This window comes from Hordeum vulgare, chromosome 6H (genome assembly GCF_904849725.1).
Source record: "Hordeum vulgare subsp. vulgare chromosome 6H, MorexV3_pseudomolecules_assembly, whole genome shotgun sequence".
Taxonomy (NCBI): Eukaryota; Viridiplantae; Streptophyta; class Magnoliopsida; order Poales; family Poaceae; genus Hordeum; species Hordeum vulgare.
Window position 1 is genome coordinate 168395024 of NC_058523.1, and position 72089 is coordinate 168467112.

Sequence of the window (72089 nt, forward strand, 5' to 3'; positions counted from 1 at the left end):
CCCTTTCCTTATTACTTCTTATTAATTGCAACAATGACTGGGGTCTATGTTGGTCTATTCTCAACAAGTTTCAATCATCATATTTGTTATGAAGCTATCACTTTCCATAAGATCATCTCATGATCTTTCATGATATGTTTCTTTTCATACTTTTGATCATGGCACAAAGCAAAGCCCTTGACTAAGATACTCTTTATTATATAGCTCGCAAGCTCGAATACATCGGGGGAGACACAAGGCAAAAGACTCAAACTAAACACTAAAGACTTATTCCACTAAAAGAAGAATAAAAACTGAAAAGGAAAGAACTAAAACAAAGGTAAAAGCAAAAGATATAAAGGTGATACGATACCAGGGCAACTCCCCCAAGCTTGGCAAAAGCCAAGGGGGGTGCCCATACCAATGCTTAGTTGTCTTCCTTTGGTGGTGATGGTGGTGGAGTTGTTGAAGTAGTTTGATCCTCCGTCTTCCAGGGCATAGGTGCTCCATCATGGCAGGATGAACGAGTCGCCGAAATCCTCAAATCTGCAGCCAACCGTATTGATTTAAATCTATACTCATACTCACAATTTTGGTTCTGCAGGTCATAGATCTGGCCCTGAAGTTGATCAACCCTGTCATAGAGCCTGGAGAGGTGCTTCCCGATGTTAATGGCATCCATCTTGTGATTGCTGGTGAACTCCGTGATCATCATGTGGTTGGCGTTGAATCCACGCTCCACCATCCCTTAACACTTGAAGACGTGTTGCTCCATTGCTTTGAGCCTCGTCTCCATGCTTCCGATCTTATTAGGCCCCTCAACATCACGGATGTGCAACATCCCCTCGCTCATCTTGATAGATTGAGGGTGTTTTAGCACTTCCGTGAGATAGGGATTGATGACCTTCTCGAAGATCTTGTCCTTAGGAGATTTTGGGGAAGTCATGACGATCTAGATCTGCAACAGAAACAGGCTCGAAACGAAAATAGAGGAAAACTGCACGATACGGAGATCAAAACCCTCGGGCAAATATATAATTATTTTTTATGGACCAGAAGGAGTGCTCCGCAAGAAAACGGAGTCCGGGAGGCACACGAGGTGCCCACAAGCCTTGTAGCCGCCGCAAGGGGGGTAGGTGGCGGCGACCAAGCTTGTGGTCGCCTCGTGCGCTCTCCGGACTCCTTTTTATTTTTCTAATTTTCCAAAAATTCCAAAACGGAGGAAATTTCCTATTGGAAAAGCTTCGGAGTCCAATTACTTACCGAAACACATACCTCTTCATTTTCAGGGTCAGAAACAGGCTGATAAACATCCCTTATGTACTCCTGTGGAGTTATGATATTGATGATATCGGTCTCAACATTTATGGGAGTACCAGAGATATAATGCTTGATTCTTTGCCCATTTACCACTCTAGGAAAATTTCCTTCCGTGTTATTGATTTTGATGGCACCGGAACGATATACTTCCTCGACAACGTAAGGACCTTCCCATTTAGAGAGAAGCTTGCCTGCGAAGAATCTTAAGCGAGAATTGTATAGCAGGACATAATCACCTACATTGAACTCTTGTTTATGTATTCTTTTATCGTGCCATATCTTAACCTTTTCCTTGAACAACTTGGCATTCTCATATGCCTGGGCCCTCCATTCATCTAATGAGCTGATATCAAACGACCGCTTCTCACCGGCAAGTTTGAAATCGAAGTTAAGCTCTTTGATTGCCCAATAAGCCTTGTGTTCTAGATCAAGAGGTAAATGGCAGGCCTTACCGTAAACCATTATATACGGTGATATGCCCATGGGATTCTTATAAGCAGTCCTATAAGCCCATAGTGCATCGTCAAGTTTACTAGACCAATTCTTTCGAGATCTATTGACAGTCTTTTGTAAGATCAATTTGATCTCCCTATTACTCAACTCCACTTGACCACTAGACTGAGGATGATAAGGAGATGCAACTCTACGGTTGACATCATACTTAGCAAGCATCTTGCAGAAAACACCATGAATGAAGTGTGAACCGCCATGAGTCATCAGATATCTAGGGACTCCAAATCTTGGGAAATGACTTCTTTAAGCATCTTGATAGAGGTGTGGTGATCAGCATTTCTAGTGGGGATAGCTTCTACCCACTTAGTGACATAATCCACAACAACTAAGATGTGAGTGTACCCATTGGAACTCGGGAAGGATCCCATATAATCAAAGCCCCAGACATCAAACGGTTCAATGACAAGTGAATAGTTCATAGGCATTTCCTGACGTTTACCGATGTTCCCTATTCTTTGGCATTCGTCATAAGACAAGACAAACTTACGGGCATCCTTGAAGAGAGTGGGCCAATAGAAACCTGATTGCAATACCTTATGAGCAGTTCTATCTCCAGCATGATGTCCTCCGTAAGCTTCGGAATGACACTTCTGTAGGATCTGTCCCTGTTCATGTTCAGGCACACAACGTCTAATAACACCATCTACTCCCTCCTTATAAAGGTGAGGATCATCCCAAAAGTAGTGTCTCAAATCAAAGAAGAATTTCTTCTTTTGCTGGTAGGTGAACCTGGGTGGTATGTATTTGGCTATGATACAATTTGCGTAATCAGCATACCACGGTGCACTATGTGAAGTGCGGATGACATTCAATTGCTCATCAGGAAAGCTGTCATCAATAGCTCGTGGGTCATCAAGGACATTCTCTAGCCTAGACAAGTTATCTGCTACAGGGTTATCAGCACCCTTTCGGTCAACAACGTGCAAATCAAATTCCTGTAGCAGGAGAACCCATCTGATTAGCCTAGGCTTAGCGTCCTTCTTCTCCATAAGGTACTTAATAGCAGCATGATCCGAGTGAATAGTGACTTTGGAGTCAACTATATAAGATCTGAACTTTTCACATGCAAATACGACTGCTAAAAACTCCTTTTCCGTAGTGGCATGGTTTCTTTGGGCACTGTCTAGAGTTTTACTAGCGTAGTGAATAACATTCAACTTCTTGTCAACTCTTTGTCCTAGAACAACACCGACAGCATAATCACTAGCGTCGCACATGATTTCAAAGGGCAAGTTCCAGTTAGGTGGTTGAACAATAGGTGCGGTTATCAAGGCCTTCTTAAGTATTTCGAAAGCTTCCTCACAATCCTCATCAAAAACAAAAGGAACATCCTTCTGCAAGAGGTTGGTAAGAGGCCTAGAAATCTTAGAGAAGTCTTTAATGAACCTTCTATAGAAACCAGCATGACCTAGGAAACTCCGTATACCTCTGATATCTGTGGGGCAAGGCATTTTCTCAATTGCATCAACCTTAGCCTTATCAACTTCAATGCCTCTTTCAGAAATTTTATGTCCTAAGACGATGCCTTCATTAACCATAAAGTGGCACTTCTCCCAATTCAAGACGAGGTTGGTATCTTTGCATCTTTGTAAGACTCGATCAAGGTTGCTGAGGCAATCACCAAAGGAAGACCCGTAAACGGAGAAGTCATCCATGAAAACCTCGACAATCTTTTCACAAAAGTCAGAGAATATAGCCATCATAGATCTTTGAAAGATGGCAAGTGCATTGCATAGGCTAAAAGGCATACGTCTATAAGCAAAGGTACCGAAGGGGCATGTGAAGGTGGTTTTCTCTTGATCAGATTGTGCAACAGGTATTTGCGAGAAACCTGAATAACCGTCTTGAAAGCAGAAGTGTGTGTGTTTAGATAGCCTTTCTAGCATCTGGTCGATAAACGGCAAAGGATAATGGTCTTTCCTGGTTGCCTTGTTCAGTTTCAGGAAGTCTATCACCATCCTATAGCCAGTAATAATCCTTTGTGGGATTAATTCATTCTTATCATTAGGAACGACGGTGATACCTCCCTTCTTAGGTACGCAATGTACTGGACTTACCCAATCACTATGAGCAACATGATAAATGATTCCTGCTTCCAGAAGCTTTAATATTTCTTTTCTCACGACCTATTTCATCTTAGGATTTAATCTCCTTTTATGATCAGCAACTGGTTTGAAGTCAGGATCAGTTTTAATCTTGTGCTGACATAGAGTGGGACTAATACCCTTAAGATCATCAAGAGTATATCCAATAGTCGCACGGTGCTTCCTCAAAGTTTTTAGTAACTTCTTCTCTTTGTGATTCGAGAGGAGAGCACTAATAATAACATGATATATCTCCTTCTCATCAAGGTAGGCATACTTAAGAGTATCTGGCAACTGTTTAAGCTCGAACACAGGATCACCCTTCGGTGGGGGAGGATCCCCAAGCAGTTCAACAGGCAGATTATTCTTGAGAATAGGATATTGTTCTAAGACAATTTTATCTATCTCATCTCTTTCATCCATACGCATATCATTTTCCTGCTCAAGCAGATATTGCTCTAAAGGATCCGTAGGAGGTACGGCAATAGAGGCAAGAGCAATGATTTCATCCCTACCAGACGACTCTTTTTCATGGGGTTGTCTTCCAAACTTGGAGAAGTTAAATTCATGAGATACACCCTCGAAACTAAGAGTGACAGTCTGCTTAATGCAATCAATGTGAGCATTGACAGTGTTGAGAAAGGGTCTACCGAATATGATGGGACAAAAGCTATCTTGTGCAGTAGCAAGGACGAGGAAATCAATAGGATACTTCGTCTTACCACACAGGACTTCTACGTCTCTCACAATTCCCAGAGGGCAGATAGTGTCTCTATTAGCTAGCGTAATAGTGACATCAATGGGTTCTAACTCAGCAGGTGCAATCTCATCTTTGATTTCATCATATAGGGAATGGGGTATTGCACTAACACTAGCACCCATATCACATAAACCATGATAACAGTGATCTCCTATCTTGATAGAAACAACGGGCAGACCTGTTGGAATTATGCCCTAGAGGCAATAATAAATGTATAGTTATTATTATAATTCCTGTATCAAGATAATGGTTTATTATCCATGCTATAATTGTATTGAATGAAGACTCATTTACATGTGTGGATACATAGACAAAACACCGTCCCTAGCATGCCTCTAGTTGGCTAGCCAGTTGATCGATGATAGTCAGTGTCTTCTGATTATGAACAAGGTGTTGTTGCTTGATAACTGGATCACGTCATTGGGAGAATCACGTGATGGACTAGACCCAAACTAATAGACGTAGCATGTTGATCGTGTCATTTTGTTGCTACTGTTTTTTGCGTGTCAAGTATTTATTCCTATGACCATGAGATCATATAACTCACTGACATCGGAGGAATGCTTTGTGTGTATCAAACGTCGCAACGTAACTGGGTGACTACAAAGATGCTCTACAGGTATCTCCGAAGGTGTTAGTTGAGTTAGTATGGATCAAGACTGGGATTTGTCACTCCGTGTGACGGAGAGGTATCTCGGGGCCCACTCGGTAATACAACATCACACACAAGCCTTGCAAGCAATGTAACTTAGTATAAGTTGCGGGATCTTGTATTACGGAACGAGTAAAGAGACTTGCCGGTAAGCGAGATTGAAATAGGTATACGGATACTGACGATCGAATCTCGGGCAAGTAACATACCGAAGGACAAAGGGAATGACATACGGGATTATACGAATCCTTGGCACTGAGGTTCAAACGATAAGATCTTCGTAGAATATGTGGGATCCAATATGCGCATCCAGGTCCCGCTATTGGATATTGACCGAGGAGTCTCTCGGGTCATGTCTACATAGTTCTCGAACCCGCAGGGTCTGCACACTTAAGGTTCGACGTTGTTTTATGCGTATTTGAGTTATATGGTTGGTTACCGAATGTTGTTAGGAGTCCCGGATGAGATCACGGACGTCACGAGGGTTTCCGGAATGGTCCGGAAACGAAGATTGATATATAGGATGACCTCATTTGATTACCGGAAGGTTTTTCGGAGTTACCGGGAATGTACCGGGAATGACGAATGGGTTCCGGGAGTTCACCGGAGGGGGGCAACCCACTCCGGGGAAGCCCATAGGCATTTGGGGGGGTCACACCAGCCCTTAGTGGGCTGGTGGGACAGCCCACCAATCCCCTATGCGCCAAGAAAGAAAAAAAATCAAAGGAAAGAAAAAAAAAGGAAGAAGTGGGAAGGGGGAAGGACTCCCTCCCACCAAACCAAGTAGGACTCGGTTTGGGGGGGGGGGAGAGTCCTCCCCCCTGGCTCGGCCGACCCCTTGGGGATCCCTTGGACCCCAAGGCAAGGTCCCCCTCCCTCCTCCTATATATATGGGGCTTTTAGGGCAGATTTGAGACGACTTTCTCACGGCTGCCCGACCACATACCTCCATAGTTTTTCCTCTAGATCGTGTTTCTGCGGAGCTCGGGCGGAGCCCTGCTGAGACAAGATCATCACCAACCTCCGGAGCGCCGTCACGCTGCCGGAGAACTCTTCTACCTCTCCGTCTCTCTTGCTGGATCAAGAAGGCCGAGATCATCGTCGAGCTGTACGTGTGCTGAACGCGGAGGTGCCGTCCGTTCGGTACTAGATCGTGGGACTGATCGCGGGATTGTTCGCGGGGCGGATCGAGGGACGTGAGGACGTTCCACTACATCAACCGCGTTCTCTAACGCTTCTACTGTACGATCTACAAGGGTACGTAGATCACTCATCCCCTCTCGTAGATGGACATCACCATGATAGGCCTTCGTGCGCGTAGGAAAATTTTTGTTTCCCATGCGACGTTCCCCTACAGTGGCATCATGAGCTAGGTTCATGCATAGATGTCTTCTCGAGTAGAACACAAAAGGTTTTGTGGGCGGTGATGTGCGTTTTGCTGCCCTCCTTAGTCTTTTCTTGATTCCGCGGTATTGTTGGATTGAAGCGGCTTGGACCGACATTACTCGTACGCTTACGAGAGACTGGTTTCATCGTTACGAGTAACCCCCTTTGCTCAAAGATGAATGGCAAGTGACGGTTTCTCCAACTTTAGTTGAATCGGATTTGACCGAGGAGGTCCTTGGATGAGGTTAAATAGCAACTCATATATCTCCGTTGTGGTGTTTGCGTAAGTAAGATGCGATCCTACTAGATACCCTTGGTCACCACATAAAACATGCAACAACAAAATTAGAGGACGTCTAACTTGTTTTTGCAGGGTATGATTGTGATGTGATATGGCCAACGATGTGATGTGATATATTGGATGTATGAGATGATCATGTTGTAATAGAAATATCAACTTGCATGTCGATGGTACGGCAACCGGCAGGAGCCATAGGGTTGTCTTTATACTAACATATGTGCTTGCAGATGCGTTTACTATTTTGCTAGGATGTAGCTTTAGTAGTGATAGCATAAGTAGCACGACAACCACGATGGAAACACGTTGATGGATGATCATGGTGTGGCGCCGGTGACAAGAAGATCGTGCCGGTGCTTTGGTGATGGAGATCAAGAAGCACGTGATGATGGCCATATCATGTCACTTATGAATTGCATGTGATGTTAATCCTTTTTGCACCTTATTTTGCTTAGAACGACGGTAGCATTATGAGGTGATCTCTCGCTAAAATTTCAAGACGAAATTGTGTTCTCCCCGACTGTGCACCGTTGCTACAGTTCGTCGTTTCGAGACACCACGTGATGATCGGGTGTGATAGACTCAACGTTCACATACAACGGGTGCAAAACAGTTGCGCACGCGGAACACTCGGGTTAAGCTTGACGAGCCTAGCATGTGCAGACATGGCCTCGGAACACATGAGACCGAAAGGTCGATCATGAATCATATAGTTGATATGATTAGCATAGGGATGCTTACCACTGAAACTACTCTCGACTCACGTGATAATCGGACTTGGGATAGTGTAAGTGGATCATGAACCACTCAAATGACTAGAGAGATGTACTTTTTGAGTGGGAGTTTAGCGTATAATTTGATTAAGTTGAACTCTAATTATCTTGAACATAGTCTAAGTCCACTTTGAATATATTTGTGTTGTAGATCATGGCTCACGCAAGTGTCATCCTGAATTTTAATACGTTCCTAGAGAAAGCTAAGTTGAAAGATGATGGAAGCAACTTTGTAGACTGGGCTCGTAATCTTAAGCTAATCTTACAAGCTGGAAAGAAGGATTATGTCCTTAATGCTGCGCTAGGAGATGAACCACCCGCTACGGCTGATCAGGATGTTAAGAACGCTTGGTTAGCGCGTAAGGAGGACTACTCAATAGTTCAATGTGCAGTCTTGTATGGCTTGGAACCGGGACTTCAACGTCGCTTTGAGCGTCATGGAGCATTTGAGATGTTCCAGGAGTTGAAGTTTATCTTTCAGAAGAACGCCCGGATCGAGAGGTATGAGACCTCCGATAAATTCTATGCTTGCAAGATGGAGGAAAACTCGTCTGTCAGTGAACATGTGCTCAAAATGTCTGGGTACTCAAACCGTCTAGCTGAACTGGGGATTGAACTCCCGCAAGAAGCTATCACTGACAGAATCCTTCAATCACTGCCACCAAGCTATAAAGGCTTTGTGTTGAACTACAACATGCAAGGGATGAACAGGTCTCCCGGCGAGTTGTTTGCGATGCTGAAAGTCGCAGAGTCTGAACTCCGTAAAGAGCATCAAGTGTTGATGGTGAGCAAGACCACTAGTTTCAAGAGAAACGGCAAAGGCAAGAAGGGCAATTCGAAGAAGAGCGGCAAGCCTATTGCCAATCCGCCAAAAAAACCCAAGGCTGGACCTAAGCCTGAAACAGAGTGCTTCTATTGCAAGGGTATGGGTCACTGGAAGCGCAATTGCCCCAAGTATCCGGCAGATAAGAAGGCGGGCAAAGAAAAATCAGGTATATTTGATATACATGTTATTGATGTGTACTTAACCGGCTCTCGTAGTAGTGCCTGGGTATTCGATACCGGTTCTGTTGCTCACATTTGCAACTCGAAGCAGGAACTGCGGAATAGACGAAGGCTGGCGAAAGACGAAGTGACGATGCGCGTAGGAAACGGTTCCAAGGTTGATGCAATCGCCGTCGGCACCGTGTCACTTCAACTACCATCGGGATTAGTGATGAACTTAAATCATTGTTATTTAGTGCCTGCGTTGAGCATGAACATTATATCTGGATCTTGTTTATTGCGAGACGGTTACTCTTTTAAGTCTGAGAATAATGGTTGTTCTATTTCTATGAGTAACATCTTTTATGGTCATGCACCGAATGTGAGAGGATTGTTCATATTGAATCTCGATAGCAATACGCATATACATAACATTGAGACCAAAAGAGTTAGAGTAAACAATGATAGCGCCATATTTTTGTGGCACTGCCGCTTGGGTCATATTGGTGTAAAGCGCATGAAGAAACTCCATGCTGATGGACTTTTGGAGTCACTTGACTTTGATTCACTTGACACGTGCGAACCATGCCTCATGGGCAAGATGACTAAAACTCCGTTCTCCGGAACAATGGAGCGTGCAAGTGACTTGTTGGAAATCATACATACCGATGTGTGTGGTCCAATGAGCGTGGAGGCACGCGGCGGATATCGTTATTTTCTCACCTTCACTGACGATTTAAGTAGATATGGTTATGTCTACTTGATGAAGCACAAGTCTGAAACATTTGAAAAGTTCAAGCAATTTCAGAGTGAAGTGGAAAATCATCGTAACAAGAAGATCAAGTTCCTACGGTCTGATCGTGGGGGTGAATATCTGAGTTTCGAGTTTGGTACTCACTTAAGACAATGTGGAATTGTTTCGCAGTTAACACCGCCTGGAACACCACAGCGTAATGGTGTGTCCGAACGTCGTAATCGTACTTTGTTAGAGATGGTGCGACCTATGATGTCTCTTACTGATTTGCCGTTATCATTTTGGGGTTATGCATTAGAAACAGCTGCATTCACTTTAAATAGGGCACCATCAAAATCCGTTGAGACGACACCATACGAATTGTGGTATGGCAAAAGACCAAAGTTGTCGTTTCTTAAAGTTTCGGGATGTGATGCTTATGTCAAAAAGCTTCAGCCTGAAAAGCTGGAACCCAAAGCGGAAAAATGCGTCTTCATAGGTTACCCAAACGAGACAGTTGGGTACACCTTCTATCTCAAATCCGAAGGCAAAGTGTTTGTTGCTAAGAACGGAACTTTTCTCGAGAAGGAGTTTCTCTCGAGAGAATTGAGTGGGAGGAAGATAGAACTTGACGAGGTTGTCGAACCTCTCATCCCTCTGGATGGTGGCGCAGGGCAAGGGGAAACCTCTGTCATTGCGACGCCGGTTGAGGAGGAAGTTAATGATGATGATCATGAAACTCCAGTTCAAGTTTCTGTTGAACCACGCAGGTCGACGAGATCACGCGCTGCTCCAGAGTGGTACGGTAATCCCGTCTTATCAATCATGTTGTTAGACAACAATGAACCTGCAAATTATGAAGAAGCAATGGTGGGCCCAGATTCCAACAAATGGCTAGAAGCCATGAAATCCGAGATAGGATCCATGTATGAGAACAAAGTGTGGACTTTGGAGATACTGCCTGAGGGCCGCAAGGCTATTCAGAACAAATGGATCTTTAAGAAGAAGACGGACGCTGACGGTAATGTGACCGTTTATAAAGCTCGACTTGTGGCAAAGGGTTTTTCACAAGTTCCAGGAATTGACTACGATGAGACTTTCTCTCCCGTAGCGATGCTTAAGTCCGTCAGAATCATGTTAGCAATAGCTGCATTTTTCGATTATGAAATCTGGCAGATGGATGTCAAAACGGCGTTCCTTAACGGTTTCCTTAAGGAAGAGTTGTATATGATGCAACCCGAAGGTTTTGTCGATCCTAAAAATGCTGACAAGGTATGCAAGCTCCAGCGATCCATTTATGGACTGGTGCAAGCATCTCGGAGTTGGAACAAGCGCTTTGATGAGGTGATCAAAGCATTTGGGTTTATACAAGTGGTTGGAGAATCTTGTATTTACAAGAAAGTGAGTGGGAGCTCTGTGGCGTTTCTAATATTATATGTGGATGACATATTACTAATTGGAAACAACGTAGAGCTTTTGGAGAGCATAAAAGGTTACTTGAATAAAAGTTTCTCTATGAAGGACCTAGGAGAAGCTGCTTACATTCTAGGCATTAAGATCTATAGGGATAGATCAAAACGCCTGATAGGACTTTCACAAAGCACATACCTTGATAAAGTTTTGAAGAGGTTCAAAATGGAACAGTCCAAGAAAGGGTTCTTGCCGGTGTTACAAGGTACGAGATTGAGTAAGACTCAGTGCCCAGCAACTGATGAAGATAGAGAGCATATGCGCTCCGTCCCCTATGCTTCAGCCATAGGCTCTATCATGTATGCGATGCTGTGCACTAGACCGGATGTTAGCCTAGCCATAAGTATGGCAGGTAGGTTCCAAAGTAATCCAGGAGTGGATCACTGGACGGCGGTCAAGAATATCCTGAAGTACCTGAAAAGGACTAAGGAAATGTTTCTCGTGTATGGAGGTGACGAAGAGCTCGCCGTAAAAGGTTACGTCGATGCAAGCTTTGACACAGATCCGGACGACTCTAAGTCGCAAACCGGATACGTATTTATTCTTAATGGGGGTGCAGTAAGCTGGTGCAGTTCCAAGCAAAGCGTCGTAGCAGATTCTACATGTGAAGCGGAGTACATGGCTGCCTCGGAGGCGGCTAAGGAGGGTGTCTGGATGAAGCAGTTCATGAGGGATCTTGGAGTGGTGCCAAGTGCACTGGATCCAATAACCTTGTTCTGTGACAACACTGGTGCCATTGCCTTAGCAAAGGAACCAAGGTTTCACAAGAAGACCAGACACATCAAACGACGCTTCAACCTCATCCGCGACTACGTCGAGGAGGAGGACGTAAATATATGCAAAGTGCACACGGATCTGAATGTAGCAGACCCGCTGACTAAACCTCTTCCACGACCAAAACATGATCGACACCAGAACTGTATGGGTGTTAGATTTATTACAATGTAATTCACATGGTGATGTGAGGGCTAGATTATTGACTCTAGTGCAAGTGGGAGACTGTTGGAATTATGCCCTAGAGGCAATAATAAATGTATAGTTATTATTATAATTCCTGTATCAAGATAATGGTTTATTATCCATGCTATAATTGTATTGAATGAAGACTCATTTACATGTGTGGATACATAGACAAAACACCGTCCCTAGCATGCCTCTAGTTGGCTAGCCAGTTGATCGATGATAGTCAGTGTCTTCTGATTATGAACAAGGTGTTGTTGCTTGATAACTGGATCACGTCATTGGGAGAATCACGTGATGGACTAGACCCAAACTAATAGACGTAGCATGTTGATCGTGTCATTTTGTTGCTACTGTTTTTTGCGTGTCAAGTATTTATTCCTATGACCATGAGATCATATAACTCACTGACATCGGAGGAATGCTTTGTGTGTATCAAACGTCGCAACGTAACTGGGTGACTATAAAGATGCTCTACAGGTATCTCCGAAGGTGTTAGTTGAGTTAGTATGGATCAAGACTGGGATTTGTCACTCCGTGTGACGGAGAGGTATCTCGGGGCCCACTCGGTAATACAACATCACACACAAGCCTTGCAAGCAATGTAACTTAGTATAAGTTGCGGGATCTTGTATTACGGAACGAGTAAAGAGACTTGCCGGTAAGCGAGATTGAAATAGGTATACGGATACTGACGATCGAATCTCGGGCAAGTAACATACCGAAGGACAAAGGGAATGACATACGGGATTATACGAATCCTTGGCACTGAGGTTCAAACGATAAGATCTTCGTAGAATATGTGGGATCCAATATGCGCATCCAGGTCCCGCTATTGGATATTGACCGAGGAGTCTCTCGGGTCATGTCTACATAGTTCTCGAACCCGCAGGGTCTGCACACTTAAGGTTCGACGTTGTTTTATGCGTATTTGAGTTATATGGTTGGTTACCGAATGTTGTTCGGAGTCCCGGATGAGATCACGGACATCACGAGGGTTTCCGGAATGGTCCGGAAACGAAGATTGATATATAGGATGACCTCATTTGATTACCGGAAGGTTTTTCGGAGTTACCGGGAATGTACCGGGAATGACGAATGGGTTCCGGGAGTTCACCGGAGGGGGGCAACCCACTCCGGGGAAGCCCATAGGCATTTGGGGGGGTCACACCAGCCCTTAGTGGGCTGGTGGGACAGCCCACCAATCCCCTATGCGCCAAGAAAGAAAAAAATCAAAGGAAAGAAAAAAAAAAGGAAGAAGTGGGAAGGGGGAAGGACTCCCTCCCACCAAACCAAGTAGGACTCGGTTTGGGGGGGGAGAGTCCTCCCCCCTGGCTCGGCCGACCCCTTGGGGCTCCCTTGGACCCCAAGGCAAGGTCCCCCTCCCTCCTCCTATATATATGGGGCTTTTAGGGCAGATTTGAGACGACTTTGTCACGGCTGTCCGACCACATACCTCCATAGTTTTTCCTCTAGATCGTGTTTCTGCGGAGCTCGGGCGGAGCCCTGCTGAGACAAGATCATCACCAACCTCCGGAGCGCCGTCACGCTGCCGGAGAACTCTTCTACCTCTCCGTCTCTCTTGCTGGATCAAGAAGGCCGAGATCATCGTCGAGCTGTACGTGTGCTGAACGCGGAGGTGCCGTCCGTTCGGTACTAGATCGTGGGACTGATCGCGGGATTGTTCGCGGGGCGGATCGAGGGACGTGAGGACGTTCCACTACATCAACCGCGTTCTCTAACGCTTCTGCTGTACGATCTACAAGGGTACGTAGATCACTCATCCCCTCTCGTAGATGGACATCACCATGATAGGTCTTCGTGCGCGTAGGAAAATTTTTGTTTCCCATGCGACGTTCCCCTACAAGGCCAACTACAAGTCCGTATTTGTCTTTCACGTGAGGTTTAGCAATTCTAGGAGTGTCCTCACAGAATTTGATAACATGCTCGTCTATGTCTTTGGCTAAGAGATCTTTGATAATAGCAACACTAGGTTCAACTCTAATTTCCTCACGGGGTGCAAGTGGTCTAATGTAACCCCTACGTATCACAGTTGGAGCTTTAGAATAATCCTTTTTCCTAGCAGGGTATGGTGGTTTCTTAGAGTAGGCACAAGGAACAATAGGATCACTAAAGGCAATGACTTTCTCCTCAACTAGATTGGGTTTAACTATGTTGACTTCTACAGGGGGATGATATTTAAACCGCTTCTCTTTGGGAAGATCAACATGAGCAGCAAAAGATTCACATAGAGAAGCTACTATCTCAGAGTCAAGTCCATACTTAGCGCTAAAATCTCTAGAAGTGTTTGTTTCAACAAAAGATTTAACGCAATCAAACTGGAAATTCATACCTGACTCCTTACCTTCTTCAAGCTCCCAATCTTCAGAATTACGTTTGATTATTTCCAATAAATTCCACTTGTGATCAATATCCTTCTTCATAAAAGAACCGGTATAAGAAGTGTCAAGCATGGTACGATCTTCATGAGAAAGCCGAGCATAAAAGTTTTGAGTGATAATTTCTCTCGAGAGCTCATGATTGGGGCATGAATATAGCATTGATTTAAGCCTCCCCCAAGCTTGAGATATGCTTTCCCTGTCACGAGGCCAAAAGTTATAAATATAATTCCGATCACGATGTACTAAATGCATAGGATAGAACTTTTGATGAAATTCCAATTTCAACCGATTGTAGTCCCATGATCCACTATCATCACATAGCCTATACCATGTCAACGCCTTATCCTTAAAAGATAAAGGAAATACTTTCTTCTTTACCTCATCCTCGGGCAAACCTGCAAGCTTAAATAAACCACAAACTTCATCTACATAGATCAAATGCAAATCTGGATGTGAAGATCCATCTCGTGTAAAAGGATTAGCCAGCAGTTTCTCAAGCATACCCGAAGGAATTTCATAAAAGATATTTTCAGTAGGTACCTCAGGTTGAGGAACAACTCCTCGTGCTTCTGTTCATGGTGAAGATACCCAGAACAAACTCCTCAAAGGAACAATTTCCATAGTGACAAGTGACAATAAATTTCAGCACAGTATATAAATGTTTCCTTACCAAATTCCACTTACCAAAGGCGCTTCACTCCCCGGCAACGGCGCCAGAAAAGAGTCTTGATGACCCACAAGTATAGGGGATCAACCGTAGTCCTTTCGGTAAGTAAGAGTGTCGAACCCAACGAGGAGCAGAAGGCTCTGATAAACAGCTTTCAGCAAGGTAATAACTGCAAGCACTGAAAGTAGCGGTAACAAGTGATGGTGTAGCGAGGTGAAACGTAGCAAGTGAAAAGTAACAAGTAACAAGTAGTAGCAACGGTGCAGCAAAGTGGTCCAATCCCTTTTGTAGCAAGGGACAAGCCTGAACAAAGTCTTATAGGAGGGAAAACGCTCCCGAGGACACACGGGAATTTCTGTCATGCTAGTTTCATCATGTTCATATGATTCACGTTCGTTACTTTGATAGTTTGATATGTGGGTGGACCGGCGCTTGGGTGCTGCCCTTACTTGGTCAAGCATCCCACTTATGATTAACCCCTCTCGCAAGCATCCGCAACTACGAAAGAAGAATTAATACAACGTCTAACCATAGCATTAAACTAGTGGATCCAAATCAGCCCCTTACGAAGCAACGCATAGACTCGGGTTTAAGCTTCTGTCACTCTAGCAACCCATCATCTACTTACTACTCCCCAATGCCTTCCTCTAGGCCCAAACATGGTGAAGTGTTATGTAGTCGCCGTTCACATAACACCACTAGAGGAAAAGACAACATACATCATATCAAAATACTGAACGAATACCAAATTCACATGACTATTATCAGCATGACTTATCCCATGTCCTCAGGAACAAAAGTAACTACTCACAAAGCATAATCATAATCATGATCAGAGGTTTAATGAGTAGCATCAAGGATCTGAACATAAACTCTTCCACCAAGTAATCCAACTAGCATCAACTACAAAGAGTAATCAACACTACTAGCAACCTTACAAGTGCCAATCGGAGTCGCGAGACGGAGATTGGTTACAAGAGATGAACTAGGGATTGGAGAGGATATGGTGTTGATGAAGATGTTGATGGAGATGACTCCCCTCCGACGAGAGGAGTGTTGGTGATGACGATGGCGACAATTTCCCCCTCCGGGAGGGAAGTTTCCCCGGCAGGATCGTCCTGCCGAAGCTCTAGATTGGATCTGCTCAAGTTCCGCCTCGTGGCGGCGGCGAATCCACGAAAAAACTCCTCTTTTATTTTTTCTGGAACGAAACACTTCATATAGCAAAAGAGGGGGCCAGTGGGCCGTCAGGGAGCCCACAAGCCGTGTAGCCGCCCTCTGGTACTTCTTTCACCCAGTATTTTTTATATATTCCCAAAAAATTCCACGTTGATTTTTAGGGCATTTGGAGTTGTGCAGAATAGAGGACTCAGACTTGCTCCTTTTCCAGTCCAGAATTCCAGCTCCGGTATTCTCCCTCTTCAAATAAACCTTGCAAAATAAGAGAGAAAATGCATAAGTATGGTACCACAAGGTAATATAACAGCCCATAAAGCGATAAATATCAACATGAAAGCATGATGCAAAATGGACGTATCAGGCCCACCCAGTGGCCCCCCGGAACCCATGCATCACTCCGGAGTACACTGCGGGCAATGCCCGAAAACCTTACGGAATCCAAATACCAACTTCATATATATCAATCTTCGTTTCTGGACCATTCCGGAACTCCTCGTGACGTCCGGGTTCTCATCCGGGACTCCGAACAAAACTTCGGTCACCAACACATATAACTCAACTATACCGAAAGTCACCGGACCTTAAGTGTGCACACCGTGCGGGTTCGAGAACTATGCAGACATGACGTGAGACACTCCCCGGTCAATAACCAAGAGCGGGACCTAGATGTCCATATTGGCTCCTACATATTCTACGAAGATCTCTATCGGTTGAACCTCTATGTCAAGGATTCAGTTAATCCCGTATGATGTTCCCTTTGTCCTACGGTATGTTACTTGCGCGAGATTCGATCGTCGGTATCTCCATACCTAGTTCAATCTCGTTACTGGCAAGTCTCTTTACTCGTTCCGTAATACAAGATCCCGTAACTAACTCCTTAGTCACATTGCTTGCAAGGCTTGTTGTGATGTTGTATTACCGAGTGGGCCCCGAGATACCTCTCCGTCACACGGAGTGACAAATCCCAGTCTTGATTCATGCCAACCCAACATACACCTTTGGAGATACCTGTAGAGCACCTTTATAGTCACCCAGTTATGTTGCGACGTTTGATAACCCACAAGGTATTTCTCCGGTGTCCGGGAGTTGCATGATCTCATGGTCATAGGAACAGATACATTGACATGCAGAAAACAGTAGAAATAAACTGACACGATCATATGCTACGTTCATAGTTTTGGGTCTTGTCCATCACATCATTCTCCCAATAATGTGATCCCGTTATCAAGTGACAACACTTGTCTATGGTCACGAAACCTTGACCATCTTTGATCAACGAGCTAGTCAACTAGAGGCTCACTAGGGATAGTGTGTTGTCTATGTATCCACACATGTATTTGAGTTCCAATCAGTACAATTCCAACATGGATAATTATCATGAATAAAGAAATATAATAATAACCAATTTATTATTGCCTCTAGGGCATATTTCCAACAGTGTATTCCTTGCTTGCAGTAGTTGTCATGGTTGTTAGCATCATATAGGTGGCTCACCAAGTTGTTAATTTAGAGAACCTTTTTGTTGCTAACTCTAACTTGTCAAGAAAAGCTAAAAATTGGTAGTTGCCTATTCACCCCCCTTCTAGTCAACAATATCGATCCTTTCACATGTGAACATGATGATTCGACGACATGGAAGGCGGACCTGACGACGGGAAAGGAGCTCGGCTGGGACGACGATGATGATGTCGGAATTTGGTGGCGAGGAAGTTCATGGATAGTGGCAAGGAGCTCGGGGACGACGAGTGATGCTCATTAACGGCGGCACGAGCTCGTGGATACGAGCGACTTTGGCGGATAGCGTCAAGGTGCACGATGAAGGAGGGGGGCGACAAGGTTCATGATGACTCGCATGGATGCAAGGTGAGGTGGGGAGGCGCTGATGCTCTTATTTTAGGACAACCACTAGCGCTCGCAAATATATATTATTTGAAGTCAAAATTTGGGACTGCTAATTTTTTTTGGCATCAAATAGAGATGCATCATCTATTGGAGCTAATCTTTTCAAATGCTATATATTATTTGAAATTAAAATATGGGTGTGCTATAATTTTTTTTGGCACCAAATAGAGATATATCATCTATTGGAGCTAATCTTTTAAAATGCACCAATAAGACTTTTTTTTCCATGCGTGCTGTTTTACATCATTTTTAAGAGAAAAAAGTCCATTTTACTCCCCTGAACAAAGTGGGTGGTTCACTTTACCCCCTGATCTATTTTTTTGGCTCCTTCTAGATCCCAAACAAAATGAAACCAGACAAAACACCCCCGGCTAGTTTTGCATCCACCCGCTGCTGATGTGGCACTAGTAAATGGCGTTTTTGACCTGGGCGGGGCCCATTTGAAAAAATCCCCATTTCTTCTCTACTCTTCGGCGACCTGCGGCGGCGCAAGCGCGCGGCCGTGTGTGGCAAGGCGACCCGTGACGGTGCTAGCGAGGTCGTTGCCATTCGAAGCCCAGCACCAGACCCCGTTGGGCACCTGTTTCGGATCCAACGAGGGCCATGTAGTTGCCGTTGTGCAAGCTTCTTTGCCTCGCGAGCATCGAGGCCAATGGTGTGGTTGCTGGACGGCGGGGAAGTGCTGCAGGAGGCCCGGAGCGACGACGCAATGACGCGGTGATGGTCAGATGCGGCTGTGCACAGAGGAGTTCGAGGCTGCTACCATGGCGGCTGCGAAGATCCTGGCCTCCCGTCGACCAGAGGCGGCCAGCCATGGGCATGGATGTGACGGCATGACCGATGGGCTAGCAGGGTCGGCGGCCCGGATCCGGCGGCCCGTAGGAAAAGGTGGAGGGAGCAAGGGAACCAGGGTGCAGGGGCGGTGGTGCTTCGTCGTGGTGGTGGTTCGTCGGCGCCGGCGAACCGGCAATGACACAGGAAACAGGAGGAGGACGATGACATTGGTCAAATACCGCCGTTGACTAGTGCCACATCAGCAACGCGTATAGACAAACCAGTCACGGGGGTGTTTTGTCCGTTTGATTTTGTTTGGGGTCTAGAAGGAGCCAAAAAAAATAGATTAGGGGGTAAAGTGAACCACCCACTTTGTTCACGAGAGTAAAATTGACTTTTTTCTTTTTAACACAGTATAGACAAAAGCGTTTATATACACGCACACACACTATCCCTATGAGCATATCCAAGAGACTGGGTCGGCATATCATCTTAAAATTTACGAAGTCATCATAGGCATCTCATCATCGATGAAAACGTCTCCCCACTGAACATAGCTGTAAATCCTAAAATAAATACAGAAATAAATGTGAGTATGAGGATTTAAACCTCATGGGTTGGGGATACCATATTTTTTCTAACCATTCAACCACATATCAATTCACTTATTTTACATCACCGAGATGCTCTTACGCGCACATACTCCGTGCTTTTCTTTGGCTTGCTTCCTCTACCAAAAATCTATACTTATCAATACAGAAAATAGATATTCTTAGTCCGTCATGCTATTTTATAAAAAACCTCGTGATGTTTCTCATATTAAACCTGCAATACATATCAAATGTTTTTAAAAATACTCATAACTTCTAAACCATAACTCCAAATTTAACATATTATATATGAATTTTGATTAGAAAAATACGTAGAATCTGAATATGTTGTCGTTTTACCTGTTAAGCATTAAAAAAATACTATCTAGGGTGCAATCTTAATCAATAATGCATTATTTGTTTCATGGATCCGGATTATGGATGAATGTCACAATAAAATTAAGATTGGAGACGAAATTGAAGATCACTTGTCCGTTTCTTTGTATGTATTAAATCTACATGCAAGCCGTGTTTAAATAGAAGACCTGTGAAATCTTGAACTATGCTTTTGTAGGTTAAGATCATACTTGTTTAGGCCATAGCTATAAATACTCACATCATAGACCATTTTTTATAAATTAAAAGCTTTTTTTTCCCGTAGCAGCAACGCACCGGCCTGTTGCTAGTTGAGGACAACGTGCACAAATCGAGAGCCGTTTATCCAGAAACCAGCGCTTGAGATCGACCACGACATAAGTAAGTTTCCACAAAAAGAAAAGGATCGCAGAAGATCTGAACGACCTCTTTGTTACAGAAAACACCCTCGAGTCTCCGTTCCCTTTCAATCCGCACCCCGCATCACTCCCTCGCTCCACTCTCCTCACCTCCGGCGATGGCCGGCCGCCTCGCCGGCGCCGGCGCTTCCTCGACCCTCCCACGGGCGCTCCTCCTCCTCGCCGCGGTAGCCCTCTTCTCTATATCCTTCCTCTCCCTCCGCTCGCTCCACCCGGCCGCGGCCCCCTCCCTCCACCTAGATGAACCCCGCCGCCTCCCGCTCTCCTCCCCTCCGCCGGCGCCGCGCCCGTCGGTCTACCACTCGCCCGAGGCGTTCGCGGCGGGGTACGCGGAGATGGAGCGGAGCTTCAAGGTCTACATCTACCCGGACGGCGACCCCAAGACCTTCTACCAGACGCCCCGGAAGCTCACGGGCAAGTACGCCAGCGAGGGGTACTTCTTCCAGAACATTCGGGAGAGCCGCTTTCGCACCGAAGACCCCGGCATGGCCGACCTCTTCTTCGTCCCCATCTCGCCCCACAAGATGCGCGGCAAGGTCCCCCCTACACTCTCTTTAACCCTACTGCTCGTTTTATCGCATTGTGACGCCTTCAGTATTGTACTGTTCTTGGCATACTCGGGGTATTACTGTGTGGCTGACGAGCTACGCATATTGTCAAACTCTAAAGTAATATGGATTCTCATGGTATGTTAGTTAATGTGTACACAGATCACAGCTGAAGCAAAAGTAGAACGCTGTTGTAGAGATGCTAATTGACTTGGTTGGTTATATTAGTCCGACGTAAGATGCTCGGTGTTTCAACTTGCTTGCTCACAAAAGTAATGGAAAATTGTTCTTTCTTATGATAGACATGGTTGAGCTGTTCTTTTTAAAAGTTTGGCAAACACCTGTATGACCAGAAGTGACTTGAATTTCACACGCTAGTTATTTTTCTGTGTTCTTCTGATCTTGTGATTGAATTGTTCTGAATTATTTACATGCATCATTTTTAGTCTTGCAGGGTACTTCATATGAAAATATGACAATGATAGTTAAGGATTATGTCGAAGGCTTGATAAGCAAGTACCCTTACTGGAACCGCACACTAGGAGCGGATCACTTCTTTGTCACATGCCATGACGTAGGTGTGAGGGCGTTCGAAGGACTTCCGTTCATGGTGAAGAACTCTATTAGAGTTGTCTGCTCACCAAGCTATAATGTTGACTTTATACCTCATAAGGATGTTGCTCTGCCTCAAGTATTACAGCCATTTGCTCTACCTGAAGGAGGGAATGACATTGAGAACAGGTTAAAATGGCCATTACTATTTGTTGTGCTATATAATGTAATTATAAGGGCCTCTTGATATAAAAGAAAAAAATTATATATGCTAGTTTTTATTTTATTGAAACACGTCAGAAATCCGTAGTATTTAACTGTTTGGAACTCTTGAGTACCTTTTTTTGCTAGACTTAGTGGCTTGGTGCCTTCCAGTATGACTCTAATAACTATGGCCTCTTGCGGAATGAATAAATGTTTTGTGTCAGATTTTTTGTGAAACAGACTCTTATTTACCCAACTGTCTCCTTATTCATGCATTGAAGTTTATACTCTTTGAATCTGATCTGTTCAGAAGTGTACATGTTTTTGCACTGTGCTCAATGTGTTCTTCTAGTGCACATGGGAATTTGGGAGTTGCTTGTAATTGATAACCATAAACTGGTCGCCACTATGGTGTAAACATCTATTTGCACTCTTGCTAAATCCATATCTTAATTGCTTCTGTTGCAATGGAAAACAGGACAAATCTTGGATTTTGGGCTGGTCATCGCAACTCAAAAATACGAGTTATTTTGGCACGAGTCTGGGAGAACGATACGGAGCTTGCTATTAGCAATAATCGGATTAATAGAGCTATTGGAGAGCTAGTTTATCAGAAACAGTTCTACCGTACTAAGTTCTGTATCTGTCCTGGTGGCTCCCAAGTTAATAGTGCTCGTATATCTGATTCAATACACTATGGCTGTGTCCCTGGTTAGTATTTTTGACATGCAAAATACTCCCTCCGTTCCTAAATATAAGTCTTTCTAGAGGTTCCACTAAAAGACTACATACGAATGCATGTAGACATACTTTAAAATGTAGATTCATTCATTTTGCTTCGTATGTAGTCCCCTAGTGAAATTTCTAAAAAGACTTATATTAACGGAGGGAGTACATGTCACCCATGACCATTCCTTATTGTTATTCCCCTTTCACGGGCACTCAAATATTTTAATGATCCCATATTATTATTTTCTAATTCTCTCTATTGTGTCTTTTTAGTTATTTTGTCGGACTACTATGATTTGCCTTTCAATGATGTTCTTGACTGGAGAAAGTTCGCGGTTGTACTTAAGGAGCGTGACGTATATGAACTGAAGAGTATCCTGAAATCTATATCACAGCAAGAATTTGTTGCATTGCACAAATCTCTAGTTCAGGTATGCATCTTTTGAGTAATAACTGAGTAGTGGATTTTATCGTTGTAGAACTTCCGATTTATGCATTCATCTTCCTTTATCTACAATATAGGGTAGTTATTCAAGATCAGAAGGATGCTGTTAAATATTGAATCTAATTGTGATGGAAAATAATGTAGAAGATCAGGGTACAAAGTAACAAGAGCTTATTTGTTGAGCGAGATTCTAATGTGTCACCTGCCTTATCATTAGACTATGAGCTGCTATAATCTGAAAAACAAGAGCGAAGAACTGAGTAGTGGAACCTTTGATTTGGCTATTTTATTTCTTCTGTAGTGCGCCAAAAACCAGATGGTTATCAAAATTCTAGTGCGGTCCGATACTAATATGTTAAGTTGGCATTGCAGGTTCAGAAACACTTTGTATGGCACTCACCTCCTGTTCCTTATGATGCATTCCACATGGTTATGTATGAGCTGTGGCTGCGGCATCATGTGATCAAGTACTAACTCAAGGCTACACACTCACTATTTGCAACATAATGATGTTATAGGTTTACCTACTTGTGATATACCAAGTACGACCTCTGTTCTTCGCTCTTGTAGTTAGTAGCTGAATGGGTCATTGGTGCAACGGAAAACATCTACACAGAAAAGTTGGCAATCGGCGGTATTGCTAAAATGGTGTTGTAGTTATTAGATTCATTAGCCATTCTTCGATTAGCTGGTTCCCCCCATCGATTCCTTTTTGTGTACTGCTTTTGTAGTTTGCTTTGCTATATACTGATCGGCCTGAGTAATCGCTTATGCTTATACAAATTTTGCACCTACTCTTGTAAAGTAATGTACGCTGTTACTGATGACATAGTAAGCATCCAAAGATATATTAGATTGACTGATCACCTCCTTTTGCTCCTGCAAGACATGATCCAATTACTTTAATCGTATAAAGTAATGCATGATATACGATTATTACGAATGAGATGGTAAATGCAAAGACATGTCAGATTGACATGCTAGCATTATAAAGAATGACTTGTGTCATTTTACTTGGGGCTAATATAGCTGTGCATGACAATATTCATGTTACTTTTGTATCACTATCATCCATATGCACCCAGAGGGAACATGAGAACTCATACGATGAGCATTCAACGCATCATCAATGGTAGTAGCACTAACAGATTTCATCATAGTCAAGTTGAGTCAATATATTGCAGAAATCGCTTGAGCGCCAACATGTACTTGAAAGTTGCTGAACTCGTGTGGTTCAACATGGGTTACAGTGTGGTAGTGGCAGAGCAACCAGACTGCCATGAGTCTACAAGTTCATTGTTGATTTCTGGTAATGCTAAATTTTGAATGTTGATTTGGCAGTACAGACTTGTATACATGACATGAGGCATTTTATTTTTACGGATATGGACTGTGCACCAAGACATTAGTAGGGTGTAGCATCTGTTGGGACGATACATTGCAGCCTTTGGCAAGAGCAGCCGCCAAGTGATCACTTGATAAGAATGCATCTGATTGGTGAACCCTCGGAGCCAACCAGTCTTAGAGGTAAGCAGTGCAGCATGTATAGTCCAGTGTTGATGTTGTCTAGTTTCAGGGCTTCGACTGGGATGATATCCTGACAGAACAAAGTAAGTAAACCAACCGACACTTTCGATCAAGAATGCGATCTCTATGAAGGTAAGTTATCTGTTTTCTTCGTCACCGATATGTGAAATGTCTTTGGAAGAGCATTAAAATAGCGCAAGCAAGCATTGTTGCCCCCAAAGAGATTGATCAGCAAGGAATTAGTGGAACCAAGACTTTGATCAACTTGTCAACGTGCAATGCTGTACTAACATGTGGTCAGACTTGGGGGCAGCATATGACCAGAGACTAGTGCAGAACTACGAGGTTATAACTGGTGGCTTCAATTTCACATGGGTTTCTGTTTGCGGTCATGAAAGGGCACCATCTTACCGCATTTTTGAAAAAGGCAACATGGGCAGTGATCAAGTGATCGAATGAAGCAACTGATATATAGTCGATCCCTGCATAATTGTCAATATCACTGTGTTAAGTTTACATCAGGTAAGGTGTTGATCCACCAAGTGAAAAGGACATGAACCAGCTGAACCTAGGCAGTTCACAGTTTCGCAAGGTTCTAGCAGCAAATATGGTGTGATACCAATACAGTTTAGTTCTCCCTACTACAATTATTTAGGTACAGATGAAGTAGCAAATATGCTGTGATACCAATACAACTCCTATTTACTTACCAACCAGCTTGATGTCCGTGTTGTCAACTAACCACTGTGCACCATCCTCTGTAAATCCAACATAACTCATATCACCAGCTGCCTTCCACATCAGCCCCCTACACATCATTAGATTACATGTATGTAGTAATGTCATGACGAAAAATATATTATCTACTTGAACATGTGCCCTTCAAAGAGGCCAATACCTGTCTGTGTTCAATGTTCTGAAGAGCACTCGACGAACACCTTTTGGTATGTTTAGGGATTCCATTGCTTCAGCTGCATAGAGTTAGAGGGGAATATAATCCTTAGAGTTTTCCTATGTAGGTCATTTTATTCACAGGAATAGAATCCTTAGGAATTTTTCCTAAGGAATCCTTGGCAATTTATTTTGGAGGAAAGTTTACGTCCACCTACCCCCCCCCCCCCCCCCCCCCTTTTACTATGTGCTTTGTTTTTCCTGCGGTGTATCAAATACTCTTTGGTGTTAATTCCTGTGATTTTCTATTCCTATAAGATTCGTGTGTACATACATAATAACTCTCTAAAAGCATGTGATTTTCCTATTCTTGTAATTTAAAAAAATTGCGAATCAAAGAAGCCCTTAGGCATCCCGTTGCTTCAGCTGCATAGAATTAATGGTGTCATCATATACCAAATACCAGACAACATGGATGTGAATCGAATTTCAGTAAATAGTATTAGCACTTCCCATTTTTTTTTCAAAATGCAGATGCTGGGAAATGCATACTGAATTTGCAACAACCCACTGTAAAGAAAGACGAAGTAACCGATATGTGAATACGACACCATATTAGTAATGCACATCTATCTCTAATGTCATGTTAAATTAATCTTGTGACATGATATGAGAAGAATTTCATTAACAGGGTGATTCATCATCAATGATGCAATAGGGGAGATGATCTCCTTGTAAAAGAAGAGTGAACAAATCCCCAGGCCCAACCTGTTATATTTGTGTGTCTTGGAACATCGACCAATAAGGCAGGACCTGTCCAGAAACAATAATAAGTCTGACCGTTAATAAATCATTCATAAGTACGTACCATTGTAATTTTAATGAAGTCCAGCAGGAAATCTTTGGGTCAAAACATGTACGGAAAGCATTTGGCAATCAGTTCTTTTCTCTTTGAGACTTGAGAGTACGTCAAAGCGGTGCTATGTTTTTATAGAAGTCATTGGCGATATTGTGTTACGCAATCCCGGGTCCGCTAACACCAGCGTTTTTGACCTACATGCATCAACAGACAGGCCTTGGGCCCTCTATCCTCAAAAGACTAGCCTATTAGGAGGGGACACCCTCACCCTTATAAGTCGTGTTATATCTCTTTCCACAACCGATGTGGGACTAACACTAGCGTTCCAGCCCACCTACCATGACCAACGACCCGTGAGTCCACCGAGATTTATTCCGGGCACCTGGGCACCAGCGTTTCCGACCCACATGCATCAACAGGCCCAACCAGAGAGCAACACCGACTTATGACAGGCCTTGGGCCCTCTATCCCCAAAAGACTAGCCTGTTAGGAGGGGACACCCTCACCCTTATAAGTCGTGTTATGTCTCTTTTCACAACCGATGTGGGACTAAACCCAATAATCTTCCCCTCACACATCGGTCACCCATGGGCTCGCTAACACCAGCGTTCCAGCCCACCTACCATGACCGACGACCCGTGAGTCCACCGAGATTTATTCCGGGCACCTGGGCTCTGATACCACTTGTGACGCAATCCCGGGTCCGCTAACACCAGCGTTTCCGACCCACATGCATTAACAGGCCCAACCGGAGAGCAACACCGACTTATGACAGGCCTTGGACCCTCTACCCCCAAAAGACTAGCCTATTAGGAAGAGACACCCTCACCCTTATAAGTCGTGTTATGTCTCTTTCCACAATCGATGTGGGATTAAACCCAACATATTGTTTGCCTTTCTTAAGTAAATTTAACGGATAGAACATGTTTCACAGCTACTCCGGGTCAGAGAACATCAGCTACAAGAAAATCGATTCTCGCGTTGCCCATATGAATTGGCATCTAGAGTTCTCCAAGAGAGGGAATCAGGGGCGAGCCCAAGATTTGAAGTGTGTATTCAAATCTCAAAGGCTATATTTTCCTGATAGCCTAAAGCCTTCTTTTGCATGTATAATTGATTATAGCAACATATATTATACTAAATGCAAATATAACACATACTTGAGCATGATAGAATAGATTTATTCATAGAGTATCATGGAAAATTGCAGAACAATATTAATGACCGAATAATTCTCATATCTAAATACTTCATGCATTGGTGCATTAATTTACAAAAGATATATGCCAATAGAACAAAATATGACATGAAGTGGTGAACCAACGGATCATGTATTCTACCATGGCGCCATCAAGATGCCGCATTAATCCCAGTTATGAATAATCCTCTCAAAATACCAACCAATTTCACACATAAAAGCAGGGCAACATGTCCTGCTCTCAGTACCTAATCAAAGCCAGTCACAAACTGATGAAGTTGCAAAGCAGACAATTATTTTTTACATTGGTACTTGTATACAATCAAAGCTCTGTTAGGAACCACTCAGATTATGATAATCCAGTTTTTATAATCTATACTGTCTCTAAACAGAATAGATTATGTTATAAATTATATAAAGTAGATGTACAGATTATTAAAAACTCATAATCTACTCTATCCCAGATAAAACCAGATTATGGATTGCTAATGACTCATTATCCTTGTAAAGTTGAAGGTAATTACTAATTTCTGTCATCGCCACCCCTCTCCTTTTTTCCCCTCAACGCGCGCACAGGGCAGACACGTCATTATGCAATGTAAAAACCTGGATTACGCGCGCACAGGGTAATTATGAATGTTAACAAACCACTCGTGAGATTTGTGCCGATCACTCTTAAGGAAAGGAAGAAATATCAGGTTAGCTATGAGAAGCTCCCAAATTTCTGCTTTTTCTGTGGTTGTATGGGACATGTGGTGGAGGAATGTGGGGATGGAATCCATGACCCTAACACGTGTGACTGGGGTGATTACCTGCACTGGACTAACGACTCCAATGGTGGAAGTTCTGGTGTGGGGCAAGGAGGAGGCTGGCGGAGTGCAGTAAGGGGAGATGGTGTTGATGGAGGCCAAGGACGTGCTGGGAGAGGAGAGGGGAGTGGTAGAGGAGGTAGAGAAGGAAGCACATTTGATGTCGGGGGGGGGGGGGCGTGTTGGTGGTTTGTATAAGGAGCAGATGTCTCAATCTGATCAGATAGAGGAAAGTTGGGGGTGAAGGGGGAAGAATATTGGTAAGAGAGTCATCGGTGCGGATGGCACAATAAAGGTGAGGGAACATGCAATCCCAAATTTGGCTGGGAAAGTATCTAATACGGTGTTGATGTTGGAAAATGTGGGTACTTCATGGGCTGGGGATGATGTAAGTCCGACTTCCACGACCTCGAGAAAGGTACCCATTGTGAAGGCGGCGGGGTGGAGAGGTTGGAGGAGATGCAGGTGTGGATGATGATGCCGATATGGCTATTGAGGCGGCCTCCGCTACGGAGGACCGCTGGGTCCAATGATTCTCCTTAGCTGGAACTGACGAGGAGGGGGGAATCCCCGGACAGTTCGTGATCTAGCAACGATGTGCCAGTCGCATTCCCCCACGTTTTTTTGTGTGAGACAAGGAAGAAAGAAGAGAAGATGAAGAAGGTTGGAGGGAGGATAGGTCTGAAGGGTTTTTGTGGCGTTGACAGTAATGGTATGAGCGGTGGGCTTGCACTATACTGGCATGCATCTCTTGATGTTGATGTTATGGGAAAGAATGAGAGGATAATTGATGCTATGGTTCGTGTTGAACCAAGTGCCGAGCAATGAAGACTTAAGTGTGTGTGTATGGGGAACCAAGAGTAGAAAACAGAGACCTCATGTGGGCAAAACTACAAGATCTAAAGAGTGTAAATGATTGACCATGGCTAGTTATTGGAGATTTCAATGAAGCACTATGGGACTTTGAACATTTTTCGGCAACGCCTAGAGCTGTACCCCAGATGGTTGCCTTCAGAGACACCTTGGAAAGTTGTGGTTTGGTGGATCTTGGCTTCACACGAGTACCGTTCACATACGATAATAAGCGTCCGGGTGCTAACAATGTACGCGTGCGGTTGGAGAGAGCAGTTGCTACAAATGATTGGCGAAATATGTTTGTTTTCTCTTCAGTCCTGCATGTCCCATCCCCATGCCCTGATCATGTGGCGCTTGTTCTTAAGGGTGCTGCGGACGAGGGAACGATAGGACCAAAGAATAGAAGGTATGAGCTCTTCTGGGAGAGAGATGGTACGCTACCTGATGTTATAAGGAATGCGTGGGAAGCTGCAGGGGGTGTGCAAAATCTCAACCACTTGCGTGATGCCCTCGCAAAAACAATGTCGTCACTGAGCTGCTGGAGTAAGAAGTTTGGCAATGTTACTAGGGAGCTGGCTAAATCTCGATCACAGTTGGAAGAGCTTATGCACATGAATGTAGACCAACAAAACATTCAGACGGTGTTGGATAGAAAGAATGAACTGTTATATCAAGAGGAGATGTTGTAGTTGCAAAGGTCTAGGATTTCATGGCTGAAGGAGGGGGATCAAAATACAAAGTTCTTCCATAATAAGGCTGTGTGGAGAGCTAGAAAAACAAGATTTAGCAACTAACTGGTAGTATTGGTGTGTTACATTCGGATTTTGTTGCTACGGGGAAAGTTGTAAATGAGTACTTCAAAGGGATTTTCACTACTGATCCGACTCTTGATGCTTCAACGTAGTTGATCTTCTGTAGGCAGTGGTTATGGAGAGAGATAATATCAAGCTGTGTGCCCCTTTCAGCGACAAGGAGATTGCCGATGCTCTGTTCCAAATAGGGCCTATGAAAGCTCCTTGGCCGGATGGTTTCCTGGCCAGGTTTTTCCAACGCAATTGGTCTACGGTAAAAGCTGATGTAATAGTTGTTGGAAATATGCCCTAGAGGCAATAATAAAGTGGTTATTATTATATTTCCTAGTTCATGATAATTGTCTATTGCTCATGCTATAATTGTATTAACCGGAAACCGTAATACATGTGTGAGTATATAGATCACAATGTGTCCCTAGTGAGCCTCTAGTTGGCTAGCTCGTTGATCAATAAATGATCATGGTTTCCTGATCATGGACACTGGATGTCATTGATAACGGGATCACATTATTGGGGAATGATGTGATGGACAAGACCCAATCCTAAGCATAACACTAGATCGTGTTGTTCGTCTGCTAAAGCTTTTCTAATGTCAAGTATCATTTCCTTAGACCATGAGATTGTGCAACTCCCGGATATCGTAGGAGTGCTTTGGTGTATCAAACGTCACAACGTAACTGGGTGATTATAAAGGTGCACTACAGGTATTTCCGAAAGTGTTTGTTGGGTTGTACGAATCGAGACTGGGATTTGTCACTCCGTGTGGCGGAGAGGTATCCCTGGGCCCACTCGGTAATCCATAATCATATTGAGCTCAGTGTGACTAAGGAGTTAGCCATGGGATGATGTGTTATGGAACGAGTAAAGAGACTTGCCGGCAACGAGATTGGACAAAGTATAGGGACACCGACGATCGAATCTCGGGCAAGTATCATACCAGTTGACAAAGGGAATTGCATACGGGATTGATTGAATCCCCGATATCGTGGTTCATCCGATGAGATCATCGTGGAACATGTGGGAACCTACATGGATATCGAGACCCCGCTGTTGGTTATTGACTGGAGAGGTGTCTCGGTCATGTCTGCATGCTTCCCGAACCCGCAGGGTCTACACACTTAAGGTTCGATGACGCTAGGGTTATAGGGAATAGTGTACGTGGTTACCGAAGGTTGTTCGGAGTCCCGGATGAGATCCCGGAGTCAGGAGGAGTTCCGGAATGGTCCGGAGGTAAAGAATTATATATAGGAAGTGAGGATTTGTTCACCGTAATTGTTTTGGACGACACCGGTAATGTACGGGACCACCGGAAGGGTTCCAGGGGTCCACCGGCAAGGGCCACCAGCCCCAAGTTGCTACATGGGCTAAGAGATGGGTGGGAACCAGCCCATATACCTCCACAACCAGCCGAAGGCGCACAAGGGGTGGAGAGAGGGGAAACCCTAGGCGTGGGAGGCCACCTTGGGCCTGAAAGGCCCACCCTTGGCCGCCGCCCTCCTTGGCCTCTAGGGCTGCCGCACCCTTTAGGGTAGGAAACCCTAAAGGGTGGGCACCTCCTCCTTCTCCTGCTATATATATTGGAGGCTTTTGGGCATATTTGAGACAACAATTGCCTCTCTCCCGGCGCAGCCCTACACCTCCTCCTCCTCGTCCTCCGCAGTGCTTGGCAAAGCCCTGTCGGAGTTACCACACAGCTCCACCATCACCACGCCGTCGTGCTGCCGAAGCTCTCCCTCAACCTCTCCTCCCTCCTTGCTAGATCAAGGCGTTGGAGACATCATCGGGCTGCACGTGTGTTGAACGCGGAGGCACCAACGTTCGGTGCATAGATCGGAATCCACCGCGATCTGAATCGCTGCGAGTACGACTCCATCAACCGCGTTCTAGCAATGCTTCCGCTTAGCGATCTTCAAAGGTATGAAGATGTTCTACTCCTTTGCTCGTTGCTGGTTTCTCCATAGATAGATCCTTGCATGGCGTAGGAAAATTTTGAATTTACTATGATCCCCAACAATAGCTGCGGTTAAGGACTTCTTCAACACTGGAATAATGCCGGAGGGGGTAAACTCTACCTCTATTGCTCTCATTCCAAAAATTCCTAACCCTGTTAAGATCTCTGATTACATGCGTATAAGTTTGTGCAATGCCATATATAAAATAATTTCAAAGTGTTTGGTTAATCGCCTTCGACCTCTCTTGGATGGGCTAATCTCTCCGGAACAAAGTGCATTTATACCTGGAAGGTTGATCACAGATAATGCGCTTGTTGCCTTTGAATGCATCCACTATATAAAGCAAGAAAAGGACCCAACAAAGAGTTTTTGTGCTTACAAACTAGATCTGTCAAAGGCATATGATAGAGTGGATTGGGTTTTCTTGAGGCAGGTGATGCAAAAGATGGGTTTCGCTCAGCGGTGGATTGACTGGGTTATGACGTGTGTCACATCGGTGAGCTATGCTCTTAAGTTAAATGGGACCCTCTTGGATTCATTTGCACTGACGTGTGGTCTTCGGCAAGGTGATCCTCTCTCACCATTCTTATTCCTGTTTGTGGCGGATGGTTTCTCAGCAATTCTACGGAACAAAGCGGCGATGGGGGAGCTCACCCCGGTAAAAATTTGCAGGCATGCTCCTGGCATTTCTCACTTGCTATTTGCAGATGATACATTGTTATTCTTTGAGGCCTCCAGAGGCGAAGCAGAATGTGTTAAAGAGGCCTTCCAGATTTACGGTAAAGCTACAGGGCAATGTCTGAACCCTGGTAAATGCTCTCTTCTCTTCAGAACTGCATGCCCGTCGGTGCTGCAGGAACAAGTGAGAGATGTGGTGGGAGTGACTAGTATGGTGTTTGAAGAAAAATACTTAGGCCTGCCTACACCTGAAGGTAGGATGTCGAAAGGACGCTTCCAAAACCTTCAGACAAGGCTCACAAAAAGGTTGATGCAATGGGGTGATGGTTTTCTTGCCCAACCTGGCAGGGAGGTTTTTATCAAGGCGGTAGCTCAAGCATTGCCAACATACATCATGGGGGTTTTCAAACTACCATTCTCAGGGTGCGATGATCTAACACAAATGGTGCGGAATTTTTACTGGGGTTCAAAGAAAGGAAAAAGGAAGGTCCACTCGAGAGGATGGAACCACCTGTTGCAGCCTAAAGATAAATGAGGTGCAGGGTTCATAGATTTTCGGTTATTCAATCAGGCGTTATTGGCTCATCGGGCGTGGCGGTTGATCACTAAACCTAAAAGTCTTTGTGCACAGATCCTCAAAGCTAGATACTACCCTCAAGGTAATCTAGTAGACACGATTTTCTCAGGTAATGCATCTTCGTCATGGCAGACTATTGGCCACGACCTTGATCTCTTGAAGAAGGGACTCATTTGGCGAGTTGGGAATGGCCAAATTATTCGGGTGTGGAGAGAAAACTGGATCCCACACCCCCATTCGTATAAACCCATATCATCACAAGGTCGTTGTCGAATACGATTTGTATCTGATTTACTTAATAGCAACGACTCTTGGAATGTGGAGCTGCTACATAACTACTTCCTGCCAACGGGTGTGGCTGAAATCTTGAAGATTAGAGCATCACCAAGGCTTGGGGAAGATGTTGTTGCATGGGCGCCTGCAAAGCTAGGGGTATTTTCGATGAAATCTGCTTATCTTTTTGCCTTTGAGGAGATCAACAGAGAAACTACGGCGGCGTCGAGTTCGACGCCTGATGGGAGTAGAAGCTGCTGGAAATATATATGGAGCTGCAATGTGCCACCAACACAGAATTTTTTTGCTTGGAGACTATCAATTGATTCATTACCAGCCTGGAAAAACAAACATAAGATCGGGCTTGAATTGACTAATCATTGTCCAATCTGTGGAATGGAAGTGGAGGATAACTTCCATCCTTTCGTTAAGTGCTAGTTTGGAAGGGACCTGTACTTAGCAATGTGTGAAGTTTGGGTATTACCAGCTCTGGAAATGATGGAATATAAATGGGAAGGAGTGGATGCTTCATGTTCTTGCCCCACTTTCAGATATTCAGAGAAGCTTGGTGTTGCTAATCTTCCGGAGAAGTTGGTACGTACACATTCAGTTGGTGCATTCTAAACCTGCCCAACTCATGATCGTCTCGATGAGGTTCTTGCAGGAATACTGTACGGCTTTATCAAGCATCAGTGAAGGCCCAACACATGATCAATTGAAAGGGAAACGGAGTTTATGCTTCAATAAAGCTCCAATTTAGCGCGGTGGCGAGCCTGCCTCTGCAGTTCCATGGAAACCGCCCCAGCTAGGCTGGGTTAAGTTGAACACTGATGGTTCCTACTCGTCGGATGGTGGTGCAGGAGCAGGCATGATTCTAAGGGACAATATGGGGGCCATCGTTTTCTACTCCTGCAGATTTCTATATTCTTGCAGAGACGCTCTGGAGGCTAAATTGTGTGCTTGTATGGAAGGAATTTCCTTTGCTATCCAACGATCAAACCATCCGATTGTGATTGAGATGGATTCAAGCATGGCGGAAACGATGATTTCAAGTGACGAACCAGACCAATCAGTGTATGCCTCGCTGGAGGCTGAATTGTGGGCTTGTATGGAAGGAATTTCCTTTGCTATCCAACGATCAAACCATCCGATTGTGATTGAGATGGATTCAAGCATGGCGGTGGCGATGATTTCAAGTGACGAACCAGACCGATCTATGCCTCGCTGGTTGATGAAATCAAGTATCTATTAAGCCTTAGGCAAACTTGTATTACTCTTATCCCTCGTAGTTAAAATAAAGCTAGTGATGGGTTAGCTAGTTTTGATTCACTAGAAAGTCGAACTATGACTTGGGTTGGTTCGGGTTCGGAGGACGTTCTGAAGTTGGTCCTAGATGATTGTAAGGACTTGAAAATTGAGTAATATAAGTATTATTTCCATAAAAAAATTATTTTTATAAACCTAATTATATAATCTATCTTTATAATTTAAATTATTATAATTTATTGTGGTTTTAAAGAGGACCTAAATGGATGGGGTACGAGGACTATTCTTGAGGGATGTGTTAGAGCATCTCTAGTAGAACCCTCAAACCCTCAAACCCTTAAAAATAACTGCTTTTTTATAGTTTTCATCGGAAAAACGGCGTAGACTAGAACCCTTAAACCCTTAAACCCGTAAAAAAAATTAGAGGTCGAACCCTCAAACCCCTTCCCAGCCTGTAGAAGTGAGGGTTGGGGGGAAAACTGCCCCCAACCCGCACTCATTTTCCCTCCTCGCGCGGGAGGCAGTTGGTTCCCCCGCGCGAGAGGAAATAGCTCGGCCGCATCTCGCCCCGCCGCCCCGCCGCCCCTCCACCCCCCGGTCGTCGACCCGCCGCCCCTCCGCGCCCCGCGCCCCCGCCGTGGCCTCGTCGACCCGCCGCCCCGCCGCATCTCGCCCCGCAGCCGCCCCTCCGCCCCTCCGCGACTCCGCGCCCCGGCCACCGCCCCGCCGCGCACCGGCCGCCGTCCGCATCTTGCCTCGCCGCTGCCCCTCCACCCCGGTCGCCGCCCCTCCGCTCCGGCCGACGTCCTGCCGCCCCTCCGCGCTCCGGCCGCCGTCCTGCCGCCCCTCCGCGCCCCGGCCGCCCCACCGCGCCTCGGCCGCCGCCCCTCCGCTCACAGGTGAGATTTTTTTTTTACTTTTTTAGTTTTAAATTTTTGCTTCATTGGCACTAATTGTAGCCACTTCGTATGTAGATGGACTCGTTGTCGGATTCGTCGGATTGGTCGTCATCCGACGATTCGGACATTGACGAATTGTTGCAAGACGACGACGTCGAGATGATGAGCCTCCTCGTCGATGTGCAAGCGTTTGAAGGCCGCGTGAAGCTTTTGGATCTGAGGAGAGGGTCGAAGATGGGGCGACTCACCATCCACCGGAACCGCGCTCTCGGACACGAGCATTTGATGCAAGACTACTTCGCGGAGGTACCTACATACCCTCCTCGTCTCTTTCGCAGAAGGTACCGGATGAGATGTAGTTTGTTTGTGAAGATTGTCACCGATTGTGAGGCCGCCGTATTATTTTACACGTCGTAGATCCGCCGCCGGTATCATGGGGTTTAGTGCATATCAAAAGATATCGGCGGCAATGCGGGTACTCGCTTATGGCATACCCGCGGATTATACCGACGAGTATCTTCGCATTGGGGAAGATACAACCACGGAGTCCGTCCGTAGGTTTGCCAAAACAGGCTCATTTCACCAGGGCACAAGAGGCAGCCCGCAAAGATATTGAGAGAGCTTTCGGTGTTTTGCAAGCAAGGTTTGCCATAGTTCGGGGTCCAGCAAGGTTTTGGGACAAAAAAACCTTGATGAACATCATGAAATGTTGTGTGATTCTACACAACATGATCCTAGAGGATGAGAGAGGGTTAAGCCTCCCTTGTTTTTATGACAATGTTGGTACCCGTGTGCAACCGGAAAGAAACCCTTCTCGCATACAAGCTTTTCTTGAAGCACATCGTGAGATTGAGGATGGAACCACTCATGGTCGGCTCCGGGATGATCTAGTAGAGCACCACTCGCATTTGGATGGACGGCGCATTGGCCCATGATGTATCTTTGTTTTACTTTTCTATGTCCTATTTGATTCGAACAATTGTTGTTATTTGCTCAAACATTGTTGTAATGATTTGAATGATTATTGTTTTATTCGATGTTGTAATAATAACTAGAATGATTATTGTTTTATGTCAAATGTGATTGAATTTGTGATATGTCATGTGATGAAATGTGATGAAATGTGTGATATATGAATGACAGTTTTAAGGTTTGGGGCTGGGGCAAAGACTAGAACCCTCAAACCCAACCCTTATAACGGAATATTCCGTTATAAGGGTTGGGTTTGAGGGTTCTAGTCTTTGCCCCTGTTTTTCAACCCTTAAAAGTGTCAAAAATATGCAATTCTCAATCCTTAAAACTGATTTTTGTTTTAAGGGTTTGAGGGTTCTACTAGAGATGCTCTTAGAGATGCTCTAGCTAACCATTTAACCAGTGTTTATTTGCGAGACCGCAGGCTGGAGATTCACATAAACGGTGAAAGCTAAGTTCTGGTCGGAGAAATCCAGGGATGCGCACCGTTGAGGACATCGAGGTCGAGCGTGTCCACGTCGAGGCCGGCGGCGAAGTGGGCCTGGTTCATGTGCCCCGGCGCGTCGACGTGGGTGCCCATGTGGCAGTGCATCCGGAGCTCCGACAAGTTGTAGTCCGACCCGTTCTCCATCGACTCTTTGAGCCGCACCAGCGGGCCCGCCGCCGCGTCGGGCGGCATGCCCGGCCGGTACGCGTGCGTGATGTCCACGATGCGCCCGCCGCCGTACTCCTCCAGCCCCAGGCCATGGCGGCGACCGTCCGCGCCTCCGGGCGCCGGCGTGTCGGCCTCCGCGCCCGCGTAGACCGCCTGGCGTGCCGGGAGGAGGAGGACCAGCAGGAGGAGGGTGAGAGCCGGCGCGGCCGCCATGCCTCCGAGCGCCCACTCTGGTCCGTGGACTCTCTGGGCTGTGATGGCCACTGGAAGTTGCAGCTCTTCCTTGATTTCTGGTGGTCAATACAATGCTGAATGGAACAAGTACGCACCAAGCTTCACTGAGGCCGGCTGGCTGGGCATGAGATAACGGACAGTGAAAGGGCGACGTCTGAAAACCACATGATTTTAGCCTGTTCAAACAGTCCTCGGCAAACATCTACTCCCTCCGTTCTTAAATACTACTCCCTCTGTCCCAAATCGAGCGACTCAACTTTGTACTAACTTCAGCATAAACTTAATACAAAATTGAGTCATTTATTTTGAAACGGAGGGAGTATTAAGTCTTTTTTAAAGATTTTTATATAAACTACATACAAAGCAAACTGAATGAATCTACACTTTAAAATACGTTTATATACATCCATAGTCCATATTAAAAAATTTAAGAAGACTTATATATTTAGGAACCAAGGGAGTATCAACCGAGTACTCGTATCAAAAGATCTTACACATGTTCACCAGCATGCAACTTATTTTGCTTTACAAGAAATGTAGTTGCAGATATACTACAGCAGTTTAACACGCTAGCATTATAGAGAACAATCCAACGTATCACAGCAATGGTAGTAGTACTAGCAGGCTTTGTCATCGGCGGGTCGAGTCGAAACATTGCAGAAACTGATTGAGGAAAATGTAGTTGAAAATTGCTGAACTCTATTGGAAATTATACAGCTAACAAACTCGTGTGGTTCATCATTGGTTACAGCACAACGTCGTGGGAGCAAGCAGACTGACACGAGTAACTATAAGTCTGTCTTGCATCACTTACTTATTCGTAGTATTGCTATATTTTCCTTGCTGATTTGACAATACAAACTGGTATGCATCACAGGAGGCATTTTCTTTTTTCCACTAAGATGGACCGTGGACAAATATACTGTAGCAACTGCGGGCACGATGCGCTACGGCCTTTGGCAAGAGCAGCCACTATGATTGCGATGATCACTTGATAAGAATGCACCTGATTGGTGAACCCTCGGATCCAACCAGTCTCAGAGGTAAGCAGTGTAGCATGTAAAGTCCAGTGTTGACGTTGTCTAGTTTCAGGGCTTCGACTAGGATGATATCCTGACAGAACAGAGTAAGTAAAATAACCGGTAGTTTCAATCAACAATGCCATCTCTAAAAAGGTAAGTTCATCACCGATAATGTGAACGTAAATGTTCTTTAGAGGAGCATCAAAATTGTGTAAGAGCATCTCCAACAGGCGCCCAAAAACTACTCCACGCGTTAAAAGATTTGTTTTTTGGGCGCCGGACAGCTCCAACAAACGCTGTAAAACAATGCGCGCGCTAAAAACTTTTGGGCACGCGCTTAAAAACGCTATCGCGCGCAACATATTCGATGCGCCGGCTTGCGCGCGCACTAAACTCTGAGCTGTTGCAGGTGGGGCCGCTGGACCGGACTGGATTGGGCGCCGCACTAGCGCGCGTCTGTTGGAGATGCTCCGGTCCCCGCGCTTTAAAAGTGTTACAGTGGCGCGCTAAAAAACTTATTGGGCGCGAATTTTTTGCGCTGTTGTTGGAGATGCTCTAAGGAAACATTGTACCCCCAAGAGAAGGTGATTAGCAAAGAATTTGAGGAACTAAGGCTTCAGTTAACTTGTCAACATGTAATGCTGTACTAACATGTTTTCAGAGTTGGCTATTTAGTCAGTAATGCTCGTGAAGGGATTTTCTGTAGTAGGCTTGGGGATTAAGCAGCATAGGTCAGAGATTAGTGCAGAACAACGAGGGTGGCTTCAAATTCACAATTCGTTTTTAGCTCATGAAAGGGCATACTCTTACCGCATTTTTGAAGAAGGCCACATGGGCAGAGATCAAGTTATCAAACGAAGCAACTGATATATAGTCAATCCCTGCAGAATTGCCAATGTCATATGTTAAGTTTACACTAGATAAGGAAAATAAATGCATATATTGAGCCACCAAGCAAAAAAGGGCATGGACGAACTGAACCTAGGTAGTTCACAACTGCACAAGGTTCTAGCAAATATGGTGTAATACGAATACAGCTCCTGTGTACTTACCAACCAGCTTGATGTCGGTGTTGTCAACTAACCACTTTGCACCATCCTCTGTAAATCCAACATAACTCAAATCACCAGCTGCCTTCCACATGAGCCCCCTACATATCTCATCTGCTTACTTACATGTTCAATACAGCCTATAGAAAGATCGACTGACAATATGGTGAAAAACGTAGCATCTACTTGAATATCTGTTCTTAAAGAGGTCATACCTGTCCGTGTTCAATGTCCTGAAGAGAACTCGACGAACACCTTTCGGTATATTTAGAGATTCCATGGATTCAGCTGCATATAATTAGTGGGGCATCATACACCAAATACTAGAGAGCGTGAATGTGAATCGAATATTTTTAGTTAGAATATCAGCACTCATTTTTGTTATTCAAAATGCAGATGTTGGTCCGTGCTTACTGAGTTTATATCAAACCACCGCAGAGAAACATGAATTCTATAGAGAAACGAACATCTGAACACAACACCATATTAGTGATGCACATCTATCTCTCATGCCATGTTAAACTAATCATGTGACATGATATGAGAAGAAGCTCATTAGCTGAGCGATTCATTGTCGATGATGCAATAGAAGAGCTGAGCTCCCTGTAAAAAAGAGAGAAGAAGTCCCCCACAGGCCCACACCCTACCTGTAATATTTGTGTGCCTTGGAACATCGACCAGTAAGGCAGGACCTGTCCAGGAACAAGAGTAAGTGAATTGTCAATGCTAATTTCAATGAAGTCTGGCAGGGAAATCTTTCGGCAGAAAAATATATAGAAAATGCTAATTGTCAATGAACAAGAGTCTTTTGTCCTTTTAAAAGAAAATTTCAACGGACAGAGTCTGTTTCACAGCTACCCCGAATCAGATTCAGAGGACATCAGCTACAAGAAAATGATGTGAGGCGGCCGCAGTCCAGGCTGCTGTGTTGCCTGTATGAATTGGCATCTAGAATTCCCCATCTCATCATCTAGCCAACCATTTAACCAAGGTGATCATATATATGTGGAAAGACGGCAGGCCGGAGACTGACAAAACATTGTCAAAGCCTAGTCCTGACCGCCGATCGGAGGAAACCAGGGATGCTCACCGTTGAGGACATCGAGGTCGAGCGTGTCGACGTCGAGGCCGGCGGCGAAGTGGGCCTGGTTCATGTGGCCCGGCGCGTCGACGTGGGTGCCCATGTGGCACTCCATCCGGAGCTCCGACAAGTTGTACTCCGACCCGTCCTCCATCGACGCCTTGAGCCGCACGAGGGGGCCGACCGTCGCGCCGGGCGCGAACGCCGGCATGCTCGGGCGGTAGGCGTGCGTGATGTCCACGATGCGCCCGCCGCCGTACTCCTCCAGCGCCGGGCCGTGGCGCCGGCCTGCCGCGCCTCCTCCGGAGGGGGGAGAGCCGCAGGTGTCGGCCTCCGCGCCCGCGTAGCCCGGGTGCGCGTCACCGGCCGCCGTGGCGAGAACATGGCGCTCCGGGAGGAGGGCCAGCAGGAGGAGGGTGAGAGCCGTCGCGGCCATGGCGGCCGATTTGCTGCGCCAAGCGCGCACTCTGGACTCCGTGGGCTCTCGGGAGTGATGGTAACAGGAAGGAAGCTGCTGATCTCGCCTGATTTCTGGCGTCAGTACAGTGGTGCCGGAAGTCTGGATGGGACAAGGGGCTGCCGATAAGTACGGACCGAGTTCGGTTGACCAAATTGAGATGCTGGCTTCTGTCGGCAAAATGAACAAAATTACGACGAAACAGCGCCTGTGGTGTCCAACAGGTACGTGCTGCATTATACTCCCTTCCTTCTTAAATAGTATAAGTTTTTTTAAAAGGTTTTACTAGAAGATCACATACAGATGTATAATTTATTTTGTTTTGTATATAGTTCATAGTAAATTTTTTAAAAAGACTTATACTCTTCCGTTCTTAAATATAAGATCTTTTAGAGATTTTAATATAAACTACATATAATCATATTTTAGGATGTAGATTCACTTATTTTGCTCCGTATCTAGTCTATAATGAAATCTTTAAAAAGTCTTATATTTAAAAACAGAGAAAGTATTTAGGAATGAAGAGAGTACTATGCAACGCCTCGCGATACACCTGATCAGCGTGGCATCCCGGACCTTATTTTTATTGTGCAGCATCTATCTGAAAGAAGGTATTTTGTATTAAAATTGTTGTAACTTTTAACCCATGCATTTAATGAAAACATGCCTTATATGAATGTTATGCATTTTTATATATTCTGTGCAGTGGTGGTATTTTCATCTATATTAAAAACTTTGTTGCAAAAGTGTAACATAATATAATTAATAGAATATGAATAAATTTACAAATTTGACATGATGATAAGCATCGACCTATAGCAAGATAAACCTTCTGACTTTCAGCTAGTAGCACTCACATCTAATTTTCGTGTCTACTCTGTTTTGTCATCCTGGTTAGCACGAGGTCGTCATGGGCTATCAAGGCCAAACCGACTCACTCTGTACCAATCTTATACCTTATATATAGCAGTACGAATTGTTGACACACGAACACGTCACGTGTACCCTCGACGCCGGGGATGATGCACCGAAGCTCACGTCGAAGGAGATCCGTCCGACAACGCGATACGTAAGACAGTCGACGAATGCTTTTGAAGACCCGAAGCCCCACACGTCCGGGAGGGACCCCGTCAGGAAGTGTGGTGGCTATGGGCTGCCCTAGGTCAGCCTGACCACCCCTAGGGCCTCGTGGATCGCTGCCCTCCAAACAAAGAATGAATGAAGAACGAGAAAGAAGAACAACAAGGGAGAGAGATAAAGGTAAAGGTAAAAAGTAATAGATTGATTTGTTCGATTGTGTGTTGTTTCAATCGGCCATCACCTCCAATATATATAAGAGGCGGTTGGACTTCTACGTACAAGAAAAAGACTCATCTAGGCTTTCCATACAAGAAAATTACACCAAATCACGTCCTAGAGTCCTAATTCCAGTCTAACTCGGATTCAACCCGAAACTGACCCAAACTCATGTGTTGCTCCTTACGCGGGCCATAGAATCTGCATACAACCTCCGATTGAGAAGATTTATATATCAAAATCAAACGACTCAACGAGCCGAACAATTCTTGTGTTGATAAATTTTCCAAATAAGGCTATCTTGAATACTCGACGATGTCATCTTTAACTTCCAGTCAGATTCGGTCCTGTAGTTGACTAGGTTGTCCGAGTTTTGTAGAGATTTTAACAGCCGTATATTATCTCAAATGATGATGAGACCAAAACAAAAGTTGACCGTTTCGATGATACGCACAAATTTCATGTAGAACACTTTTCTGTACAAGGTAATCTAGATAGTCGTTTGGGCTTGTCTTTAGCTTCTGGCTCGACAAACAATCAGTGGCACTACCTATTAGACATGTGTTTGATTGGGCGTGCCGTTTTTGGCCTCGTGGTAGGGTCACACCCCGATGGCTCTAACTTTCGCATACAAATTCAGATTGAGATAATTTTTGTATCAAAATCGATCGTTTCGAGACAATCCGTGTTGAACATTTTTTCCATATGAGGCCGTCTTATGGGCTTAATCGGCCGAATAATACTCTGAATATGAAATCTCAGCACTTTGAACATAGCTTTGGCCTTTGAAGTGAGATCAGACAACGATGGCCCAAACTTCTAAGATGTTCATGTCAACACTATGGTACTTTTTCATGTAGGTCACTTCTTCATTTGAATCCATCTTAATAAGATTTTCTTCCGTGCCAAAATCTGGTGTCAATAGCAATACAAGCAAGTGCAACTTTTTTCAGTAGCCTAAAAATAGAGTCCAAATTAGAGAACATGTGTTCTTGCTACTGACAGCAAACATTATAGGTGCTAAATTTTAAGAGTATATAAGTATATATCTTTACAAAATGCAAAGTTCTGTTGACATTCATGGACTTGGTGAAATTAACAAGTGTCAATCTGGCATAACATTGCCTTAGGTACTTTAGTGTTTCAAAACAGGGTGATGCATATATTTAGTGGGTATGAAAATAACATGGACTTAAAGTAGACATAAGATTTTCTAAATCCCGTAATTAGATCGTATCATATGATCCCAGGATTAATTACTATGGATCTTACAAAATGCAACTTTATGTATCCGAAGTTCATTTATATCGTGTTAGTCACTTGGATGCAAGAAATGAACATGTTAAAGTTGATTAACATGGCAAGCACATACATGGCGTGAAACTACACATTATGTAGTGCAAAACTCATGTAGGATGCAAATGCATAAGAGCTATAGGTTAATGGCTATCATCATGTAAAGTTTGTAAGTCTTAATAGAACCAGCCAGATATATTATGATGCACTTTTGCAATGGAGTTTTCTGTTGGACATATGACCTAGAGGCAATCATGTATGATGATATTTTCTATGTGTTTATGAATAAAGATAGTCCTTGGACATTATCAATGATGAGTATTAACAAGTACATGACTTGTTTGTGAGACTATGCATTGTGTGATCACTATCCTAAATGGTTCCTAGTCAAAAGGGTTGTGTGGACACGCAACAAATTAGACTAGCATATGACATGGTGGATGGTCGGGTCTCACTGACCATGTAGCATTGGATGCTAGCCGGATCATATGAACTCATGGAGAAAAATCAAGTTGCTCCAAATGACATGAAACTTCATGGAGAATTTTTCTGAAATATATAAGAATTATTGGACCAAAAATACAGAATAGAGGGGCAGCCACCTGGGCACAAGCCAACAGGGCATGCGCCCCAGGCCGCGCCCTGATGACTTGTAGGGACCCTGCTGGCCCTCCGACGCCTCTCTTCTCCTATATGGTGTGCTTTTACCCTAGAAAAATCAATACATAACTTTCGAGATGAAGCGCCGTCATCTTCAGGCGTAAACCTGGGCAGAGGCCCTTTTGCTCTCCGACAGAGCGATTCTATGGGAGGAATTCCTCTCCAGGAAGGGGAAATCGAAGCCATCGTCATCACCAATGCTTCCTCCTTCGTGCGAGCACCAGTCTTCATCAACATCTTCACCAGGACCATCTCAACTCCAACCCTACTTCATATCGTGTATTAAATCTTTGTCTCAAAACATCAGATTAGTACGTGTGGGTTGCTAGTTGTGTTAATTACATCTTGTAGTTGATTCTAGTTGGATTACTTGGTGGAATATATGATGTTGAGATGCTTAATCATTATTGTTACACATCTGATGTTGAACATGTTGATGAGGTGTGAGTAGTTACTATTGTTCCCGAGGACATGGGAGAAGTCTGGTTATAAGTAATCATATAAAGTTGGTATTCGTTCGATATTTTGATGATATATATGTTGTTACTTCCTTTGGTGGTGTCATGTGAACGTCGACTACATGACACTTCACCATGTTATGGTCCTAAGGTAAGTCATTATGAAGTAACAAGTAGATGATGGGTTGCGAGAGTGATAGAAGCTTAAACCCCCAGTTTATGTGTTGCTTCATAGGGGGTTGATTTGGATCCACATGTTTCACTCTATGGTTAGATTTATCTTAATTCTGCGGATGCTTGCAAGAGATGTTAATCATAAGTAGGTTGTTAGTTCAAGCAAGAACACCACCTTAGTACCAATCCACCCACATATCAAATTATCAAAGTAGCGAACGCGAATCAACTCAATATGATGAAGATGACTAGACAGATATTCCCATGTGTCATCGAGAGCACTTGCTTTATATAAGAGTACTTTCAAGCCTGTCCTTTGCTTGAAAAAGGATTGGGCTACTCTGCTGCACCTTTGCTACTATTGTTACTTGTCACTTGTTACGAATTACCTTGCTACAAAACTATCTATCACTCTTACTTACAACACTTGCAGAGAATACTTTGCTAAAAACCGCTTATCATTTCCTTCTGCTCCTCATTGGGTTTGACACTTTTACTTATTTAAAGGACTACGATTTATACCCTATGCTTGTGGATCATCAAGACTCTTTTCTCGCGCCGTTTCCGGAGAGTGAAGCGCCTTTGGTAAGTGGAAATTGGTAAGGAAACATCTTCGGTACTTGCTGAAATTTACTGGTGCTTGTCACTATGAACGACACCTTTTGAGCGGCTTGTTCGGGGCATCTTCGCCTCGAACAGAAGTTGAGGAAATTATCCCTCAACCTTCTGAAACTAATGAAATTATCTATTATGAGATTCATTCGGGTATGGTAGAAAAACTGTTGGCTAATCCTTATAAGGTTCAACTCATCTGATTATCATATGTCGATGAGATTTGTGGATTGTTTCAGCTTTCAGGTCTACTTGACGACAAGGTCAAGAAGAAAGTTTCCCTTTATCTTTGGAAGGAAAATCACTATTGTGGTACATGCTATTGGATGATATTGGATCATGGGATTGGAACCGCTTGAAATTGGAATTTCATCAGAAGTTTTACCCTATGCATTTGATTCATCATGATCGGAATTTTATTTATAATTGCTGGCCTCATGAAGGAGAAAGCACCGCTCAAGCTTGGGAGGCCTAAATCTATGACGCACACTTGCCCCAATCATGAACTCTCAAGAGAATCGATCATGCAAATTTTTTATGCTCAACTTTCTCATGATGATCAAACATTGCGTGATGCTTGTGCGGTTGGATCTTATATGTAGGAGACTATTAAATTCAGATGGATTCTTCTAGAAAAGATTAAACGCAATTCTGAAGATTGGGAACTTGATAGAGGTAAGGCATCATGTATAAAATTTAATTTTGATTGTGTTAAATCTTTCATGGAGACTTCTCCCTTTCATGAGTTTAACAATATATATGGTCTTGATCGTGAGATAGTAGCTACCTTGTGTGAAACTTTTGCCACTTACGTTGATCTCCCCAAGGAGAAGTGGTTTAAATTCCATCCTCCTATTGAAAGATTACAAGATAAACTTGTTGAAATAAAGAAGGAAGACATAATTATTAACCATGTAGATCCAGTTGTTCCTACTGATTACATGGAGAAACCCCCTTGTCCTATTAAGATTAGAGAGCATGCTAGGGCTGCAACAGTGGTTAATATAAGTCATGTTAGGACACCTAAACCTTTCGAGAAAATAAATGTTGAGCCTAAGGTTGGCATGGTTAAAGATCTCCTAGCTAATAACATTGATTGGCAAATTATTTATCTCTCTCATGAAGCTGCTAGAATTGCAAAACGTGTTAGAAAAAAACAGGATGAACTTGATAAAAATAAACCAGTGGTAGGCACACGTGTTATCTCGGTTAAGATTCGAGAACATTGGTACCATGGACTCTATGATATAGGTGCTAGCATTAATGCTATATATTTCACATTATACAAAACAATTATGCATGATATAGCACCCATTTCGATTGAAGACATAGATATTACTATTAAACTTGCAAACTGAGATACTATATCACCACTTGGGATTGTTAGAGATGTTGAAGTATTGTGTGGAAAAGTAAAATATCCCACTGATTTCTTAGTATTTAGTTCAGAACAAGATAACTTTTCCCCATAATATTCGGTAGAACTTTCTTTAATATTGTTAATGCTGAAATTAATTGTGCTATTGAGAAGGTTAAAGTTACCTTTGGTGATATGTCACATGAGTTCAATTTTTTGAAGTTTGATAAACAATCGCATGAAAATGAATTGCCTAATAAAGATGAAATAATTAGCATTGCTTCTATTGTTGTACCTCCTACATACCCATTAGAAATTTATCTGCTAGACCATGAGAATGATATGCACTTAAATGAAATAAATGAATTAGATAGGATGCTTCTTGATCAGCAACCTATTCTTAAGCACAACTTACCAGTTGAAATTTTAGGTGGTCCTCCTCCATGCAAAGGAGACCCCATATTTGATCTCAAAGCTTTACCTGATACTTTGAAATATGCTTATCTTGATGAAAAGAAGATATATCGTGTTATTATTAGTGCTAACCGTTCAGAACATTAAGAAAAGAAATTACTCAAAACTTTAAAGAAGCACAAGGCTGCTATTGGATATACTCTTGCTGATCTTGAAGGCACAAGCCCTAGTCTATATGAGCACAAGATGAATATGGAACCGGATGCCAAACAGTCGTTGATCATCAACGCCGCCCCAATCCTAAAATGAAAGAGGTGGTAACAACTAAAATACTAAAATTTCTAGAAGCATGTATAATTTACCCTATTACTGATAGTAGATGGGTAAGTCATGCTCATCGTGTTCCTAAGAAATGTGGTATAACTGTTGTTCTCAACAATAAAAATGAACTCTTTCCAAAAAGGATAGTAACTGGTGATAGGATAGTGATTGATTTTAGGAAATTGAATAAAGTTACTAGGAAATATCACTACCCTTTGCCTTTTATTGATCAAATGTTAGAAAGATTATTGCAGCACACACACTTGTGCTTTCTTGATGGCTACTCACGATTTTATCAAATACCCGTGTCAAGAGAGGACCAAGAGAAAACTACCTTTACATGACCTTTTGGAACTTATGCTTATAGGCGTATGCTTTTTGGTCTATGGAATGCACGTGCTAGATTTCAAAGATGAATGACCGCTATATTCTCCGACTTTTGTGAAAATATTGTTGAGGTTTTCATGGATGATTTTTCCATTTACGGGACTTCCTTTGATGATTTCTCGAACAACCTTGATCGAGTTTTGCAGAGATGTGAAGAAACTAATCTTGTCTTGAATTGGGAGAAGTGCCACTTTATGGTGAATGAAGGTATAATGTTTGGGCATAAAATCTCCAAACGAGGTATTGAGGTGGATAAAGCCAAAGTTGATGGAATAGAGAAAATGCCTTGCCCAAAAGATATCAAAGGTATACGAAGTTTCCTTGGTCCTACTAGTTTCTATAGGTGCTTCATTAAAGATTTCTCAAAGTTTTCTAGGCCATTAACTAATCTTCTCAAAAAAGATGTTCCTTTTATTTTTTGATGATGATTGTGTAGAAGCCTTTGAAATACTTAAGAAAGCCTCAATTTCGACACCTATTGTTATACCACCTGATTGGAACCTACCCTTTGAAATTATGTGTGATGGTAGTGATTATGCTGTTGGTGTTGTTCTAGGGAAAAGAGTAGACAAGAAATTGAATGTTATTCATTATGCTAGTAAGATCCTAGACACCGCTCAAAGGAATTATGCTACTACTAAAAAGGAATTTTTAGCAGTTGTGTTTGCATGTGATAATTTTAGACCTTACATTGTTGATTCTAAAGTAACTATTCACACTGATCATGCTGCTATTAAGTACCTTATGAAAAAGAAAGATGCTAAACATAGAACCATTAGATGGGTGTTACTACTCCAAGAATTTGATTTGCATATCGTTGATAGAAATGGAGTTGATAACCATGTAGCAGATAACTTGTCTAGGATGGAAAATGTTCTTGATGACCCACTACCGATTGATGATAATTTCCCTGGTGAGCAACTTGCTGTTATAAACATTTCATGTAGAACTCCTTGGTATGCGGATTATGCTAATTACATTGTTGCTAAATATATTCCACCTAGTTTCACCTATCAACAAAAGAAAATATTCTTCTATGATTTACGACATTACTTTTGGGATGACCCACATCTTTATAAAGAAGGAGTAGATGGTGTTATTAGACGTTGTATACGTGATCATGATCAGGAATAGATCCTAAGGAAATGCCATTCTAAAGCTTATGGAGGACATCACGCTGGTGACACAACAACACACAAGGTATTACAATCCGGTTTTTATTGACCTACTATTTTTAAAGATGCTCGTAAGTTTGTCCTTTCTTGTGATGAATGCCAAAGAGTTGGTAATATTAGTAAATGTCAGGAAATGCCTATGAATTATTCACTAGCTATTGAACCATTTTATGTATGGGGTTTTGACTTTATGTGACGTTTTCCTTCTTCGAGTGGATATACTCATATTCTAGTTGCTGTTGATTATGTCACTAAATGGGTAGAAGCTATTCCAACCAACAGTGTTGATCATAACACCTCTATTAAGATGCTTAAGGAAGTTATTTTCCCACGTTTTGGAGTCCCTATATACTTAATGGGTGATGGTGGTTCACATTTTATTCATGGTGCTTTCCGTAAACTTCTAGCTAAATATGATGTTAACCATAGGATTGCATAACCTTATCATCCTCAATCTAGTGGACAAGTTGAGCTGAGCAATGGCAAAATAAAGTCAATTTTGTAAAAGACTGTCAATAGATCGAGGAAGAATTGGTCTAAGAAACTAGATGATGCTCTTTTGGCCTATAAGACTGCTTATAAGAATCCTATGGGGACGTCTCCGTATAAAATCCTATATGGAAAAGCTTGTCATTTACCTCTTGAGCTAGAACATAAATCTTATTGGGCAATTAAAGAACTTAATTATGATTTCAAACTTTCCATTGAAAATAGGTTGTTTTGTATTATCTCATTAGATGAATGGAGGATGAAAGCTTATGAAAATGCTAATTTGTTTAAAAAGAAAGTTAAAAGATGGCATGACAAGAGAATTCAAAAACGAGAATTTAGTGTAGGAGACCTAGTGCTTTTGTACAATTCTTGTTTCAGAATTTTGCACGTAAAATCCTCTCCAAATGGGAAGACCCTATGTTGTCGAGGAGGTTTATCGCTCTCGTGCCATAAAAATTAATACCTTTGAAGGTAAAAACCCGAGAGTGGTGAATGGAAAAAGAAACATACATTATATTTGAGGTGCACCCATTAATGAGGAGACCAATATCATCCAAGTCATAAGATCGGACGAGAACATAAAGGAAGTCTTCCGAAACACTCCAAAAACCTAAAAAGGGGGTAGGTATGTGGTACGGTAAGTAAACCGACTCCAAAAACTCCAAAAAATAATTTCTGTCGGTTTTGGTATTTGAGAAAAAATTACAAAAATAAAAAGGAGTCTAGGGGACCCACGAGGGAGGCACAAGCAAACATGGCGCGACGCCCCTCGCCGCGCCCTGATGGCTTGTGGGGGCCTCGTGTGCTTCCCGGACTCTGACTTCTTCCCGAGCACATATTGTGGTCCAGAAAAAATCATTATATATACTCCCTGATGTTTTGACTATCGCATCGTGAGATTTTCCTCTATTCTCGTTTCGAATTGTTTTATGGCACGCGTGAGAATATGTCGTCTCAAGATTCGTATGGAGAGAGCTACATCTCCCATTATATTTCAGATCCAAAGGTCTTTGGGGATATCTATCCCTATCTTTGGTCCACTTATGAGGAGGAGAATGAATTAGAGGAAAAAAGGAAGCCAACTCAGATGAAGACGAAGTTCCACTATCTCAACCCAAAGATATGCATGTGGAATTCAAGAAGTAGAGTCTACCAAACAGGGTCAAGAAATCTAAGGATTTATTATCCCGTCATGTTTTCTTAAAGAATGCAAGATAGAATTATGCAAAAAGATATTGAAGCTCGAGCAAGAGAACGATGACTTGAGGGAGGGGAATTTTATCCTCCGACGTAAGTTGGAAAAGAAGAATGCAACCACACCACCACCATCACCTCAGAAGGACGCTTGAGTACTTGGGTATGGGCACCACCCTTGGCTTCTTCCAAGCTTGGGGGAGGTGCCCCGGTATCGTATCACCATCACTCCCATCATCATTACTATCTATTTTAGTTCGATCCTTAGTTTTTTTGGGGATTTAGAGAAATAAATTTTAGGTTTGCTTTGCTTAGTATTTTTGCTTTGAGTCCCATCTAACCTTGTAATTGAGTATGCGAGATATATAATAAAGATTAGTTGAGTTTTTTTGGTTTACCTGTGGGCACCCGTCATCATAGCATGTCAAAAAAATAAAGATATAGATCATATGCTTACCCCATGAGGAGTAATGACTTCACAAGAGTATAAGTGATGACGATTGTCTAAAATAAAAAAATATAGTATTACTCATGGTTACAATCTAAGTAAGACTATGAAAGAGGAGAGGAGATTCTCACATAAATTCACTATCTTGGACATCTTTTGTGATTGTGAGCCCTCATCAAATATTATATAATGATCAAGTGTTGACGTAGGACATGGAAGAAAACATAATCGTGATGGTATTTCACATTCATATAGAAGTTATATGGTCCTCGATCCTTTAACATATGATGCTTGCTTTAGACCTTTGCTAGACCCAAAACTTCGCACTAAGTAGAGATACTACTTGTGCATCCATAACCCTGAAACCCAGTTTCTTGCTATAAGAGTCTACCATACGTGCCCATGGATTGAGTAAGATCCTTCAAGTAAGTTGTGATTGGTGCACCAAGGAATATAAAGTTGCTCCTAAAAATGTATGATCTTTTATTGCAAGGGAAAATAAACTTTGTACGATCTTGTGATGGCAAAGTAATAAAGGCAACAGACCGCATAATAAAATTTGCCATCACAAGGGGCAATATAAAGTGTCATTCCTTTGCATGAAGAGTTTGCACATTCAAAAACCTAAAAGCACATGACAACCTCTGCTTCCCTCTGCAAAGGGCCTATCTTTTATCTTTGAAGTTCACTCTTGTGCGTGAGTCACTAAATTCATTCTTCTCTCCACCTATTAATTCTATAGTGGCAATCATCATCTATTATGGGAAGATTGAGATTTATATATCCAAGTGAATGTTGATTATCATGATTTATTATTGTTGACATTGTCCCTAAGATAAATGAGTTGGGTGGCAAATCATTGAAACCTCTATCTTCCTATGTGTCATATGAAAACATGAGATCCAAAAATATGACTTGTGTATGAGCAATCATAGAAGAATACATGATAGTTGTGTATGTGAACTTTCCAATAAGAAAGCTCTTACATAGTCTCCCCTCTAAAATATGTTTAATTATGATTGTCACCATGACTGAGAACATAGTTTGTTGTTTGTCAACAAAGTTTTATGCCTCATACTCCAATATTTGTGAAAGGATCGTTACTTGTTTATGAGAACATATATGATAAAATAGTTTCTGAAATGCTAATATTCATGATGCTATCATGTCCATATTTTATTTTTATCGACTTCTCCCTCTCAAAGCATGTGTCCATTATTCTCGAGCTCGGCTTTCGCTTGAGGACAAGCAAGGTCTAAGCTTGGGGGAGTTGATACGTCCATTTTGCGTCATCAATCTTTATTGATATTTGTCTTATTATTTTCCATTATTCTATGTTATTATGTAATTCTCATGTCTTTTCTCTCTCAATATGCAAGGTACATTACGAAGATGGAAGTATCTCAAAACTAGAATTGTGGACCGAGAAACTGAGAGAAGGTAGAAAAATCAAGTTGCTCCAAATGACCTGAAACTTCACGGAGAATGTTTCTCGGATATATAAGAATTACTGGGCCAAAAATACACGAGAGAGGGGCAACAACCTAGGCACAAGCCAATAGGGCGCCCCCTAGGCCATGCCGTGATGTCTTGTGGGCCCCCTCCTGGCCCTTCGATGCCTCTCTTCTCCTAAATGGTGTGTTTTACCCTAGAAAAAAACAAGACATAACTTTCGGGATGAAGCGCCGCCTTCTCGAGGCAGAAACCTAGGCATATGTCCTTTTGCTCTCCAGTAGAGTGATTCTGTCAGAGGAATTCCTCTCGAGGAGGGGTAAATTAAAGCCATCGCCATCATCAACTCTTCCTCCTTCACGGGAGGACCAATATTAATCAACATATTCACCAACACCATCTCATCTCCAACCCTAGTTCATCTCGTGTATTCAATCTTTGTCTCAAAACCTCAGATTGGTACCTATGGGTTGCTAGTTGTGTTAATTACATCTTGTAGTTGATGCTAGTTGGATTACTTGGCGGAAGACATAATGTTCAGATCCTTAATCATTATTGTTACACCTCTCATGTTGAACATTTTGATGAGGTGTGACTAGTTACTATTGTTCCTGAGGATATGGGATAAGTCTGGTTATAAGTAATCATATAAAGTTTGTAATTGTTCGATATTTTGATGATATGTATGTTGTTACTTCCTTTAGTGGTGTCATGTGGATGTAGACTACATGACACCTCACCATGTTATGGGCCTAGGGGAAGTCATTGTGGAGATAAAAGTAGATGATGGGTTGCGAGAGTGAATAAGCTTAAACCCCATTTTATGCATTGCTTCATAAGGGGATGATTGGATCCATATGTTTCATGCTATGGTTAGATTTATATAAGTTCTTCTTTCATAGTTGTGAATGCTTGCGAGAGGGGTTAATCATAAGTAGGTTGTTAGTTGAAGTAAGAACATCACCTTAGCGCCGGTCCACCCACATATCACATTATCAAAGTAGCTAACGCGAATAACCTCAATATGATGAACATGACTTGACAGATATTACCATGTGTCCTCGGGAGCACTTACTTTATATAAGAGTACTTTCAAGCATGTCCTTTGCTATAAAAAGGATTGGACTACCTTGCTGCACCTTTGCTACTATTGTTACTTGTCACTTGTTATGAATTGCCTTCCTATAAAACTATATATCATTATTACTTACAACACTTGTAGAGAATACCTTGCTGAAAACTGCTTATCATTTCCTTCTGCTCCATTGGATTCGACACTCTTACTTATTGAAAGGACTATGATTGATCGCCTATACTTGTGGATCATCATACCACCCCGCACGTCAAGGCAGTTCATCACCAGATTGACGGGCTCACCCTAGGTCAGGAATTTAAGTTCGGCGAGTTGGAATTCGTTGCCAACACCCGGGGTGACCTGATCCTCTCCGAGGTCTCGGCTTTGGCCGAGGAGCTCGAAAACTCCGAAGCCTTAACTTCGGGTCTTCTCCCCAACCTTGAGTCCCGAATAGATTCTAACCTTGATTCGACCTTGAGCTAGGATCGGACCATGGTGTTCGGTGGCCCAAGGGTAATCCCACCCGAAGACACTTACTACGCTCAAGCTCTAGACTGCAACTCTGCCACGCGTGTGAGGATTAGTCCGGCAAATCTCTCATTGTCAAATGAGATGATTATTCAAGTCCAAACCACCGACGGTTTGTACAGGCTGACCCCGATCCAGGACCCTTCCGTCCCTGGAACTAGGTGCAGAGAACTTTATTCCCCACCTGCCACCCACTTCATCGCCACTATTGAAGATCTAATCGATCAGTTAGACTTCTCTTCTCAAGAAGTCGAAGATATGGACACGACTATTCAATCACCCAGTCCTCCAGTAATGGGATGATGGAAAGGCTCCTCCATGTATGATGTCTACATGGTGGACTCCCCTAGGGATGAGTTCGCTACAAGGAAAAGCGATGATGACACCCCAATAAAAAAAAGAAGTGACGAGTCCGTTAAGCGCCGTTGCCAGTGCAGAAATCCTAAAGCTCGCAAGGGCAAGGAAAGCAACGCGGGCACCAGGAATAATTTAGACCCCGAGGATAGAGAAGATACAGCCAAATCCCCAAAACCTACAGACCCCGAATACGACCCGACCTACAAGGTTACATGGATACAGACAAACTTGGCGACCTCAACGATTCCAAAGACAACAACTATGTCCCTCCGATCGAGGAGGAGGAAAGCTTGGGAGATGAGTATTTCATCATCCCCAGAGACCCACTGGATCAAGAAGTTTTCAGGCGGAAGCTCATAGCCACAACTCATAGTCTTAAGCTAAAGCAGAGGGATCTCAAAGTCGAACAAGACTCCATCACTGAAAGATGGACAAAGGTCTTGGCTCCCAAAGAGGGATATAGACAGGAACGACATGGACAAACTAAAAGATACTCGCGTCACCGCTTGTTTCTAGAATTTGAAGATGAGGCCTTGGAGCCCGCACCACCCAGATTCGCACAAGACATTTAACGAAACCGTCCTCCTTGAAGACAGGATAGGAGAAAGGAACCGGTTCAACCCAGAGACCCATATGATCTGCGACACAACATTAAGTCTAAAGCAGGACAAACCGGATCCATTTGCGGATCCAGAAGTCGCACTCCCGTGAGACAAGACACGTACCAAGCTCGACCCAGTCAAAACGATGGAGTTCGGGATAAGCAGCACGGTAGGACCTCGTCCAATCTCCAGCATGACATAGCTCAAATAAGGGGAGCCACTCACCCAATGTGCTTCACAGATGAGGTGATGCGGCATCATTTCCCCAAAGGGTTTAAACCTGTAAATATCAAACAGTATGACGGAACGACAGATCCGACCGTATGGATTGAAGATTTCCTCTTCCATGTTCACATGCCTCGCGAGATGATCTCCACGCCATCAAACAATCACCATGAAGCTCAAAGGGCCAGCCAGGCACTGGTTGAACAACCTTCGAGAAAACTCTATCGGAAATTGGGAGGATCTTGAGGCCGCCTTTCGAGACAACTTTCAGGGCACTTATGTTCGGCCACCTAGGTCCAATGACTTAAGACACATAATCCAACAACCCGATGAGTTATCTCAACAATTCTAGAATAGATTCCTCACCAATAAGAATCACATTGTTGATTGTTCGAATGCCTAGGCACTAGCTTCCTTCTGCAACAACATACAAGATGAATCGATAGCCCGGATGCTTGGATAGGAAAGGCCGAGGACAATGGATACCCTTACTTCTCTCATGACCCGCCTGCACAGGTGAAGATACTTGGCTAGCTCGTCGGAGTAACCCTCCCTCAAACCCCATCACTTCCACAGTACGGACAATAATGGAAAGTCACGCTACAACAAGAATAAGCGATGGCACAACAGTGGTGAGGCCGATGACACGATAGTTAATGCCATATTTAGCAACTCCAGGCCTGGACCCAAAAAGAAGCGTGTCAAAGGAAATCGGGACGGGCCTACTGTGTTGGACAAAATACTCGAGAGGCCCTAATAGATACATGGCACTCACAACAAGCCAGCTACTCACACCAACCGTAATTGTTGGGTGATCAAGGTGGCAAGCAAGAGCATGACCGAAGACCAGTCCAAGAGCCTGCACAACTAGGACAACGAAGAACCTCGCCGCCTAAACAACGGGGGCCAAAAGCAGTTTCCCCGTGAAGTAAAAATGGTAAACATGATCTACCTCACCCACTTGCCCAAAAAGTAGAGGAAGCATGCGCTTCGGGACGTATATGCTATAGAGCCAGTAACCTCGAAGTACAATCCATGGTTAGCATGCCTGATCACCTATGATCGTACGTACTACCCTACCATTATTCGGCATGGGGGGTTAGCGGCCTTGGTACTCGATCCCATCATTGATGGTACCATCTCACGCGAGTCCTCATGGATGGAGGTAGCAACCTCAATCTCATCTATGAGGATACAGTGTAAAAAACGAGCATTGATCCATCAAGTATCAAGCCAAGTAAAACTACCTTCAAAGGAGTAATTCCTAGTGTCGAGGCTCGCTGTTCGAGAACTATAACCCTAGAGGCAGTGTTTGGTTCACCCGACAACTTTCGCAACAAAGATTTGATCTCTAACATTGTCCCCTTCCGCAATGGGTAGCATGCACTCCCCGGCCGTACAACGTTCGCTCGCTTTAATGTCACCCCCCATTATCCATACCTCAAGCTGAAGATGCCATTACCAAATGACCCACAAGTGTAGGGGATCTATCGTAGCCTTTTTGAAAAGTAAGAGTGTCAAACCCAACGAGGATCAGAAGACACTGACAAGCGATCTTGAGCAAGGAATGACTGCAAGCACTAAAAGGTAACTTTTTTTGGGTTTTCTGGTGTAAGCAACAAGGAAATAAATGTAGGGAAAGTAAAGGGTGCTGAGGTGCAGCAAGTGGCCCAATCCTTTTGAACACAAAGGATAATCCGGGGGACTAAACTTATACAGTCTAAGGCGTTCTTGAGGACACACGGGAGAGATAGTCAAGTGCTTTCGCCATATTCCGTCTAGTACTATGTTTTGTATTGAGAAGTGTTATGTGGGTGGATCTTTGCTAGTGCATCGTCTAGGCTAAGACAAGTACACTCTTATGGTTAAAACCCTTGCAAGAATCCGCAAATACAAGAGAGAAATTAAGGCAAATCCTAACCATAGCAATAAACTTTAGGATCCAACACTCCCTCGTGCAAAAGTATGTGAACTCGGGTTCAGGTTTCTGTCACTCTGGCAACCCACCATAAGCATTCTTTATACTCAATGCATTCCCCTAGGTCCTTAAAAAGGCGAAGTTTCATGTAGTCGACGTTCACATAACACCACTAGAATAATAACACCATAACTTAAATATCAATCAACACATAGTACTTCAACATCATATGACTACTATCAATGAGACTTATCCCATGTCCTCAAGAACTAAAGGAACTACTCACAAGACATAAAAGAGATCATGATCAGAGGGGACGAAAATATGATAAACAATCTGGTCATAACAATAATTCTCCAACAAAACTCAATGGCATTCACCACAAAAGAGTAATCAACACCGGTAGAGTAAAGGGGATGAATAGTGCAAGGTACAACTCGAATTGCAATGGTAAAGTGAGATGGGGTGAAGATGGAGATGGTGCTGGTGATGAGGATGATCGTGATGATGATCTCAATGATGCCCGTGGCAATGGTGATGACGATGAGGATGATCTCCCCCTCCGGGAGGAGTTCTCCCCGGCGGAATCTGCCCGCCGGAAAGGTATTTTCTTCTGTGTAGATTTCCACCGCGGAGCGGCGGCGCAACTCCGGAAACTCTTCTGTCCTCGGGGTTTTTAGATCACGAGGGTCATATAGGCCAAAGGGGGCACCGGAGGTGAGACCTACCATCCAGGCGGCCACCTGGCACAGCCTAGGGGGCCCATGCCACCAGGGTGCCTGGGTGCCCGGTGGCCCCCCTCCGGCCCTTCTTCGGTCTGTCTTCGTGATTTATTCGAGAACTTCTTCCCCGTAAAATTCAGCTGATGTGGAGATGTTCTGATATGACAACTCTTCATACTCTTTTCTCCGCTGAATCCTGCGGCTGCTATTTCAGCACTCGAAAGTTGTAAATGGTGTAAAATAAGCCAAAACACTATAAGAACAACATCATATTGTGAAATATATCAATGAATAGAGACAAATTATAATAAAAAATAGTGATGCATTTTGGATGTATCAACTCCCCCAAGCTTAGACCTCGCTTGTCCCCAAGCGAATGCTGAGCTCGGTAAACCTGTTCACATGTTTAGAGAGTGAAGTGTCGATAAATAAGAATACACACAAGAAGCATCGTAATTTCTCTACTAAACTCAACCATCCTCAATAGCAATCTCAACTCATAAGGCCCATATGAAAGAGTAATATCAATTATAATCAAAAGTAGGGCTAAGGAAACTCATCAAACCATGGCAAACATTTCCTTGGTCAAAGAACAACTAATAACTTTTAAATTTTGATCTTCCTCTTATATTTTAATGAGATCAATTGAAGCTTTTGAAAGAACATGCTATTAGACAAGAAATGAAAATGCTAACACAAAGGAAGATGTTTGCTTTAGCTAGGCTTAACAAACAACTTACTTATCATAATGATAATGTCAACAAGGTTGTGATATGGCAATTCTCAATGAAACAATATAAATTCATGCATCTTTGTCAACATAAGGTGTCTGCTCTTTCATAGGATAGAAAGAAGTAGGTTTACTGACTCAACATAAAAGTAAAGGCTTAGCCCTTCGCGGAAGGAAGTAGGGAAAACTCATGTGCTAGAGCTTTTAGAGATTTTGAAATCAATAAGATTGTAAGACAAGCTTTTGGGAGGTGCATAATTCGTCAACGAATGCTAGCAGATAGCCCAATACTTCTCATGCTGGAAAAGTTTCGAGGAACGGCTCCCAAAGTGGGGATGATCACATCCCCTTAGTCTCCTTTGTTTATCACTACCAAAGTTTTCTGATTTCTCATGAACGAGGCGTGAAGGAGGTTTTGTTTGTTGCTATTATCTTTTATGAGTTGGGCACACTCATGCTAGTCCCTCCTCGTATTAGGGGTTCGCAGATTATACATGCAAACCCAAGATAAAGCTTGTCCAGTATGAGAAGATCATGAATTATCTACTACTTACTCATGACCGAAAACAGAGGCACAAACAGGGAATAATATTTCGAAGGTTTAAAGATAGCACATGAGTAATATACTTTAGGAGTGGCGGTGAAATACCACATATAGGGAAGGTATGGTGGACTCTTGGGAAGGTCGAGGTTTCAAGGTATGGGTGCACAAGCAGTATTCCCGCTTAGTACAAGGGTTGTCTAGCAAAGGCTTTTGAAAGCACACAAATGATGTTGACTTGGACGCAAAACAATATGAAGTTTAACATAAAGAATTGGCATGAAACATCAAGTTGTCTTGCTTGTCAGCATAACACTTCAAGCATAAGAAGAAGGTTTTGGCTATGTCGCTACTAGAAAAACTCATGCTTGTTGTTATGACCAATGCTATGTTTGCCAAGATTGAATAATTTTTTCAAAGCTATACCTGAAATATAAGATCGATACTCCTATAAGAATCAACGTATAAGGTCGATTGCATGAAGAGAATACTAGGTGCAACGAAGAAACTAATAGACTTCTCATTAATATTCCATCATAGACAACTGCACACTCACGGATACAAGACTCTCCACAAAGGAGTGATAGACCTCAATGCAAACACCTATTTCATAAGATAACTTCCCTAGACATGATACGACATTAGAATTGACCACAAAAGATTAAAGATAAATATAAAGATACCTGGCACTCCCCCAAGCTTGGAACAAGCTAAGGGGATGCATTACCCATGAAGATTTCACTCTTTATCCTTGTTCTTGTTCCTCAGGTAATCCTTAGCGAAAAGCTTCCACGGCAGAGGTCCTCCCTCCACACAGGATTCTTCAGTCTCCAGGATCCCGCTTTCGGTAGATAAGCCCATGCGCAAAAACTTTAGTTCATACTCACAGTTCTGGTATTGGAGGTCATAGATGTGCCCTTGAAGCTCGAACACTTTGGTTTCGAGTGCGTATATGCTTGATCGCACTTCCTTCATCTCTGCCTCATGTTGCTTCTTCAGCTCGGCGATGATGTCGATGTTGGCCTCGACACCACGCTCCATCATCAGCTTGTACTTGAAGACTTCTTGCTCCACTTCTTCCATCCTGGCCTTGGTGCTCCCCTCCTTGACAAGTCCCTTCAGACCTTCTTTGTGGAGGACACCATCCTCCACCCAAAGTGTTTGTGGGTGTCTCTTTACCTCTACGAGGTAAGGGTTGATGATGTTGATGAAGAACTTGTCCTTGGGGGAGCTTGGGGAAGCCATGTCACCTAGGTTTGCTGAAAGTTCTTCTGGCACAAACAGATTGAAAAGAAAACACACGGAATCAAAAGATACAAAACCGGGACGATCCGAGAAAATATATAGCAAAAAATTCTGCACCGAAAGGAAGGTAAAAAGACAAAGTGGGGTCGGAGACGGACTCCTGGTGGCCTAGACGGCCTCCCTGCGCGGCCAGGAGGCAGGCCATGCCACCAGGGCGCCTGGAGCCCCGGGAGCTCCTCCCCGGCTCCACTTCGGCTCGAAATTTTCCTAATTTTGCAAAAACACATAATACAGAACTTTTATTGATGTTTGTGAAGTTTCCTTATCGTATTACATACCTATTATTATTCTTTTTCTGCTGGTGTCTGACATAGTATTGCAATATGTTTCATGAGTAGCTATGTGTATCACATCCATCTCTACATTGATGGGGTCTCATGCCATGTAGTGCTTGAGTCTTTGCCCATTCACAACTTGTGGTTTGGTACCTTCAAAATTGTTAATCCTGATTGCACCGGAGCGGTAGACTTATTCGATATGGTACGGTCCTTCCCACTTGGAAAGTAATTTACCTGGAGAAAACCTGAAACAAGATCTATACAACAAAACTTTATCATCAACATTAAATTCATGTTTCAAAATTCTATTTTCATGCCACTTCTTTACCTTTTCTTTGAGCATTTTTGCGCTCTCGTAAGCTTCACTTCTCCACTCATCTAGAGAAGTCAAGTTCATGAGACACTTTTCACCAGCAAGCTTTGGGTCAGCATTAAGATCTCTAATAGCCCAGAAAGCTTTGTGCTCTAACTCTAAAGGTAGATGGAATGCCTTGCCATATACCATCTTATACGGAGACATTCCCATGGGATTTTTGTAAGCAACTCTATATGCCCACAAGGCATCTCCTAACTTTTTGGACCAGTCCTTTCTAGAGCTGTTCACTGTCTTTTGCAAGATCAACTTGATCTCTCTGTTTGTGAGCTCAACTTGCGCATTTGTTTGAGGGTGGTAAGGTGAAGAAATTCTATGATTAACATCATATTTGGGTAGATCTTTTCTAAAAGCACCATGTGTGAAGTGTTATCCTCCGTCGGTCATGAGGTACCTAGGTACACCAAACGTAGGGAAGATTACATCCTTGAGCATTTTCAAAGATGTCTTGTGATCAACACTTTCAGTGGGGATTGCTTCAACCCACTTGGTCACATAATCAACAGCCACTAAGATGTGACTATACTTGTGTGAAGGAGGAAAAGGACCCATAAAATCAAAACCCCAGCAATCAAAAGGCTCAATGACTAGAGAATAATTCATACGCATCTCATTTCTCCTACTAATATTACCAACTCTATGGCACTTATCACAAGATAAAAAATAATTTCTAGCGTCTTTAAAGAGAGTAGGCCAATAAAAACCTGATTGGAGAACCTTTTGTGCGGTCCTCTCACTCGCATGATGTCCTCCAGAAGGATTGTCATGACATTGTCTCAAGATATCCTTTTGCTCATGCTCTGGTATGCATCTCCTCACGATCCCATCCGCACCTTTTGTAAAAATATGTGGGTCATACCAAAAGTAATACCTCAAGTCGTGGAAGAATTTCTTCCTTTGCTGGAATGTTAAACCTGGAGGCAAAAACTCCGCAACAATAAAGTTAGCATAATCTGCAAACCATGGATAGGAATTAGATTGTACCCTCAAAACAGCTAACTGTTCATGAAGAAAGCTATAGTTGACTGGAATAGGATCATGTGGTATGTCCTCCATCCTGGAAAGGTTATCTCCTACAGGGTTCCTGCTCCCTTCCTATCAACAATCTGCAAATCAAATTCTTGAAGAAGAAGGACCCATCTGATAAGCCTTGGTTTGGCATCCTTCTTTGCCATAAGATACTTAATAGCAGCATGATCAGTATGAATGATGACTTTGGAATCAACAATGTAAGGCCTAAACTTATCACAAGCAAACACTACTTCTAAAAACTCTTTCTCAGTAGTAGCATAATTCTTTTGAGCACTATCAAGGGTTTTGCTAGCATAATGTATAACATTCAATTTCTTATCAACCCTTTGTCCTAACAGAGCTCCAACAGCAAAATGACTAGCATCACACATGATTTCAAAAGGCAAATTCCAATCAGGTGGTTGGACTATAGGGGCTGTTATCAAAGCTTTCTTAAGAACTTTGAAGGCTTCCTTACAATCTTCATCAAACACAAAAGGAATATCCTTCTGGAGAATATTAGTGAGGGGTCTCGAAGTCTTAGAGAAGTCTTTAATAAATCTCCTATAGAAACCAGCATGATCGAGGAAACTACGAATACCTCTGATGTCCTTTGGATAAGGCATCCTCTCGATTGCTTCGACCTTTGCCCTGTCCACCTCGATTCCCCTTTCAGAAATCTTGTGGACAAGAACAATTCCCTCATTGACCATGAAGTGTCACTTCTCCCAGTTGAGTACAAAGTTCGTCTCCTCACATCTCTGCAAAGCTTTATTAAGGTTGTGGAGACAATGGTCAAAAGAGGTTCCATAGATGGAGAAATCGTCCATGAAAACCTCCACAATTTCCTCACAAAAACCATGAAAGATAACAGACATACACCTTTGAAAAGTAGCAGGAGCATTGCAGAAACCAAAAGCCATACGTCTATAAGCATATGTACCAAAGGGACAAGTAAAAGTGGTCTTCTCTTGATCGGCAGTGTTAACATGAATTTGAGAGAAGCCAGAATACCCTTCAAGATAGCAAAAGTGAGTGTTTGGATAACCTTTCAAGCATTTGGTCGATGAACGGTAGCGGGTAGTGGTCCTTCCTGGTTGCTTTGTTCAGCTTCCTGTAATCAACACACATTCTGTATCCAATAATAATTTTTTGAGGTATTAGTTCATTCTTATCATCAGGAACCATAGTCGTTCCTCCTTTCTTGGGAACACAATATACCGGACTTACCCACTTACTATTAGCTATAGGGTAGATAATACTTGTGGTTAGAAGCTTGAGGATTTCGGTTCTCATAACATCCTTCATCTTCGGGTTCAACCGTCGTTGATGATCAACAATCGGTTTAGCATCAGGCTCAAGATTGATAGTATGCTCAGAAATAGATGGACTAATCCCCTTAAGATCATCAAGGGTATAGCCAATAGCGCCTCAGTGTTTACGAAGGACTTCCAATAGTCGCTCTTCTTCATATCCTGAAAGGTTAGTGATACGTCTCCGTCGTATCTACTTTTCCGACCTCTTTTGCCCTTGTTTTGGACTCTAATTTGCATGATTTGAATGGAACTAACCTGGACTAATGCTGTTTTCAGCAGAATTGCCATGGTGTTGTTTTTGCTCAGAAATAAAAGTTCTCGGAATGACCTGAAAATTTATGGGAATTTTTCCGGAATTTATGAAAAATACTGGCGCAAGAATCACTGGAGGGAGCGGAGCCGTGAGCCCACAAGTCCACCAGGCGCGCCCCCCCTGGCCAAGCCTGGCAGCCTTGTGGAGCCCACGACGCTCCACCGCCTCCAAATCCAGCTCTATTTAGTCCGTCTCGCCCGGAAAAAATCAAGGAGAAGAGTTCATCGCATTTTACGATACGGAGGAGCCGCCACCTTTTGTTCTTCATCTGGAGGGCAGATCTGGAGTCTGTTTTGGGCTCCGGAGAGGGGAAATCGTCGCCATCGTCATCATCAACCTTCCTTCATCGCCAATTCCATGATGCTCTTCACCGTTCGTGAGTAATCTCATCGTAGGCTTGTTGGACGGTGATGGGTTGGATGAGATCTATCATGTAATTGAGTAAGTTTTGACGGGGATTGATCCCTAGTATCCACTATGTTCTGAGATTGATGTTGCTACTACTTTGCCATGCTTGATGCTTGTCACTAGGGCCCGAGTGCCATGATTTGAGATCTGAACCTATTATGTTGTCGCCAATATATGTGTGTTTTAGATCCTATCTTGCAAGTTGTAGTCACCTACTATGTGTTATGACCCGGCAACCCCGGAGTGACAATAGCCGGAACCACTCCCGGAGATGACCATAGTATGAGGAGTTCATGTATTCACCAAGTGTTAATGGGTTGGTCCGGTTCATTACTAAAAGGAGAACCTTAATATCCCGTAGTTTCCATTAGGACCCTGATGCCACGGGAGGGATGGACAATAGATGTCATGCAAGTTCTTTTCCCTAAGCACGTATGACTACATACAGAATACATGCCTACATTAGATTGATGAACTGGAGCTAGTTACTTATCTCTCCGTGTTATAACTGTTACATGATGAATCACATCCGGCATAATCATCCATCACCGATCCAATGCCTACGAGTCTTTTACTACTGTTCCTTGCTACGTTACTCTGTTGCTACTGCTGTTACTCTGTTGCTACTGGTTACTGTCGCTACTGCTGCTATCATACTACTTTGCTACTGATACTTTGCTGCATATACTAAATCTTTCGGGTGTGGTTGAATTGACAACTCAACTGCTAATACTTGAGAATATTCTTTGGCTTCCCCTTGAGTCGAATCAATAAATTTGGGTTGAATACTCTACCCTCGAAAACTGTTGCGACCCCCTATACTTGTGGGTTATCAAGACTATTTTCTGGCGCCGTTGCCGGGGAGGCACAACTATGTTCTCTGAGTCACTTGGGATTTACCTTTGCTGGTCACTATGAGGAATCCGATAGAACAAAGAACTAAAGTCTTGTCCTCAACTACGAGGACAGGTAAGGGACTGCCATCTAGCTCTGCACTTGATTCACCTTCAGTCATGAGTAAGTTTGCGACACCACCTCCTGCTATGCTTGATACTGCTTTGTCTGATGATGCTATGCTTGATACTGGTTTGCCTGATGATGCTATGCTTGATACTGCTTTGCCACTTGGTGCATTCCTTGATGCACAAATTGCTAGAGTTGCTGATGATGCTTCCGAAACTGCTGATATTATTGAAGTAGAACCTCCTATTATGCCTGAATTGCCTGATATGCCTGAGCGTTATGTTATGGAGGGAGAGATAGCTGAGGATTTTCTTGCGTGTAAGGATATCTATGATGTTGAGAAATTACTCCTCAAGTGGAAAAAAAGTTCTCTGAACGCTAGGATGAAATACGACCCGAAGTTTGCTACTTCGCCTATCTTTGTGACCAAGGATTCTGAATTCGCTGTCGACCTTGAGTTAATCACTCTGGTCGAATCTGATCCTTTTCACGGTTATGAGTCTGAAACGGTTGTAGCCCATCTTACCAAACTGCACGATATAGCCACCCTATTCACTAGTGAGGAAAAGATCCGCCACTACTATATCCTCGAGCTGTTTCCTTTCTTGCTAAAGGATGATGCTAAGACTTGGTTCACTTCTCTTGCTCCTGGTTGTGTGTGTAGCCCCCAGGATATGGTTTACTACTTCTCTGAAAAATATTTCCATGCCCAGAAGAAGCAAGCTGCCTTGCAGGAAATATACAACTTTGCTCAAGCTGAAGAAGAGAGTTTCCCACAAGCTTGGGGGAGGCTCGTCTAGCCACTGAATGCTTTGCCCGATCACCCTCTTGAGAAGAACGAAATACTTGATATCTTCTATAATGGACTTACCGATGCTTCTAGAGACCACCTAGATAGTTGTGCTGGTTGTGTATTTGGGGAACGAACTGTAGAACAAGCTGAGATCCTATTGAATAACATCTTGTGCAATGAGAATGCTTGGACTATTCCCGAACCACCTCCTAAGCCAACTCCAAAGAAAAGAGGTATTCTATTCCTCAGTCCTGAACATATGCAATAAGCTAAGAAATCTATGCGAGAGAAAGGCATTAAATCTGAAGATGTCAAAAATCTACCACCTATCGAAGAGATCCATGGTCTTGATACCCGATACAGGTAGTAGAAGTAAATTCTCTGCGTAGATTCGATGAGAGTGATATTCTTTTTGATAAACCTACTAGCCTATGCCTGGATGAATTTGATAACTTTGTTGTCAAACAACAAAGTTTCAATGATTATGTTAGCACACAATTGGAACAAAATGCTCGTATGCTTAGTCATTTAAGTGCTTGTGTGGACAGAAATGTCAATGATCTTAAGCTTCTGAGTAAACATGCCTCTATGGTTACTACTCAGGTAGAACAAGTACTTAAAGCTTAGAATGACTTGCTCAATGAGTTGAATGACAATTCTGTCAGAGTCGTCACTAGAGGCGGTAGAATGACCCAGGAACCTTTGTATCCCGACGGTCATCCGAAGAGAATTGAACAAAATTATCAAGGATTTAACACTGATGCACCTAGTCATCATAGAAAGAGGAAGAAAGATGATAGGAACTTGCACGCTAGCAACCCTGTTGCTGCTACACCTGAGAGTCCAAACGATGCCTCTGTATCTGATGCTGAAACACAATCTGGTGATGAACATGAGCCTAATGATGATATCAATAGTGATGTTCATGAAGATGCTCAACCTAGCAACGATAAGGATGTGGAGATTGAACCTAGTGTTGATCTTGATAACCCACAACCTAAGAATAGAAGATATGATAAGAATGACTTCACTGCTAGGAAGCATGGTAAAGAAAGGGAATCATGGGTTCAGAAACCCATGCCCTTTCCTGCCAAACCATCCAAGAAAAAGGATGATGAGGATTTTGAGCGATTTGTTGAAATGATCAGACCTGTCTTTCTGCAAATGCGTTTGACAGATATGCTCAAAATGTCTCCGTATGCTAAGTACATGAAAGATATTGTGACTAATAAGAGGAGGACACCTGAGGTTGAAATTTCCACCATGCTCGCTAACTATACCTTCAAGGGTGGAACTCCTAAGAAACTAGGTGATCCCGGAGTGCCCACTATACCTTGCTCCATTAAAGGTAACTACGTTAGAACTGCTTTATGCGACCTTGGAGCCGGTGTTAGTGTTATGCCTCTCTCGCTTTATCGTAGACTTGAACTGGATAAGTTGACACCCACTAAAATCTCTCTGCAAATGGCCAACAAATCAACTGCTTTCCCTATCGGCATTTGCGAGGATGTGCCTGTTGTGGTTGATAACGTTACTATCTTAACAGACTTTTTTATTCTGGATATTCCCGAGGACGATGCCATGGCGGTCATCCTTGGAAGACCCTTTTTAAACACCGCAGGGGCTATTATAGATTGCAACAAAGGCAATGTCACTTTCCATGTCAACGGTAATGAGCATACGGTGCACTTTCCTAAGAGACAATAGCGAGTACATTGCATCAATGCCATCGAAAAAACTTCATCGATTCTTATTGGGAGCTTTGAATGCCCTATTCCTCCTGTTAAGATGAAGTATGATTTTCTTGCTGGGAAGATTCACATCCCCATTGAGGTAACCTAGTGACTATTCAAAAATTCTCCGTTCTCTTTTGCGATTCGAGAAAGTTTGTCAAGGAGACTTGATCAACCTGAGTGACGGATTTCTTTTCGATGACCATGAGATGGATGAATCGAGGAGTCAGAAACCTCTGTTCCAAGCTTTCACCTTCGGTTGCTTAGAAGAAAAATGATAGATTTAGTTTAGTTTTCCCTGTTTTCTGTTTTAGCGTCCCGTGGAAAAGTACCCCGAAAATAAAAGTTCTCCGAACTTCCTGAAAATCAAGTGTGATTTTTTCTGGAATTATTGAAAAATACTGGGACGAAGAGCTAGTGTGGGGCTGCACCAGTGGGCCACAAGCCCTGGAGGCGCGGGCACCCCCCTGGCCATGCCTACCTGGCTTGTGGGGCCCATGTGCACCCCCTCCACTCATTCTAGCTCCCATCTTCTTCTCCTACCTCCAGAAAATCATTTCACAGCTCAAACCCGTGTTCTTGCTCTTCTTGCTAGGATTTTCGATCTCCTTGCTCAAAGTACCATTCTCCGAACTGTTTTGGGGAAATTACTCCTTGGTAAGTGACTCCTCCATTGGTCCAATTAGTTTTTGCTCTAGTGCCTTATACTTTGCGTATTTTTGCTATCTTGGTGACCATGTTCTTGAGCTTTGCATGCTAATTTTAGCTGGTCCCAAGTAGTTTTGATGTGTAATATGGCCTCTAGGCACTTGTGGGAGTAGTTGCTACAAGTTTAGTTGAGCCTTGTTCACTTTTCCTTTGGGTCACTGAAAATTTTAGAAAAGGAAGATGTTCAGGAGAAACTATCATGGTGGTTCCTCAAGCAAGAGAGGTCCCCGTCGCAATTCGGGAGCCCGATCCTTACCAACCGAGGAATGCACAGGTACAACCATGTGAATGGCCTTCTGATGAATTCATGATTGAGGTAGGTTTCAAGGACGAGTTTGATACACTTGTTCACAACGTCGGACTCGAAGAATTCATCTCCGATAAATGTGAACAGTATGTTGCTCTCACTACCTCTTTTGTTCGTAGATTCAAATTTTCAGTTGGCCGTGATACATCTGTACTGTTTGATCTCTATGACAAATCGTATACCATGGATTTAGAGGATTTCAATAGAATTTGCAAGATACCTATTTGGGGTAGTCTCAGTGATCCTCCTAAATCCTCGGTTAGAGATTTTTTCTCTGGTATAACTGTCGGAGAAACTAGAGATATTACACAGGCTACCATGGGGAGCATTCATTTTTCTGCCTTGCATTATTTTGCCCTCTTCATAGGCAGATGCATTAATGGCAAGATTGGGCATTGTCACCTCTACGCACCCGACCTTAGTATTCTTAAGAGCGCAGTAACGGGTGATAGAAGTTTCAACATGGGAGCTATAATAGCAAGGAGGCTGAATAATAATGCTAATGAAGGGGATTTCTTTGGTGGGATCTATGCCACTCGCATAGCAAATTTTCTTGGAGTACCCATCCGCAAAGGAGATCCCCGCTCCATAGAGCTTTCCTTGACCGCGTCGCTTTGACACGCTACTAGTTCCTTGAGAGGGATGATGAATCCCTCCTATACCGTTTAATATTTAACCGACAACATGTTTTCCATATTACCCTTCCTGCTCTTGCCTTCTTTGACTTTCAGGTAAAACGGAGATATTACATAACCACAGGAGAGGCAGAGGAGTATGAGAGGGAGGCAAAGGCTGCTCGTCTCCGTGAGGCAGCTATTCAGGCAGTGGCTGCAGCGCTCCCGTACAACCCTCATTATGATTTTGGGTATCGCCCGGACCATCCATGGGAGTAGACCAACTTAGGCCAAAAGCCTAAGCTTGGGGGAGTACGTGTTTCTCACCGACTTTACATTCTTGCTTATGCTTTCACTTTGTTCGTTGGTGCTCACACTTTGCCACTGTATCATCCATGCTAGTTTATTTTCTTTTTCTCGTTTTCTTTTCGTGTGTCTGTCTAGTTTGAGAAAACCCAAAAAGATTTTCTTTTCCTTCTTTTGCTTGTTGGGAGCTTTCCCGTGTAAATAGTTTTCTTTTTCTTTGGGTCAAGGTAGAAGATAATGGTTACAATGTTTAGTGGATCTCGCATGCATACCTGTTTAGCTGTCAAAGAGCCATATTACTTTGTCTTCTCCTTTGTGTTTGCCTGCAGATTCCAGCTTAGTCCAATGCACGAGCACGCTTATTATTGTTCACATCATTCGGTCGTGCAAGTGAAAGGCAATAATGATGATATATGATGAAGTGACTTAGCCTGGAAAAGCTGGTATGAACTCGATCTATTTTGTTTTTGTAAATATGACTAGCTCACTATTCCTAGTTCAGCTTTGTTGTGAGAGAAACATGTTTGCAATGACAACTTAGAGATCATAGTTTCTGATGCCATGCTTAATTAGCTAGGAGCTTATAATGGTTCGTTTTGGTTGCCCACATGAATTTTGAGATGACTATGATGTAGTATGATAGGATGGTATCCTCCTTTGAATGATTCAAGTGGCTTGACTTGGCACATGTTTACGCATGTAGTTGAAACAAAATCAACATAGCCTCTATGATATTCATGTTCATGGTGATTTATGTCCTACTCATGCTTGCACTCAATGTTAGTTAATCTCAATGCATTTTGATGTCTGTTGTCGCTCTCTAGTTGGCCGCTTCCCAGTCTTTTGCTAGCCTTCACTTGTACTAAGCTGGAATACTGCTTGTGCATCCACTTCCATAAACCCAAAGTTGTTCCATATGAGTCCACCATACTTACCTATATGCGGTATCTACCTGCCATTCCAAGTAAATTTGCATGTGCCACTCTCTAAACCTTCAAGAAATAATCTGTTTTGCATGCCCGAACCGCTCATGTGGTGACAGGGGGCTATCAGTATCTTCCATGCTAGGCGTGTTATCATCGATATGTGTTTATTCACTATCATTCACGAGAAAGGGGCCGGTAATTGGAATTCCCAGTTCCATGCTCAAATCGAAAAGATAATTGCAAACAAAACTCCCCCAAGATTGATGTTGGTATGGACGGCACCCGATTATTCGGCTAGTCGTGGAGTGTGATTGATTGGTGGTGGGGGAGTCAAAACTTTACTTTTCTGTTTGGGAACCGCCTATAGCATGTGTAGCATGGAAGATGTTGAGAACTCTTGGTCATTGCATTGACAATGAAAGCATGCCACCCAAAATTATTATCTCTGTTTTCAAAGCTTGAGCTCTGGCACCTCTGCAAATCAATGCTTCCCTCTGCGAAGGGCCTGTCTATTTATGTTCCTGTTGAGTCATCCTCCTCTTATAAAAGCACCAATTAGAGAGCACCTCTGTCATTTTTATGCTTTGCTTTTAACTGTGATTGAGTATGACTGTGACTGGATCTTCTTTGCCATGAATTACAATGTTTAGTCAGCCCTTGGTCTTTGAAGGTGCTCTGCATTTATGTTTTGCGGTCTCAGAAAGAGCTAGCGAGATACCATCTGTTCGTACTGCTTCATGATTGTTTTGATTGAAGTGTTGACATTTGAGACTTATTATTATTTGCTCGCTAGTTGATTATGCCATTGCTATGAGTTACCGTGAGACCTAGATGTCATTTGCTTATGTGGTTTGCTTGTGATCTTGTTGAAACTCTGGATATGAGTTAGACATAGTTGCAACAACAAGATCAAACAGAGTTCGTCAAAGTTTTTCTTTTGTCTCTTTCAGTTTGTCAACTGAATTGCTTGAGGACAAGCAATGCTTTAAGCTTGGGGGAGTTGATACGTCTCCGTCGTATATACTTTTCCGAACTCTTTTGCCCTTGTTTTGGACTCTAATTTGCATGATTTGAATGGAACTAATCCGGACTAACGCTGTTTTCAGCAAAATTGCCATGGTGTTGTTTTTGCACAGAAATAGAAGTTCTCGGAATGACCTGAAAATTTACGGAGAATTTTTCTGGAATTTATGAAAAATACTGGCGCAAGAATCAGCGAAGGGAGTGGAGCCGTGAGCCCACAAGCCCACCAGGCGCGGGCCCCCGTGGCCGCGCCTGGGAGGCTTGTGGAGCCCACGACGCTCCACTGCCTCCAAATCCAGCTCTATTTAGTCCGTCTCGCCCGGAAAAAAATCAAGGAGAAGAGTTCATCGCGTTTTACGATACGGATGCGCCGCCACCTCCTGTTCTTCATCTGGAGGGCAGATCTGGAGTCCGTTTTGGGCTCTGGAGAGGGGAAATCGTCGCCATCGTCATCATCAACCTTCCTTCATCGCCAATTCCATGATGCTATTCACCGTTCGTGAGTAATCTCATT

General features: G+C 43.3%; 2 protein-coding genes across 3 annotated transcripts; both read right to left on the reverse strand.

Moving 5' to 3' along the window:
• Nucleotides 1–21149: 21149 nt before the first annotated feature.
• On the reverse strand, nt 21150–37446 carry LOC123404799 (cyclase-like protein 1). 2 transcript variants are annotated; one of them, XM_045098746.1, is made up of 6 exons: nt 36753–37446; nt 25885–25929; nt 25124–25196; nt 24936–25033; nt 24637–24707; nt 21150–21481 (listed from the first exon to the last, which is right to left on the reverse strand). In XM_045098746.1, exons 1-6 carry the CDS (start codon nt 37132–37134, stop codon nt 21428–21430), a joined length of 723 nt encoding a protein of 240 aa, XP_044954681.1. In that variant the 5' UTR covers nt 37135–37446; the 3' UTR covers nt 21150–21427. The 2 variants fall into 2 exon arrangements, with proteins under 2 accessions (XP_044954681.1, XP_044954680.1); XM_045098745.1 differs by lacking the exon at nt 21150–21481 and adding an exon at nt 23848–24295 and having other exon boundaries at nt 36753–37387.
• Nucleotides 37447–37834: 388 nt separating this feature from the next.
• On the reverse strand, nt 37835–40910 carry LOC123404798 (cyclase-like protein 1). Its single transcript, XM_045098744.1, has 6 exons — nt 40317–40910; nt 39874–39918; nt 39442–39514; nt 39230–39327; nt 38988–39058; nt 37835–38268 (listed from the first exon to the last, which is right to left on the reverse strand). Exons 1-6 carry the CDS (start codon nt 40741–40743, stop codon nt 38143–38145), a joined length of 840 nt encoding a protein of 279 aa, XP_044954679.1. The 5' UTR covers nt 40744–40910; the 3' UTR covers nt 37835–38142.
• Nucleotides 40911–72089: the final 31179 nt, after the last annotated feature.

Coding starts and splice junctions, on each gene's coding strand:
- LOC123404799 (XM_045098745.1), bottom strand. CDS start 37,134: ATGGCGGCCGCGCCGGCTCTCACCCTCCTCCTGCTGGTCCTCCTCCTC. Junction 25,197..25,884: donor AAGACACACAAATATAACAG/GTTGGGCCTGGG, acceptor AACTCTATGCAG/CTGAAGCAATGGAATCCCTA. Junction 24,296..24,636: donor TTGCCTTTTTCAAAAATGCG/GTAAGATGGTGC, acceptor TTGTTCTGTCAG/GATATCATCCCAGTCGAAGC.
- LOC123404798 (XM_045098744.1), bottom strand. CDS start 40,743: ATGGCCGCGACGGCTCTCACCCTCCTCCTGCTGGCCCTCCTCCCGGAG. Junction 39,919..40,316: donor CGACCTCGATGTCCTCAACG/GTGAGCATCCCT, acceptor GTTCCTGGACAG/GTCCTGCCTTACTGGTCGAT. Junction 38,269..38,987: donor TGGCCTTCTTCAAAAATGCG/GTAAGAGTATGC, acceptor CTGTTCTGTCAG/GATATCATCCTAGTCGAAGC.